The sequence below is a fragment of the Culicoides brevitarsis genome, chromosome 1 (assembly GCF_036172545.1).
Source record: "Culicoides brevitarsis isolate CSIRO-B50_1 chromosome 1, AGI_CSIRO_Cbre_v1, whole genome shotgun sequence".
NCBI lineage: Eukaryota > Metazoa > Arthropoda > Insecta > Diptera > Ceratopogonidae > Culicoides > Culicoides brevitarsis.
This window is the reverse complement of record NC_087085.1, coordinates 25,439,368-25,511,456: the sequence shown is the minus strand read 5'-3', so window position 1 is coordinate 25,511,456 and position 72,089 is coordinate 25,439,368. Positions and strand designations below refer to the sequence as shown.

The 72,089-nt window shown below is 31.3% G+C and overlaps 4 protein-coding genes across 4 annotated transcripts; 3 read left to right on the top strand and 1 right to left on the bottom strand.

Annotated features, from left to right (window-relative positions):
- Positions 1-7,407: 7,407 nt before the first annotated feature.
- On the top strand, positions 7,408-11,538 carry LOC134837509 (GATA-binding factor A). Its single transcript, XM_063852891.1, has 5 exons — positions 7,408-7,413; positions 9,272-9,611; positions 9,680-9,852; positions 9,936-10,176; positions 10,988-11,538. The coding sequence occupies exons 1-5, from the start codon at positions 7,408-7,410 to the stop codon at positions 11,536-11,538; spliced, it is 1,311 nt and encodes a 436-aa protein (XP_063708961.1).
- Positions 11,539-21,040: 9,502 nt separating this feature from the next.
- LOC134838122 (uncharacterized) lies at positions 21,041-23,689 on the top strand. The gene has a single exon (XM_063853587.1). The coding sequence runs from the start codon at positions 21,178-21,180 to the stop codon at positions 23,290-23,292; it is 2,115 nt and encodes a 704-aa protein (XP_063709657.1). The 5' UTR covers positions 21,041-21,177; the 3' UTR covers positions 23,293-23,689.
- A 2,018-nt stretch (positions 23,690-25,707) lies between these two features.
- Positions 25,708-53,453, bottom strand: LOC134837507 (uncharacterized). Its single transcript, XM_063852887.1, has 16 exons — positions 52,956-53,453; positions 51,454-51,767; positions 49,173-49,272; positions 45,499-45,612; positions 38,977-39,967; positions 35,835-35,925; positions 32,998-33,198; positions 32,796-32,919; positions 29,412-29,997; positions 28,688-28,864; positions 28,435-28,627; positions 28,058-28,229; positions 27,898-27,990; positions 26,751-26,928; positions 26,647-26,658; positions 25,708-26,566 (listed from the first exon to the last, which is right to left on the bottom strand). The coding sequence occupies exons 1-16, from the start codon at positions 53,269-53,271 to the stop codon at positions 25,708-25,710; spliced, it is 4,521 nt and encodes a 1,506-aa protein (XP_063708957.1). The 5' UTR covers positions 53,272-53,453.
- A 14,896-nt stretch (positions 53,454-68,349) lies between these two features.
- LOC134838029 (sodium-coupled monocarboxylate transporter 1) lies at positions 68,350-71,801 on the top strand. Its single transcript, XM_063853472.1, has 7 exons — positions 68,350-68,724; positions 68,794-68,953; positions 69,271-69,336; positions 69,459-70,367; positions 70,923-71,107; positions 71,179-71,359; positions 71,464-71,801. Exons 1-7 carry the CDS (start codon positions 68,516-68,518, stop codon positions 71,533-71,535), a joined length of 1,782 nt encoding a protein of 593 aa, XP_063709542.1. The 5' UTR covers positions 68,350-68,515; the 3' UTR covers positions 71,536-71,801.
- Positions 71,802-72,089: the final 288 nt, after the last annotated feature.

The window sequence follows — 72,089 nt, the reverse complement described above, 5'->3', positions numbered from 1 at the left end:
TTAGGCGACGAAACGTTTCCGGTGGTGGTTTCGAATGGTGGTGATGATGTCAATAAAATGCACTTTAAATGTTTTCTATCAATTTTCGAACAATGGAAGACGAAAAAAAATAATAAAAACAAAGCAATCAGTCATTTCGTAACTCAATTAAAAACAAAAATGTATCAATTAAAACATGATTTTTATGAACTCCATTAATTAAAGCTTTTAACGTTCCGTTTTGGGTCATCTCATCATCATCTCGCTTGTGCCGTTTTCGTGTCATTTATTGCCATTCCGAATTTTATGCTTCGTTTTGCGGCACAAAAATCAAAAGAACAAAACTTAATTGAAATTTTAAGTCAGCTTTTTTCTTGAGCGAGAGAGACGACAACGAAGAGAAGAGATGATCATCAATTAACAACAAATTGATGTCGCAACTAATTTACATATTTTTTTCTTTGATTTCTATGCGCGCTCTTCTCCTCCGAATTGTATACTAATCGAACTAAAGTGTTAAGAAACCAACCAGGGTAATATATTAAAATAATAAAATAATTCAACAAAACGAGAATCTGTTTGGTGCTCGTTTTCTTTGGTCCCTTGGTTTTATTTTGAGTTTTACACTGCTAATGGATTTCTGGTTTAGATTTCTGTTTTTTGGTGTCTTTTCTTGTTGCGCTATGATACCATATGGAATGGAATGTTAAAAAACGACGTCGGTGATCCTTACAAGACATTACAAGAACATGTCATAAAACATTCGACAAATGTAATCAACTTGTAATGATTTGAATGTTTGTTTTGAAAAAGAGTTTAGAAAGTAAAAGAAAGAATGATTTTTTTTATTTAAAAATCATGTTTCATGGTTTTATGGAAATTTGAGGCAACTTATGTTACTTTGATGGTCCGTCATGGCGCTTTAGACCGATTTTAAGGAATTTAAAAAATATTTAAAAAATCATGTTCTTAACGAAGTATAGTTCAATTTCTTCAATATTTTTTTTCGATAAAAATTTAAAGAAATGTTTTAAAAAAATTAAAAATTTAATTTTCTTATAGGAAATATTTTTTTGATAAATGTTCTAAAAATATATAAAAAAAAAATTATTTTAAAAAAATAAATATTTAAAAAAAAATTCTTTAAAAACCTTGGGGGCTTTGATTGTCAAAAAATGCAATATTGTCCCACTAAAAAAAATTGATCCTTTAAAAATCCCTTTCTTAAAAAAAAAAAACACAAAACAAAGATCTAATTTCATCCACAATCACATTAATCATCATCGTTCATCATCAAAACCTTCAAAAATGTGTTTTCCTTAAAATATAAGACACAATTAAATAAATACTACAACAGAAGTGTCGAAAAGAGGAGGATCAAATTACACTTCATCCAGAACTCTAAAAAATAAAAGAAATGAAACAAAAAAAAGAAACAAACTAATTTTCATCTCACTTATAATTTGTTGATTTGATCACAGCATGATGCCAGGCAGCTACTGCAACGTATGTCATTCAGTCCAAAAAAGGCACATCTTATTTATTTATTATATCGCTTGTTCAGATCTTTATCTCTCGATTTTTTTTATATATCTTTTTATACGTTAACACACGTATTTTGTGATATACGCATCATTATTTTTTTTTTATCTCGTTGCGACATTTGAATATTGGAGCGATATTTTCTCTTTAATGAGTTATGAGGTGTTCAAGGGTCATTTAATGTCTTTAATTTAAATTTAAATAATTTTCATTGAAAAAATAAACGTCATCTGGAATGATTTGTTAGATGAGTGAAAGAAAAAAAAGCTTCCTGTAATATTAGAAATGTGTTTGAATGAGAGAAAATTTGTAAAAAAAAATTAGAAACAATGAGCCAGTATTTTAGTCGAAATATGTCGTGCGTGAAAACAATGGAACATTTTGCTAAAAGGTTTGCTTCCTTTATGACTTCTGTTTTTTTTTTCTTTTCTTTTTTATGTGTGTAAGACCTTTTTTATTGATTGTTGGTAGAAATGCTATCTGTTTGATGTATAATTTTTTTTCTTTGCAAAATTTGATGAAATACAGTTTGAAATTCATTCAGACACGCGCAACAAATGGAGGCCACTTATCAGTGGAGCCCATTAATCATTCAAATTGAAAACGTCTCAAAACTTTATTTTAATTAGGTGTGTTATGAAACGAGTTTCAATAAAAATTAAAAATGCAGATTTTGTCTTTAACACTTTTGAAGTGAATTGAACTCAAATTACTTTCAAAATAATTTTTTTTGTAAGTCACTTTAATCCACTTCAATTCCAAGAACATTACCTTAACGAGAAACAAACGCCATAAATCATAAGTCACTTTGTCCAAGTACGATAAAGACAACGAACGCTTCATAAATCATCATTTTACAACGTGAACCACACTCTTTTGGTTACAGTTCCCATGCAAGTTGCTCCTTTCTTTTCTTTCGTTGTCTCATTTTTTTGTGCAGAGAGGAGTAACTTTTAACACATCTCGAGAGCAAAAGAAGTAAACAAGATCCGAGCAGACAAAAAGCGCGTAAAAAAGAGGTGTAATGGCCGACCGACAATATTTCTGGTTTATTTATATTTTTTTTTTCTTGTCTGCTTATTCAGTTCTTTTCTGTAGAAAGAAGCATGGTTGAAAATATAATGTGATGTTATTAATATTAAATTATTATTAATAAATTCATTTTTTTATAGTCAACGTCTTTCTACACGTCTTTCGTATAAGAGACCACTTGATACAAGCTCAAGGCAAAATGGTTACTTTTGGTTGAGGTCCCCCTGCTGTGTTTGTTTCATTAATAAGAAAAATTATTATTATAAATAATAAAGTGTAGAGAAATGAAAATGGCAGAAATTTATGTAAGAAGAGAAATCCCTTTTCCTCACTTTTTTATTATATTATTTTAATGTATTTTGCTTGTTCTTTTCTTATTATTTGTCGTCCTGCTGAATAAATTACTTTTTTTTTGTTCTTCGTATTTTAATATAAATTATTATTTACAAGAAACAAAAAAAAATATTTGCGCGAAATAAAACGACAAAAGGAAAAGCTTTTAAGAGGCACTAAAAACAAATCAAATGCCAAAACACAAACGCGGTTAAAAGGTTTAAATCGCTCTCATATATAAAATAAATAAATATAAAATTATTTTTCTTTTATTCTTGCGTTGCGCGTTCCTGACACACAACTTCCAAAACATAATTAATCAAAATTGATCTATAGGAGTAGATGTGTAGCGCCACATGACCACATGAGTAAACAGCAACAACAACAGTGCGCAGAGCGAAGGAAAGATTAATAACATTAATTACAGATCGTTTGAGATCCATTACCAAGACGGCCGTATCATGCGTAGCACTGAGAAACTGATAGAATTATATCGCTCGCGCAATATATAAAAAAAAATATTTAAAAACAATCTTTAATGCACTGCTACTTGTGTTACGACGAATGGAAGTTTTTTTCTGTTCTTTGCCGCATCGGACATTCCATTTGCGCATTAAAGCATAAGTAAACGGACTTTGATGTCTTTTGCGTTGTTATTCCATAATTGACGATCATCAATGGGTTTAGTTTGATCGTCAGTGATTTTGGTTGAAAATAAACATTTTATTGGATTTTAGGCGATTCAATTTAAATATTTCGATTTTTGTCGTTTTCCCTCAGATTTTGTCTAAAAAATTATTTTTGAATGTACCTAAAAAAATAAAATAAAAAATTGTAAAATGTTAAAATTTTTGACATTTTTTTGAAAGAAAAATCATGAAAATTACAATTTTTTACTAAAATCATATAAAAAAAATACTGTATTCAAATTTGAGGTCACGTGACCATTTTTTTATTAAGAAAATATTTTTTTAGAACAATTTTTTTTGATTAAAAAAAAATCAGAAAAAAAATTAAATAATTAATTTTAAGGTTCTCATGATTTTTTTCGACACATGTCCTATAATTTGCTTAAATTTTGGAGATTGTTGGAAAATAAAATTATTATTTAATTAAAATAATTTATTTTAATTATTTTACTTAATTAATCTATTTGAAGTTGATTTAAAAATGTTTTAAAATTTTCTTATTTAATATTTTCAAGCCAAGAGTCGAATTTCCATATTTGACCTTAAAAAAAATTTGGAAAAAATGAGAAAAAACGCAAAGAATGAAAATTACTATACAAGGTTATGTTTGAAACGCTACAACTAACATAACTCCCTACCTGATCGCATTATCTGGATCCATAATCGGATTAATGATTTGTTGCTGCTTTAAACATTTTCGTCAACTCACTTTTGAAATCTGATCCATGCTTCAAACTAGAAGCCGATCTTTTATCTTTCATTCTTTATACACTTTTATACACTCTTTGTTTGTTCATTATATTGACCTGTTAGCACGATGTAAATATTTTTCCTCAAAAAACGCAAAAAAAAAATCGAAACATTTTGATTGACAAGTGCTGATAAAGTGATCTTGTTTATTTTTGTTTTGAAATGTGATATCTCTCGTTGCACTACGGGAGCTAATCATGATGAATCATAAGCTAAGAGCTACCTGTCTCTTTATTTTGACGACTGCTCGACAACGAAAAAAAACTAAAATATAGATAAAAGAAAATGAAGAGTGCGTGTTTTTTGTTCATTTTGCATTTTTTTACGAATATCTAGCGGTGGTAATTAGAGAAGTGTGGCTATTAATGCTGTTTTTATTTACTCCGCTAGTGGTGCTGACAGCATGGAGGGACACATAATGAAAAATCTAGGCAATTTACGAGTGTATTAAGTAGAAAGAAGAGGAAAAACATTTTTACAACAGTCACGCAACAAAGTTGTTGAAGTAGTTGAACAGTGTTGGCCAGTTTGATACCACTAATGGAGGCAAAATTAGTTGAAAATCGTAAAAATTCCTCTAAAAAACTTTTTGCAAGCCATTTTTTTCGGAATTCGCATAAAAAAATATGAAAGCCTTCCACCATTTTCGACCATAATCCAAACAAAACAATGAAATTCTTTTAATTTTTATACATTCTCCATCTAAATATTTCCCCCAATTCAAACACAAAGCAAAAAAAAAATACAAAAGAATGAAGGGAAGAGCGAATAAAAATGTCTGTTTTCCCTTTTGGAATATTTTTTATACGTTCGTTACATATGGCATTGTTTAGATTTCTTTATTGACTGCACTCACGAAACGACGCACGACTACTACATACGCCGCCACACTACCGAAATTACACAAAATGGAGGCTAATGAAGAATTTCGTCGATTGTCTTCCTGAATTTAGTTTTACGTCATTTTATTGTACCACCAACTGGGCTCCATTTGTGCCTCAATAACAATAAAAGCAATAAAAGAAGCGAAGAAGAAGTGTTCATGCGTTAACGGCTTAAAGTAAGAAAGAAAACACAGAGAAAAGCGACAAAAAAAATATAAAATATGTACACCAGAAATATTTTTTCTGTACCTACAACAGAAAAAAAATAAAGAAGAGAAGAGTGCATTAAAGAATGAACAAGAAAGCGCCCTTATAAAACTGGCGCCGTCTCTTTTGTTATCCGAATATTTTTACATATACCTTAACGTAACGTGCATGACGATGATGGAGCTTGGATACTTCTTCGTGCATCATCGCTTCGAGTACATGAAATTTATGAATATATAAAGCTTTTTAATGTACAATGAATTAGTCTGGAATTTTATTTATATTTTTTTTTCATTTCTGATATGCCGACCAGTGATTCGTATAGTTCCAGAGTTAAATAAAGAATGAAATTGATTAAAAGCTTTCGTTAAAAAATTAATCAATAAATTTAAAAAAAAGCGCGAGCAATAATAGAACGGAATTTATTATTTTTTGGTGACTAAAAAATCGCGCGCTGTCTATTTTTAACATTTTTATCGATTTTTTATAAACATTTTTTTTTCAACAGACAAAACACGAGACTGAACTCTCCTAATATAATAAAAGAAAAAAAAAATAATTTATAACAGATTTCGATTCGTGTCTGTTGTCTCTCATTTTTTCGTAAAATATTTAATGGATTTTTATTATTATTACAGATTATTTCGAGTCTCAAACTTTTGCTTTTCATCATTCAACGAAAAAAAAAAATGAAAAAATGTGTTTGCAATTAATCGTCGTTCATTCATTCATTTTTTTATTTATTTATTAAAAAGGAGTGAATATTCATGAGTTTTAATATTTTTCGGTTGTTGGTTGGGGGAGGGAAATAAATGCGGCTTTTAAATGGATTATTATTAATAAAAATAATCATAATCAATGTTTTTATTGTTTTTGTCAATTATATCGTTCAAGTCAAGTGCGAATGAAATGCGTGAGAAATATTTTTTCAACTCTTTGAATGCTGCAAGGGATCTCTTTTAACTCTCATCAACTCATAAAATTGCGTTAAACACGTGCTAGATAAAACAAAATCGAATCAAAATGATCTTTTATCAGGTTTTATAATAAAATTCATCGTTTTTATTCAGAGAGAAACAAATAAAAAACAATAAAAAGTCAATTTGTATTCCAAAACATTAATCACCAACGAAAAAAAAAATCGTGTATCAATCGACCATCATCATCATCATTTTTTATCTTTAGAATTTTGCAACCAATATCTAATCTAAGTTACGCTTTTTAACAGTTATGCCGCTAATTTAAATAAAAGTAATTTCGCGGAGAATGTCAAATGTCTAACTCAATAATAAATTTTAGCTACGAATAAAAAAAATATTTGGGCACATCAGCAACAACAACAACAACATGAATAATAATAAAATATAATAAAGTTTACAAACAAGAAAAAAAAGAAGAAGAATAAAAAATATTCGACAAGATTTTGCCATCTGAGCAATTTTAAAAGCATGCGTTTTGTTGTTGTTGTCGTATGCCGTCGGATGGTCATCATCAACTTCGCGATCGGATGTTGATCAAAGAAGCACAAGAAAAAAGTGTCGAATGATGTTTATTATAATAAGGAGAAAAGGTGACCACATGAATATGCGAATAAGTAAGAATTCCTTGAGGAGGTACGCAAATTTTTAATTTTTGCGCATAAAATTACATTTTTTTTTTCATGAACATTCGTCGGCCACACAGCCGCATTGATAATAATAAAATAATAATAATCAACAGCACGTATGAAAAATTAAATTTTAAACTATTAACTGCAACATTAAAGTCATAAAGTTTGCTGATAATAAAGTCATAAATGAATGAATTACATGGAAAAAAGTGTAACGCTTGCTTGTTTGTGCGAGTATGAGTGTTGAAGTAGAAAAGTCGTGTCGGTGTAAAAAAATAATAATAAAAACAATAATAGAAAAAAATGTTTAAAATTGGATTTTAACAATATATTTAACGTTTTGATAAGGAAAATGTTCCTAACGTAAAATAAAATTTGAATAATGGAGGTATTTGAACATTGGAATGACGATTATTGTCAGCTCAATGATGGTATGAACCTGTTTACTTTTAAAAAAATTTAACTAAGAGTAATGAAATAAATTTCGTTTAGTTTTAGATGACAGAATTTTATTATTTAAATTTTTGTCATTAAAAATTTTTTAAAAATATTTTTATTGAAATTTTTTACGTTTTTGAAATTAAATTGATGATTTTTTTCATTAAATAAATTTTAATTACTTTATTTTCACGAATTTTCATCAGTTTTTTAGTTAAAATTCAAAAAGTGGTTTATTTTTTTCAATTTTAGTCTGTCATTTCAATAAATAAAATGAGTAGTTTTTACAAAAGTTCGAGTTTTTTAAATTTCGTTTAACGTTTAAGCTTCAAATTAAAATTTATCACTGTTTTTTAAATTTTTTATTATTTTTTCATTAGTTTTTAATTGCAGTTTTTTAGTTCAAAATTTTCATAAAAGTTTTCCCGAAGGTTTCAAGATTAATTTCCATGAAATTTTAGTCTTTCATTTCAATAAATAAAATGAGTAGTTTTTGCGAAAAAACTTTCTATGTTACTCGCGAGACTCCCCTGAACATTTTAAAATTTTGAAATTTTTCAAGATTTTCCGATTTTCCATGAATTTTCCCGAAAATTCCCGAACATTTTAAAATTTTGAAATTTTTCAAGATTTTCCGATTTTCCATGAATTTTCTGAGTTTTCCCGAAAATTTTCATCATTTTTCACTTTCCATGTTTCGCGAAACTCCCCTGAACAAATTTTTCAAGATTTTTAATTTTCCCGAAGGAAGAATTTAAATTTCCAACGGATAAAAAATGCTGTCAAAGTCAATTGAAAAAATAATTTTGTTTAGCACAATACCGCATTTTTTTCAAAAAAATTGAAATGCGGTAAAAATAAGAACAAAAATAATTTTGTTTGCAAAAGTCCATTTAAATACTAAAAACTGACTAAAAGCCCCAAAAATTAAAAATTATTTTTACTAAATATTTTTGATGACAAAAAATGAAATAATTAACTTTAATAAAATGGCTTAATCAATAAAATATTAGTTTTGAACAAAATTTAAGAAACTTACATAACGGCTATTAACTTGCTAGAAATGGCTAACAACATCAAAATTAATAACTTTTTCAGCCATATTGCGAAAAAAAGTTCCTATCTCACAAAAGTCGCTCACATACTTAACATTTATGTTTATTCTCTTCTTCTACGCGTATGTCAACAGCACACAGAGAGCTCTATAATGTCCATAAAAAATTATTAAATCTCATTTGCATAATCTATAATTTATGATAGTGAGTAAGACTGGTCAGAAACGTACAACAACTCGCAGTCTGGACAGCCATGCATTTAAGAAAATTTTTTCAACGTTTGTTATTATGAAATATTCTTCTCTTTCTCACACGTTGGTTGGTTGGTCGATTAAAGCAAACTCGTTCATTGCCTGCTTTTTTTTAATAAATAAATAAATATGAAAAATATATAAATTTTTTTTAAAAGGAATGGTAATTTTTTAAGGTATTTTATTCGTTTCGGTTCTTGGATTCACTTTTTGAGTCATATTATGAAATATTTATCGTTTTCTTCTTCTTGGCATTCCTTTTGAGTTGCTGTGTCGTTTTTTTGTGTGCAGACATGCGAAAGGCGTCAAAAGTTAGACCCTAATTACCTTCTTAATGAGGTCATTGAGTTCAGTTCCTGCCATCGTCATCCTTGATGTCATCGATGACATCGGATGTGAAAAACATGTCACACTTCATTACCTTTGGTGTTTCTCAAAAAAATCCGTAGACGCGTGACATTTTGATTGATTTGACGTTAATTTCTCCCTTTTCTCTTTGCAGTTCAAATTGATCATGTTTCCGACTCCATCGCCATATTCCACGTCAGAGATGACTGCGGTAAATTCGTCCGGAGCATCGTACCATCACCAAACGCCGTCGGTAACTGGAGCCACGGGCAGCAATTCAAGCAGCACCACGACACCCGTTTACGTGCCATCGAGTCGCGTGTTGCCACATTCCGTGCAATACAACAATTTCCATGCCAGCCAAAATGGCTGGGGCGACTTTACGACATCCCATTCACAAATTAGTCCGCAATTTGCGTACGCGCAAAACATGATGATGGGCAGCTGGAGATCCGCATACGATCCAACGGGATTCCAGAGAACCAGTCCGTATGGTGAGTAAAGAGCAAAAATTTTTATCGCAACTTTTGTGTTTGACTGAGGGTTTCTGTCTCTTCAGCAGACACATCGCTCGACTTCCAGTTCGGGGAGGGACGTGAATGCGTGAATTGCGGAGCCATTTCGACGCCATTGTGGAGACGCGACGGCACCGGACACTATTTGTGTAATGCCTGTGGCCTCTATCACAAGATGAATGGTATGAATAGACCGTTAATAAAACCAAGTAAAAGACTGGTAAGAATAAACATAAATTTTCTCTCTTCTCTGTCATTCTAGCAGGAACACCTAACAAAATCAGAAAATCTGCTTTATCACAGACAGCGACCCGTCGTCTGGGATTGTGCTGCACGAATTGCGGGACACGTACAACCACGTTGTGGCGCCGCAACAACGAGGGCGAGCCCGTTTGCAATGCCTGCGGACTGTACTTTAAGCTGCATGGCGTGAATCGACCGCTGGCCATGCGCAAAGATGGCATCCAGACGCGAAAACGAAAGCCCAAGAAGAGTGGAACAAGTGCCGCAGACATTCTCGGATTAACGAAAAAGGATGATTTAGGTGAGTTTGCATTTTAAAGAAAATATAAATTAAATTTTCGAGTTTCAGATGTTAATTCAGAGCTCATGAACCATGAAAAACTTATCAATCATGTCTTATCAATATATTTTCTTGCGAGTCAAGTCCAGAATTTTGCGAGATCTGGCGCTAGATTAGTATACATGATAAGAGATATCGTAAAAATTTTGAAAAATGATCAATTGATTAGAACAAAAACTGTATTTAGTAGTAAAAAAAATTATTTTACGAAACTAAAAGTTATAGGATTCGCTCAAAATTATATATTTTTTTGTTTTTTTGAATTGGGGAGTTTAAATTTTTTTAATAGATTCTTTGACTGCTCTATCATAAAAGTTTTATATTATTGAAAAATGACGTAAATTAATTAAAATATTTAATCTTCCGAAATTTCTTTGATTTGCGAAACATGGTGCAAAATCGCTGAATTTGTATGATATTTTATTAAAATTTGCTTACACTGCTTATATTTTGGGCCAAAAAATTAAAATTTGGGAGTATAATGAAAATATTGGGTTCAAAACTGAAAATTTCGGGAGAAAAATGTTAAAATTTCGGGTACAGACGGTAACGGAAAATCCATATCCTGAACAGCGCTCCCTCCGGAAATGCTACACGTTATCACTTTCATTCGTCTCACCATGTAGTTCATAACCGGAAATCAGGAGGCGCAGTTCCGGATATAAATTTTCCTAAATAGCTCCATCTGTTTTCACTTTTGGCGTCGCAAGATGGCGCTGTTGCCATTAAATAGAAATTTTAAAATAACGGTTTCTTTTTCTTTCCATTTCAGACATCAAACCTTCCTTGTCCATGGACCGAAATGGCAATACAAAGCATTTGTCGTCCCCTTTGAGCGCCAAATCGATGCTTAGCTCCCCGAATGGCCGTTCACATTCCCACTTGACATCACATTTGCATCACGGCTACAACCTGCCTACCTCACTGTCGCAACATTCCACCGCCTCGCAGCACTCCACACCCAACAAATACGACTTGTCGTCATCCTCTGTCACGCCATCCACACCGCACAGCATCCATACACCCACATCGACAATCTCCTCGTCGTCTGGCACATCGTCGTCAGCCGGCCACCACAACACCAGCAACAACTCCTCGTATTTGCATAACAACAACTCGTTTGGCACTGTCAAGTCCGAGTCGCCTGTGATGCCTGCACCCAACTACGACTACATGAATAACTGCTTGCAAAGTGGCTATTTCGGCAGCACATTCGGACATGCATTGGGCGCGACGCCACATCATCATCCCGCTGCCGAGTTGGCCGGTTATCATCATCAGCATAATGTGATACAGGCAGCAAAGTTAATGGCATCTTCTTAAAATACATAAAAAAAAGATATTCTTTTTTTTCTCTCTCGTACAAACTAAACGAATTAGTTCCTTTTTTGCATAAATATTTTTTTTCTCTTCAACACCTTTTTACTTGCCATTATCGCATCGCAAAAAAAATTGTATACAAAAAATATATATAAATAGACTTAATTTCATCATAAAATTTAGCTTAGTCTCATAATAAATTTAAGGTAAAGAAAATAATCTAAAAATAAGTTAAAAGTTAGGAAATGTAGCAAAACCCACCCTCGTTCAAATTAGACAATCTGTCGGGAGCGGAGTCTCCGATGAACGACAAGAAATTCTTATTAAACATAACTTTATGTAAGTTTCTAATAACGATAAAAAAAACTAGGTCAATGCACCTTCATATATTTAATTACTTTATTTATATAATACCGCATAAGACACACCACATAAACACACATCTCCATATAGTATAACTTCTACTAAGAGTACTATTAGTCTAGATAATAAATACGATATAAGGAAACACGTGTATAGAAAAAAAAACTTATTTTATGATGAGAAGATAAAAGTATCTTTAAAATAAATTTAACCTTAACCTTAAAAATGTGTTCCTTTATATCCTGCCTATAACACATGTTGAGCAGCAAAAGTTTGTCCCGAGCATTATCATGATGAATATTGAAATTGTTAACTGCGTCGAAGGAGAACGAAGAGATAACGAATATAAAAGTTAGGATGTGATAAAATTGGAATTCTCGCAAAGGTAAGAGACAATTTCGTTTGGATTATGACAGGGATTATCGAAGGTCAGATTCTTTTTTTTTATCAAGGAGCTTAAGAGAAGGCTTTTAAATGGATTGCTGACCTGTTTTCGTTTATTATGTCTAGAAAATTATTTTTGTTAGAAGGGTTTTGCTCAATTATTTTCACTCCAAATCATCTTTTAACCATTTTTTTATTAATTTGCTTTCATTTTTTTCAGATTATTTTTTATTATGTTCTTATTTTAATAATTTTTTTATTGAATATTTATTTTTTTTTTTATCAAAATGAATCCAACAAAACGAGTGAATTAAAATGAGAAAATGTTAAAATTTTAAGCAAAATAATAATTTTTGTGATATTTTCAACACTTTTTAATAAATTTCTAAAGATAAACTAGAGGCCTTAAACTTTTTATTTAAGATAAAATTTTAAATTTTAATTAAAAAGCTGATTAAATGCGATTTTTTCTTTAATTCTTAGGGTAAAAAAATCCAACAAAATTAAAAAAAAAAATTTTTTTTTTTATTTTTTGTGTTTGTTTTATTTTTTTATATTTCGATAAATTTAAATGAAAAAAGGAAAATATTTTTTAAGAATAAAAAAACCTTATTAAATTTTAAAATTTTTTTACCAAAATTACTCTATTTAATTTTTTTTATTTTGCCCCATTTTATCTCTAAAAATTTTATAAAAACTGTTGAGGTTGATTGGCCTTTTATAATATTTTTGTCAAAAGCTCACGATTTTTTTCAACAAAATATGTCTTTAAAAAAATCAAAAACCTTTTTAATCACAAAATCAACAAATTTAACAAATTTTGTGACTAATTTCACAACTGCACCCTTCTGTTATGAGCCAGATTTCTTTAAAATGACAACAAAAGTGTCTCTTTCATATTCAAATGACTGAATTTAAGTGTGCATGAGAGAAAAGGAGGGAAGGAGAAAGAGAACATCTTAATTGAATCAAAGAGACACTTTTGCAGACAACAATCACACCACCATCTGGATTTACAGATGCGACACGAGCAAACTTTTAAACATACAAGACACGTACTTTAAACGAGGCTTTTTTGACTTTTATCTGCTGTCATGTCATACACCACACTCTACCGCACTCCCCAGAAAAAAAGCATCTGTCTGGTACAAAAATTTTAAAGCTATGAAGATAATAATCGGGTTATGCAATAATAATCGGGATTTCAACTTCCTCTCAATTTTGCTTGCAGCACGTCGTTCAATTCGTCTCAAACAAAATTCAATTAGAGCTTCTGTCGTGGCACAAAACTTTTCTATGCGAAATTTATTTACGCGCAGTCAACTTTTTGAAGGAACAATTTTTGGAGTAATGAATAAATATATGTAGATTTAGGCATCATGTCAGTTATTTTTTTTTTCGCTGCTGTTGTTATGTAAACTCATATCTGCGGGGTAGATTACTTCATGCATGAAATGGAAAATCGAGCTGTTTCTGAGATATATTGTCGCTGTACGAGTGAAAAAAAAGTATAAAACAAATATTTAGAGAAGGGCTTTGTGTTATAAATTTCAATTCAACAATAAAAAATTGCCGAGCCATAAGCAGGTGTTCATCGGCGGTGCACGGTGCAAAGGAAAGACATTCAGAGAAAGCACAAAACTAACGTTATGAGAGTCGGAGCGGAGAAATGATCCTGTCGTTAGTCACCATTATTTGCCGCATGTCTCACAAATAAATATTAACTTAACCCTGTCTCAGCATTTTTCTTAGCATTTCTTAACATTTTTATTATTATTATATCATTGTCGTCGTCGACGTCGTCCTCGTCTTCGCTGGCTGCCAGATATTGGGTGTGAACAAGAAAAATTAAGTGATAATCGTCGTCCAACATTTATTTTGTGTCTGTTTATGCCTGTTGTACACATCCAGATGACAGAAAGACAATGGTAACCGCGCTCTTTGTCATATACACGCCAGGCGTTCGCGATGAATAATGACGAAAAACTGTAATTAGAGACTGTAGGAAGAAGACGAATAAGAAACGACATTTCTAAATTAACATTAATTGGGTTCATATTTTTCGTTTCATTAGCAAAGTAACGTCAATTACCGAAAATGAAATGATTAAAGACCTTTGTTGACCTTTTCACTTCGTGGAAATTGAACATGGTGAAAAACATTTTTTGCAAATAAAAAAAAACTATTTAAAACTCAGAAAATTAATAAGAATAGAGTTTTTAATAATTTTTGTCATCAATTTTTTTTTTAGAGTAAAAACTGTCCTTTTTGACTAATTTCATAAAAATGAGGAATTTTTTAAATTTATTGAAATTATCAAGAAAAAAAGTTTCAAAACAGCAAAAAAAATTTTTTTAAGAACCTTGTTTGGATTGTTTATAATTAATATAAAAAAAAATAATTTATTTTGATAAAATTTGAACTACGTCATTCAAATTTTGTTTTTATCAAATACTACAATTTTTTTTCTAAATGTTCGTTGAAAGTTAATTTGATTATATTCTCAAAAAATAAAAATTTTAGTTTTCAAATTATTTTTTCAACTCATTCAAAAAATTTTATTTTATCTTCATTTTATGAGATAAAAAGTCTAAAAATTTAATTTATCGTCGATTTATTGAGCTTTAAAAAAAATGAATTTGAGAAATTTTTATTTAAAAACTTACCTTTTGAGTATAATTATGTTTTTTAGTTATTTAGGCGAATAAATTTAATATATCCATTGTTTGTCTCCCCCCCCCCCTCGGATTTTGTCGAAAAAATTCAGGGGGAAAAATAAAAATTAAATATAAAATACAAATATTTTTGACATATTTTGGAATTTTTATATTAAAAAATCATGAAAAATTACTGTAAGAAATTTAAAAAATAAAATAACTAAAGAAATTTGCTTAATTACGACATTTTCTATTGAAATGTTGGAAAACATTTTTTTTAAAATTAACGTGACCAAAATTATTTTTTTTCAAAAATTTTTATTTTGGGCGATTTTGTTGATTTTTCTTTACTTTTAAGTTCAAATTTAAAAATAATATAAACTAAAATTAATTAACGCCAAGAATTATCGTTTCAAGTCTAAAAACGTTTAAAAATTAAAAACAAAAAATTCAAAAATATTTATTTTTTTTATTTGCCCCCCCCCTCGTAAAAATCCTCATGGGACAAAAAATGAAAATATTAAATTTATTCGCCTTATCATCAAAATTGTCAATAAAGTTTAAAATATTTGTTATGCGAAATTTCTAACATTTCATGTATCGCTGATATTTCGGCTTGCCAAACAAGACACGAGACACAGATTTTCTATAGTGAACCATAACTTCAAATCAATTTTCCTTTCACTTTTCCTTCCAATGCAATTACCAAGAAAACCCCTTGTTGCATTCACACATGAAGCACATGTACGTCGCCTTTGGGAAAATCCTGCATCGAATCTAAATGTGTTGTTTGGTAATAGACTCAATTTGGCAAAAATTGTCCTCTCTTACTCTAAAATTGCTTGATACGTGATCTTTCTCTCTCTTTTCGAAGTGGAAAGATGGAAAACTCGAGACTTTAATTCAAAACCATCGATTTAAACGTAATTTTAAAAAGTGAAGCATTTAAAAGGGGGACGTGACTGAAATTCACAATGAATTGTAAAACAAAGGCGGGGGGCGAAGCTCAATTAACAGAACGTCCTTTAGAAAAAAGGAAACAATATGCAGGGAGATTTATTTTAAAGTTGCCATTTAAACTAAGAGGAGCAAAAATTTTCCAACATTTTCACTACAAGTTGCTGCAAAAATAATGAGAAGAAAGTAATAAAAAAGATTTTTTGTCTTTTGTCCTGCGGGCAATGTGAACATTTTTCTGCGGAAAAACTAATGAAATGAAAAACACATTTTAATGTAATTCTTGTTAAGTGCCGGTCGTTAGTATATAGTAGTGGTGGTGGTGTGATATTTCCCGGTAGTCATGACTAAAATATGTGAATAGCTTGCACGAACACCAAAAAAAAAAAAAAAGATGAAAGAAAATGTAATATAATTAAACCTCTGTAATATTCATGGTGGTAATTGTTGTAGCTACTTGCTTCGAGTGTGGCAATGTCCTGCGTGGGTTGTGTGTGAACTTTTGCGAGCAAGTTGAACAAAAGCAACAGAGATTGAATGCCTCTTTATCTTCATTTGTCAGTTGTTATCCACAAATTCGATTGCGAGCAAATCTGTTGCAAAACTCGTTCAAGCGACAAAACACATTGCATAAGGACACACACAAGAATATGCTTCTTTGTGCAAAAGTTGGTTACTGCAAAATAGATGAACATTTTGTGAAAATAGTTTTCAGACTCACTGCACTTATCTAATCACTAGAATGTATGTGGTTGCACGCTCTTACAAAATATATATGACAGAAATTAAGATCCAAATAAAAATAAAGTCGAGTATTATCATCTATCGTCTCAGTGGTAGTTTTGTGGGATTTTATATTGAATTTTAGAGTTTAAAATTGATATTAGAAAAATTTTGAAAAATATTTTTAGAGAATCTTATGAAATATGAAGGTATTCAATTTTTTTTTTGTCGTTTTATAATAAAGAAATAAAAATGTTAAAAAAACAAATAAACGAAATAGCATCACTTTTTTTGTGTTCTATACAATTCATTCACCATAAAAATTTAAAACAAATCTTTAAAAGTAAAGGTTTACAAAATTTTCAGAAATTTTTATAAAGTTTAAAAATTCCGAAAATTCAATATTTTTAATCGCAAATTTTCTCCGTTAAGCGCAATTATTCAAATTCCTTGTAAACAGCTAACTAAACCATTTTTTAATTTTTCTAAAAGAAATTCAAATTTTGTAAAATAAAAATCGATAGAACTAATTTTGATCAAATTTTTAGCTTTTCTTTTGACTCGTCAATCGATTTTTAACTTTGCACAAAAACTTTTAAATCAACCATCCTCAAATTGTTTTTTAAGACTTTAATTGAGCTCAGCCAGTGGCTCGAAAATATCTCGTTAGACGTGTATTGTCCTAACTTATATTGAAAATAACTTTTTTTTTACAAATTTCTTTAACGACATTTTATTTTATTATTCTTAAGATTTTTTTATTGTATAAAAATTCATTCCTATAAAAGTTTGTATACTCACTCTGTTTTTTTCTAACAGGATCACCAGCTTTTGTGCATGCCTTCAAGTACCAGATATAATAAAATATGATGATGATGGGTATTGTTTATGGAAAAACAATCAAAAAAGATTTCAATCCCGGGACAACTTTTCAACAACAACATCATGGTTGATGATGGTGCAGATTTTGTTTTGTTAGCAAGAGGATTTTATTTTGATGTTTGATGTTATCCTCTTGTAAGTCATTGTCGTAAATATTTTTTTTTGCTTGTATAGCTTACTACGGACAGAGTTGGTCTTTTTTTATCGTTCCTTAAAGACAGAATAAGCGTAAAATCAATTTTACTTACATTTCACGATACAATTTCAACGCTAAATTAAAATGGATTTGCAAATATTGACACAGTATATTCAGTTCGCATTATATGCAGTAAATAATTTGCACAGTACATTTATCGCTAGGTAGCAGCAATATCGGTGGCACACCAATTAAAGCTCGTTTCCGTAACACTCGCCAGCATTTATCATCATTCAATAGGGTAGAGCAACAATAAATAATAATCCTCTTTTACCTAAAATAATAACAATAAAATCCGTAGAGTTAAAATGAAAACAATTAATATTTGTTCAACAATTGTTGGTGTTGCCGTAGCAGTTTCACAGTTTTTGTTTATTTTTGGCTGCTGGCACAACGTTATTGTGGATGCGAGGCAAACTGCTGCCACGACCTCAATGCCAACGATGGAGTCATTATTTGCCGATGCGGATTTAGGAGTCAATGTGAAAATAAATGACAAAGGATTAATCTATTGTAGTGGCTTGACATGCTCGAACAAAACTGTCGGATGCAAAATAATGCAAATGCCTGCCAAACGACAGATACTAAAGCAATGTCTCGGTAAAAATAGTAAGAGAAAAAAAAACGATTGAATTATTATTGTAAAAACGAAAAAAAAACTGAACGTATCACAATAAATTCCAGATCAAATCCTTAAAGAACTAAAAGAAATATTTGAGAAAAAGATTGCACGAGACACCAATACCACAATTCTCGTCTTCACGAATGGCACAAATTTCGTTTACAATGGAGCAAAACCGAATCCGGATGTTGTGCTAAAAACTGTCGATACCATTCGCAATAGCGTGAAAGATATGTTCAGCCTTGTATTCAATAACAAGATTTTTTGAGCAAAGTTGCAAAAATAAATAACAAAAATTAATATAAAAAAAAGTTTTAAATCTAATAATAATAATAAAAATGCTTTTATGGATTTCATATTTCTTTTTTTTTATTGTGTTTACCTTTTTTCAGTTTTCCATTTTTGTTTTCTATTTTTTATTTTTCTTCTGTAATAAATATATATAATTTGTTGTATCGCAAATAAAATACAACAACTAAGGTTTCAACTTCTTTAAAATGATTTTTCTTTTAAAAATATAATACATGTTTTGATATATGGAAAATATGATTATTTTTTTTAACAATATCGAAGCCATTGAATTTAATTTTTACAACATAATTTACAACATAATTATTTCAAATATTTTTTTTTTCATTTTTGAAATGGTTTAAGAATTTTATTTAAAAAAATATGTGTTTTTTAACTTTAGCTTTAACAAAAATAAATATTTTATAAATTCAGTAACAAATAGATGTACAAATTTTAAAATTTTTCAAAAGTAATAAATAATTAAAATTTATAACATTTAATATTTGCTTTAAAAACATAATAAAGTTCATTTATTTTTCTGTCATTTAATGAACATTATCCTGACCTACGTAAATATCCATATTTTTATTTATTTATTTATTTTATTTGTAATTTCATATTCATTCATAAAAGTTTATTTATCATCATCATCTCATCATCATGAATTTGATATAACAATTAACATCAAAAAACATTGATTTATAAAACATTTATCACTACGTTAACAGAGGATCATTTATCATTAAACATCCACAGTTTTTTTTATCATTTTTTCTATAATAATAAATATCTATATATAACTTTTTTTTACATATCACACACACATTTTATAAAATATGGGTTTTTTTTTCGTGAAAGTTAAGAATTTTTATGTGTGACCGGGTACTGGGAAATTTACATCGCACGAATATAAAAAAGGGAGATTTTTTTACGACGTGACTCCATGATCCATGTGTCAGATTCAGTTTTATATGGAACCAATTGGGTCTTTATTTATTTATTTTCTGCTTTTTTTTATCATAAGAGACTAAAGAAAAGGTCTTATTCCTACTATGTGTATGATATGCAAGAATGCTTGTCAAAAACAAGACATAATAATTTGAAACTTTTTTTTATTTATAAATATATTTATTATTTTAAATCTACTAAAGCTTTTAGTGTGGGACTCTTGTGCTATTTTCTCCTCTGTTTGGAATTCATTAAAGAACATTAAATGTGGAGAAACTTTTTCATTCAAGCACAAGATGTATTATTTACTTTTTTGTTCCTACAATTAAAATGGAAAGTAACAGAATAAACATCATTATATTTTTCAGTATCTTTTTTGCGTTATTTCATCAACTCAGACTTAGACATAATTATAGTTTAAAATTTTTTAAAAAATAAATTATTATTTACATTTTTTTTTCTTTTTCAACAGACCGGACGATGTTAATAAAAATTTCATGTGATGATTAGGACCACAGGGAACAGTAGTCGTCATCATCTAAAGCTATTAAAAATTTTATGCGGTACGGAAAAGTTTTTTTTTTTGACTCGTCGGGCGCAAATAATTTATAACGTTGCTCGGGATAAAAACAATTTTCAACAACAAAAGAGCGACGTTCGAGTGAGCGAGAGGAAAGCGTGTCTAGTATCATCCATCCGCTTATAGCTGACGACACTAGGTGTTGTTTCGTTTAAAAGTCATTTGAGTGCTATTAACACTTTTGTTTATTTTTATTTTGCTTTCTCTCTCCCTCTTTATCTCTCGCGCTGTCTATATCTTGACTTTTGTGTTATTATTGTATATAATCGGTGCTGCGAAAAGTGATTCAAAAGTTGATGGTTGGAGTGGTGGTGATTTTGATACTGGGATAAAAATAATTAAAGCCATATTAAATAAATACTTCAGGCTAATATAGCACTTAATAATGCGATTTTCGTGACAAAAACGGGTTTTTGCAATTTTTCACCGCAAGAAGCTAAAAAAAATAAAAAAAAGTAATAAATTAAGTTTATGACATTTAAAAAATCACCAAAGTTTTTCACATTCTGAAAAAAAAATACACGCGCTGGTAAACGTGTTGGTGAATTCCCTTTGCTCTGCGGTCGAAAAGCAGATTAATACACAATCAGTTAAATTAACCCCTTTTAGAATGAAATTGACATTGATCTTATTGAATACCCAGATGAACAATAATACATATTTTAAGACCTCATGTAGGAAAAAATTTTAATTTTTTAAATTAAATTTCTTTTTCTCAAAAAAGTAATTTTGAAAAAAAATTTTTGATGAAAACTTGAAGGGCCTAAGAATAGATCACATCGTCTAATTGGGTCCTGATGGATCGATCTGAAGAAAGAATCTGATTTGTTAAGAGATAAATTTTATACATTTTTCGTCCGCAGGGTGCTCCGTCATCAATATTTACAAATAAAATGCCGGCAAATACTCATCAGTACAATGATCTTGAACTTTTGCTACCTTTTGTATATCTACAAAACCTGTTTTGCGTCTTTCATTCACTTATTAACCATTTGTTCTTTTGCAAATATCGTCTCAGTCTATCTAGGAAACTCATAAGATGAAGACATTATTTCTTCTTTTAGTAACTTTTGTCTTTACAAACGCAAAAAACTACAACAGATGTGATTTTTTCAAAGAACTCACCGAAAAATTCAATATCGCGGAAGAAACTGCAGCGAAAATTTCATGCATCGCTGAGAAATCTGTCTTTGAGACAAATCGAGTTGTCTATCATCCACCACAAGAGGAACACAGTTTCTTAAGCTCCCATCCAAACTATGGAATTTTTCAAATAAACTCGAAATATTGGTGTTCAGAAGTTGGAAACGGAGGAATTTGTAAGATTAATTGTCAAAAGTTGATTGATGATGATTTGGAAGATGATATCGAATGTTTGAAAAAAATTGTTGGAGATTTCCAAAACGATAATTGGGGAGAACCATGGAACATTTTCCCGCAAATTGACTGCAACTCTGCAGAAATTTTGAAAAGCTGTAAAGAACCTGAAAGTACAGTTTGGAGTTCATTAGAAGATTGTCTCACGAACTTCCCAAACTTTGAATACGTCTTTTCTGCTGCTGGTTTCGGAGGTGTCCTCGCAAAAAAACATGAGTTCCCACATGCAGCTGCGATTGGTTGGACAGATCCTGATACAAATTTGATCAAATGGGGATGCGGTGGATCCCTAATCACGGAAGATGTGATTTTGACAGCTTCTCATTGTACGATGAACCGTGAAAAGCAAGCACCGGATGTCGTTCGTCTTGGAGATTTGAACATTGAATCAGATCATGAAGACACTGATGCTCAACAGTTTAAAGTTCACTCGATCATTCGACATCCGGATTACAAACACCGATATAACGATATTGCCCTCATCAAACTTGAACGGAAAGTTAACATCACTAATTTTGTGATGCCAGCTTGTTTATGGGATAAGTTGGAACTTCCGCGAGATGTTGAGCTCGAAGCTTGTGGATACGGTCAAACGGAGTTCTTGGGACCAATTTCGCCGTTACTGATCAAAGTTGTTGTCACGGAAGTTGGTAGAGACGAATGTCAGATCCACTATAATGATGATCGGAAGTTGAGAAATGGTTTAGATGACAGGATTCATCTTTGTGCGAACGATAAAACAGGTCACAGAATGGATACGTGTGAAGGTGATTCAGGAGGTCCGTTGGAAATGAAGTTGCTAAATTACAACTTGAAGGTTCCTTTCCTCGTTGGAGTTACAGCTTTCGGGAAAGGATGTGGATTTGACTCACCTGGAGTTTATACAAGAGTCTCTTCGTACATCGATTGGATCAAAAATTTTGTTCCTGAAGTTGAAAGTGATCCGTTGAAATGCTCTAAGCAATATATGGATTATCGACAGATCGTACGTCGAGTTTACAAAAGAAATTTTGACCCTCAAAAATCTGTTCTAAGTTCATCTAATGACCAAATTGCTACAGCTACGATAATCTCAGATCAATATTTGATAACAACAGCATCAAGTCTTCAAAAGCTTTCAACAAAACCAAATCGAATTCAACTTGAAGCAAACCGTAGCCAGATAATGATCGAAAAAATCATCAACCATCCAAATTATTCTGAAGACAACTCAGAAAATGATGTAGCTCTCATTAAACTCCAAAATCGCATCAGATGGTTTAGAGAGGATCATCCTTCTTGCATTAGCAAAAACCCTTTTGAAATTAATGCAACAACTTATCAACAAGAAATTTTTAACAATCGATCAAGCTTTGATTCACACTATCGAAACATCAAAAATGATACTTGTCTAGTTGCAGAATCTAATCAGCTTTGCTACAAAAGCGATTTTTATCACATTCCTGGTTTATGTAACGTTCCAAATGGATCTCCAGTTATCAAGAAATATTTCTCTAATATTCAGATGCAAACACTTGTTGAAGGCTTGGCAGTCAAAAGTGATGATTGTACTTTCACGAGAGCTGTAGATGTCTCGAAACACTTTGATTGGATCAATTCTGTAGTTTTTGAGAAGCAAGATTATTCACCTGTAATTTATCGAGACTCGGATTTGAATAAAGGAGACATTTGTAGAAGTATTGAGGGGATGACAGGAAGGTGTAGACAGAAGGAAGAGTGTATGAATGTTGATGACGGGCATATTTTGCTCTGTAATGGAGGAACAATTTGTTGTTAAAATCGTGATAAAATAAATTTTCGAAAAATTTCAACACACTCATAAGTCAATCAAAATTTTAATTGAAAAATTCTGAGGAAGAAAATAAAATTTATGACTGTTGATTTTTCTTAAGATTTTCCCAATTAAAATTTTTAAATGAAATTGACGTAAAAGTGTGATTTGTGCTAATTTTACAATATATTTTTGTAACAATTGTTAAAATTTTAACTTAAAAAGATAAAATCAGTATTCAGTGAAATAAAATTAATTAAAAAAAAAAATACATAAGAATAAGGGTTTCTCATTTTTCATTCCGCAGGGTATTTATCAACATTTGTTCATATATTTTTTGTGTCAAGTTTCCATGTTCATTTACACATTTTCAGACAACCAGGTCAAATCTTGCAAAACTAAATTTTACTAAAAGACTTCAACCAGAAACGTATTGAAATATGCCAGAAAGGTGTTTTGCTTCTTGTTTTGTTGTCTAATTTATTTACACCTGTCTAACATGTTGTTGCGAAACAAGAATCAATATATTGTTGTTATCAAAATTTCCTCTTTTCTTTGTGTGTATCTTCTTCGAATTCTCCGAATATCACAAAAAAATATTTCTGCATTTGTCGATTGTCAATGCAAACATTTTTTTTCTATGAGAAGACATAAAAACAAAATAAAACAATTTTTGAAGGAATACCTTCAATTCTTCAACGGCTTCTGTTTTTTTTCTGCTCGCTGCATCATGCAAGCTATACTTTTAACGTAATTTAAAATGCAGGCAAAGTTAGGGCAAAATGTTTTCAAAGTTAGAGCAAATGGTGAAAACAAACATTTATTTATACAGAATTTTTTTGCACCGTAAAGTTTTGTCTTGTATGACGTACAGAATTGCAATATACTACCATCTAACGACAGCGAGTAAAGGATTGAGATTTAAAGAAAATATTTAGATAAAATTTCCACCGTTTCCATCCTGCTTTTATTTTTTTCTCGTTTCAGTTGTATGTATTTTTACTTATTTTGTCTTTTCTTCTTTTGTCTTTGGCATATTCGTCACATAATGAAATTTAATCTAAACTAAAAGTTTTTTCCAAAGTTTATTTGTTTTAAATTTAAATACGGATTCATTTTAAATGATATTTTTCCTTTTTTACCGTTTGGGCAAGGTAAATATTTTAAAACAATTCAGTTTTGTTACTGGAATTTTTCTCGTTGAAAGAGAAACAAAAATTTAATGTTAAAATATTTATTTTTGAAGAATCTTCCTTCAATTTTCCGCAATATTGAGATTTTGTTATCCATAAAATAATTGATAGCCTCAGGTAGGAAATGATTGATGTACCGAATTTCCAAAATATTTGATTGGCTTTAAGTGTAACCCATTAGGTACTTATTCATTGTCTTACTTTCTTTTATTAAGACCTAATGTAAAATTGATGGAAAATATTTAAAAGGTGAAGGCGACTGGTTTTTCATTAAAAAGATTTTGTTATTTGAGCCGCTCCAAATTTTGTTAATTTTTGTCTTTTTGCCTCATTTTTAAAGCGGAAAAAAAATCAGGCTAAAAATGTTAAAAATTTCATAAAAATTAATTTTTTTAAAAAAATTTTCTTTTTTGCAAAATTTAAAACTGCAATTTTCCGAAAAAGGTCAAAATAAAAATTCGCAAAAAATAATTTTCAAAAGATTTAATTATTTTAAATTGTTTGTGAAACGAGAGCCCTAGTTGTTTCCCAAACATAAAAAAATAATAAAATCTCTTTAAAATTGATTTGATGCGCATTTCCTTTCCTTCCTCTGCTACATATTTAATTCCAGTTTCCTCGAATGCTAATTTAATTTTTCAAAACCATCTTTTACATTTTCATTATTTTTGCACTTCATTCCTTTTGCTCATTTATTTCCTCCGCATTAAATCAGAGATATTTTAATTACCATGACTGTTCTCATATACAAATTAGTTACACTCACTCGCTGCATGAACGTTATTTTTTTCCCATGTAATACATTACATTTTATTTGAGTTTTATGAAGTTTGTGGATGGGAGTGCGCTGTACAAATGTAACAGACATAAATTACAAAAATATATAAATGTGATGCAAAATTCAGTTGCCAACAAAAGTAATTTATATTTGCGTGTTTTATTTATTGCCTCGGAGCACGTTTATGATGGATTCCTGTTTCAGCGATAATACGGCTTGGAAATTTTACTCACTTTTAATTTTATTTCCGGCGAACGGCTAAAACGGCGCAATGACGATGATCGGCAGTAGCATTACCGGAATGAATAATAAATGAGGTGACGAAAAAGGTGTTTTTCCGCTAATGACGGAGAATTAAATTTTCGGTGTGGATGAGAGAGGAAGACAAATGGACACCTGATAGCTAAAAAACTTTTGGGGTGACTCATCTAACTACGCTTACAAAGTATCCTATCTACAAATTAAACGTTCAACATTTAAATTAAGATCATTTTTATCCGGCACCGAGTCATTTGCACTTAGCGACATCGATTTTGCGTCAGCCATTTTCAAGTCGTTACCGTTGCTGTGACTGCAATTCTGCGGCGAAATTGGATTTTCCTCAATTTTCTCCAAATCTTGCGCCGTACTGATGCTGTGCTGTTTGTGCATTCGTGCGGCATTGGCGGCTGCCTTATTGGCTTCTTGGCGTGCCCGATGACTTTGTTGCAAGGCTGCCGCGTCGTCTTTGTCCAAACTGAATTGGCGTCGCAACAGTCGACCAGAGCCCGGTTTTATCGAGTCACTGCGATGATGCGTAAATGCGCTGGTACGTGCATCAATGAACTGACTGAGATTCGTTTCGCTCGGACTGAGACACTTGTAGTGGTTGTATGGCGACGACAAATCAATCATTTCCTCGATACGTTTGAAGAAACGTGTCGACGCTGTCGAGCCTGTCGGCGATGGATTTAATCGATTTAAATTACCGACAGCTGATAGCAAACCACTGTATTCGCCGATTTCCGAATATTTTCGCTGTTGCGGGCTTGGAGTGTTGTTTTTGTATTCACTCACGGTGACACTCAGCGTGGACGTGGATTCGTTCGAGAAAGATTTTGGAATGTGGGACGTTGGTACATCGACACTCGCTTCAGACGTAACTACTGGTGGCGGTGGCGTGATTTCTACTTTGACATCAATGGACTCGCCCGTAACTGATGGGGAATGACTTGACGACGGATTACTACTGCTCGTGTTAACGCTCAGTCGATTATTCGACTCCGATGATTTCATTAACATCGAATTTCGTATCAGCGACTCGTCCAACCTTTAAAAGAGCAGAAAATGGAGAAAAAAAGAAAATAATCAAATATTTTATATTCAATTAAGATCCTATTAAAAATTTACCCATGCGACTCTCTGTTGGCAGCAGAGAAAAAAAAAGTAAAATTTTATTATTATAGCGAGAAAGATAGAGAGACAAGCAAATTAAATTAGTTCAAATTTCGTACCCGATTGGCGGTGGTGTGGGCAGCGTTTTATTGAATCCCTCTTTCCCCAGCAACCAATAAGTGTTCATTGTTCCTTTTCCCTTGATCTCTATCGGTCCACGTGGCTCGATGATGTAACCTCCTGCTTCCTCCAACAAGTCACACACTTCTTGCGACATGTGAATCCGCCATGACGATCCTGCAGTAAGTAATAATTGAATTAATTCGACATTTAACATTGTTCGATCCGACATAAATAAATTATTCGCATATCGCACAAAAGAGAATTCCCATTGATTCACCGCTAAAGGCAACACATATCGTTTCTCACAGGCTTTTTGTGAACGGCAGAAAAAGTGCAAAATTGCATAAAACTAGATTTTACCGCATTTCGCAAAAAAATGCGATATTACCGTGAGATTGTCGGTAGTGATGTGTCAAGTCACGTGGTTTAAAATTTTAATATAGTCACATTTAATATATAGGTTTATAAAATTCTTTTGGTCACGTGGTTTAAAAAATTTTCAGGTCTCGTTATTTGATTCTTTTTAAGTTACGCTGTATAAATTATTTTCAAGTTACGTGGCTCGAAGATGTTTAAGGTCACGTGGTTTAAAATATTTCAAGATCACGTGGTTAAAAAATGGTCCAGGTTTAAAAATTTCCCATGTCACGTGGTTTGGAAGTTTAAAATATTTTAAAGTCACGTGGAGATCACAATAGGTTTTCGGCATCCTCAAACCTAACCTAACCTAAGTCACGTGGTTTAAATTTTTTCAAGGTCACGTGGTTTAAAACTAGAAATTTACAAAGCCGCATTATGAACCACGTGATCCATGTTAAAAAAAAATTAAGGTCACGTGGTTTAAAATTTGTCAAGTCACACATTCATCCAAGTCAAAATGCGACACCGTCTATGAACGTCCTCCAAACGACAACTTTATATATTTTTTTTGTCTGTGTGTGTCTCGATTTTGTAACATAACAATGGAGTGATTTATTCCATGTTGAACTATGTGCATGTAAAAAGTTTTTATTACTGCACGTGTGTTGCCGGAAATTTAGTAGACGATAAAATTGAAGCAAAGTTCTTGGTTATGTAAAACAGGAAGAAACTGACGAAGGAAATTTCTTATCAAACAATTTCTTATCAAAAAAATCTGCTTACCTGTTGATTCCATTCTACTGGCAGTATTAACTGTATCACCAAATAAACAATAGCGTGGCATTGTTAAGCCCACAACACCCGCACAACAAGGGCCTGTAAAAACACAAAAGAAAAGTTAAAAAAAAAAGTTTGTTAATTAATTTATTTCCATAAAAATTACCAGTATGCAGTCCAATGCGCAACTGAAGAGGAACGCCTGGTAAGTGACGCACTTTAAAATTTCCACTTTGATGGAGTAAATCAAGTGCCATCGTCGCAATTTGCTCGCTGTGGTCGGGAATTGGCAGTGGCAGTCCACTCACTACCATATACGCGTCGCCTATTGTCTCAACCTACGACAAAAGAATGGCAGAAAAGTAATTTTCTATTGTTTCACTTGTAGCGTGTTGCATAAAAAGTCATTTGCAGAACTATAAATGGAATGTCAAGTAGTTCTTTTGTTTGCTCTTGTTCTCATTATTGCATACATATTTGGTGAAAGCAAAGGAACAGAGGCGATAAACAGAAAAATAATTGTTCTCAGTAGCAGTTACTTACTTTATAAACGTTATAAGCATTAATTGTTGCGTCAAAGCAAGTGTACAGATCGTTTAATAAATCAACAACTTGTACCGCAGTACAATGCGCAGCAATTGTGGTAAAGCCAACGATATCACTAAAGTAGATTGTCACGTTTGAGAATTCCTCGGGATCGACTGCCAAACCCATTTTGAGTTTTTCTGCAACAGAACTGAAAAAAAAATTGGTTGAAAAAAAAACGAAATGAGAAGAAATTAATTGAATTACTCACTTGGGCAACATTCGATTGAGGAGTTGTTCGGTTTTCTTTCGTTCTATCTCTAATTGTTCAGTCCTTTCTCTAATAAGCTCTTCCAGATTGTTCGAGTATTTTTCCAACATTTGGAACATTGTGTCGACAAAGTTTACTTTTCGGCCCTGATTTAGTTGCTTAAAGCGTTCACAGACACTAAAAATGTTAAATATGAGAAAATAAATAAAAATAAAAGTAAAGTTCAATTAAAAAAAAATGTTTCAAGTACATATTTTATAACTTTTTTAGAAAATCTATTTGAACATGAAAATTCAAAAAGTTAAATCAAATTAAAAAATTCTAAAATTTTTGTAATATTTTGTTAAAATTAAAAACTTATTTTTTTCCTCGAAACTTTTCAAATTTTTGTAAATTTATTGAAAAATTTTTATTTTGAAAAAGTTAAAAAATTAATTCAAAATATCTCGAAACCTTTAAAAATTGTCACAAAATTCCAAAAATTAATTGATTTTAGGTGTAAAATCATAAAACTTTTTCATTTTCACTTGAAAAACTTCCAAAAATCATTGAAAATTGGTGAAAATTAAAATTTTTATAACAAAATAAATTTAGTTTTATTACATTTTTTTATGAATATTTTAAAAAGGCCTATAAAAAACTGAAAAAGAAAATTCTCCTAACATTTTAAGAACCAAAATAATGTAAAATATTTTTTTTAAATTGTACACAAATTATGCCTTACGTGACAAAATCAGGTCGCATTTCCGGATTTTCCGCCCAACATTGTCGCATGATGTTGATTGCTTCCGGTGGTGCGGCTCCCTTTGACACGGATGGCCTTATCAGTGGCGGTGGTTTTTTGATTTTTGCAATTATCTCATCTGGCGACAGTGACAACATGCAATATGGCTCTCCTCGCACCACAACTTCTTGCATAATGATGCCGAAAGAGTAGACATCGCCGGGTTGTGTTCCGCATTTGGGATAATTTTTCGTGCCACGAAGTGCCTCAGGTGCCGTCCACAAAAGTTCTTTTGCCGTCTTTGTGGGCATCGGTAAGCCTTGCGCTTCATAGAATGCCGGCACACCATAATCCGTAATTTTAAGCACCCACCGAGCATCAACGACACAATTGCGGGACGATAAAGCTCCGTGCACGCGAATCGGCGACGAATGCAAATAACGCATTCCACGAACGAGATCGGTGAGAAGAGATAAACGGAAGGACCAATCGAGCTTTATTTCGTCCATGATGAGGACGTCTTGCAACGAGCCACGTGAGCAGTATTCAAACACCATGGCAGTGCGTTGGGGATCGCTGATCCAACCTACGAAGAGGGAAAATAAATCACAGCATTAATTATTGACAGTTACAGTTAGGAGGAAAAATACAATATTGAATAATTTAGATGGTTTTGTTTGCTCGGCGAAAACGACGTCGACATCGAGAAAAGCACACAATTTCACTTAATCTTCTTATTTGCTTTGCCTTATTTGCACGTGTTGTGTCATGCGACGACGACGACGAACAAGCTTTGAACAGAAGAATTTTGTGCCGACATATGAATCTCAATCGTATTTGCACGTCATTTGAGGCATCATTTACACTTTTTTCGAACGAAAGATGTGTGTGATGTGGAACATTTTGAGGCAAACATCGCGGTGGCGGTGTGTCGACTGGTTTCGATGATTGATAGATAGAATTCAAAGTGTGGGTTTGACGAGTTGAACGTGTGTTTATACGAAAAATATCGATAGTTACCTACATGTAACCTTTGATTTTGGTTTATACGAAATTTATCTACAGCAATTCAATAGAAAGGATCAAAAAATTCAATCGCACACATGCATTTTTTGACAAACTGAGAAAATGCGAGTTTTTTTTTATTCTTTACTATTTTGTTGTTGTAAAATTATTTTTTTTTTTAATTTTTTCCTTTATTTTTAAGTTTTTAAAATCAAATTTATGCAGAAAATTTTCTATTTCAAATCGAAGAGCTCATTTAGGTCTTCTGATGCCTCCTAAAATAATAAGAGAATATTTTTTTGTGATTTGTTGTCGACAAAAAAGATGATCAATTTCAAAATTTCTAAGCTTAATCGATTTAATGGAAATTATACGAAACCTTTGAATCCAAAATTCAGAAAATTTTTCAAAAATATCATTGAATCACGAGAAAAAAAATTATTATTAACACAGAGGCGAAAAAAAATGTAAAAATTTTTAAATAATTCTTACCGAAAAATGTTCTAAATAGTGTATAAAAAATTTTTTGTAAATCAAAGGTCAGACCTTTCGTGCGTAAAAAATAAATGATTTTTTTAAGAAATTTAGATTTTAGGTCATTAGCATGTTCGATTGATTCTTTTGATCCTTCATAACGAGTAACTGAAATTTCCCTCGTGTTAATTCAGATACCACAAAATGATAAACCTACGCGTTGATATGAGCAACATGAACATTGAATACATGCACGAAAAATGTTATTGCATCAGCAGATCGTTGATAACACACTTTTCCATGATGACGATAATTTTTTTTACAGCAAAGTGTGAATTTTCTCGCAAATCAACTCAATGTGGGTCACAAACACAATTGCAGGTTAAGCTTTCATCGTTCGCAATTCATGAAGTGAAATATAATTGGCTTTGTTTACGTAGGCGGTTTCATATTTTTCTTATCCCGTATACATTTTTCATCACAATTCATTTCATACATGATCAATTTACAATAAACATCAAAGTTGTTATTGATTGATACGCCTCGGAGCATTTTCAATCGGATATTATTGCTTTTCAAATGAATTTCCTTCCAATATACCGTTAAATTTGATCCAGCTTGGTGCACATACACAAAAGAGGGAGCAACGGCGCTACGAAGATTATTTCTGTGAATGAGACTAGATGAATATGAATGAATCCGAATGACTCCATTGAGGATATTAAAAAGTTAATGAAACTTTGGATTACTTGCGACACAGTAGATGGAATGATTTTTGAATGCCATAATATATGCATGAGCGGAAATGAGAATCAAATGTTTGGAAATGGAATTGTAGTATTCATTCGTTTTCAAATGGTTTGGCGATGGGGACGTCTGGTCTATCAGAGACAGCAAAATATTTTGGTGTCACAACACCACGTCAATGACACCATTAGCTTTTAATCTAATTAAACGGGCGACTAATTTTATGATTTTCAGCTTATTTATAATCCAGTGTGATTAGTCTTTTTATTTTCTTTCCTCTTCATTCATTCATTTTTGCTAATCCACTCAATGAATTGAGAGTATTTTCACACGCGCTTAGCTATCTTAGCAAATAATTCTTAACAAACAAATACAAATCAACAAACAAACAATTTTCTAAAATATCCGGAAGGCAAAATCAACAAAAAAATACAAACAAAAGTAAAATAATGATGTTAGTGGCAACATATTCCTCTCAATTGTGTCTTGAGGCGAATGGAATGTAATGTAGGTCAAAGTTTTCACAGCAAAAATAATAAACAAGAAATTTTGAGTCATAAAGCTAAACTGTGTGGTAACAAAAGTCCATTCCATTCTCTAATTTTTTTAAATTAATCAATAAATTCTTTAGAATTTTAAAGTTTATGTAGTTCTATTAAGGCGATTAAATTTAATTTTTTAAATTTTTGTCTCAAAAGTATTTTTTAATTAATTTAATTAAAAATTCTTTACGTTTTTGAACAATAAATTTTAGTGAACACATTTTTCATCAAAATTGATCAAAAATCGAGAAAATTGCTATAATAAATTTTTCTAAATTTGGATTTTAGTCATGGGACTAAATTCTATATTACGTCCTAATTTCATTAGTGGTTTAGGCGAATTATTTACATTTTTCTCATTAAAAAAATTTCATAAAAATTCTAAAATATTTCAAAGAAATTTCTTTTTACTTTTTGTGACTAATTCAGCTTTTAAAAATTAGTAAAAAAAAATTTCAATTTTTCTCTCTTATTATTTTGGACGAAATTTTAAAATAATTTAAGATAAGTTACACAAGTAAAAGAGGACTCATGATTCACAGACAGACATTTTCAAGAGTAACATTTTGCTTCACTTTAGTTTTTCAAGTAAATCCCACAAAAAGTAATTACTTACCAATAAGTGGATTGATATTTTCATGACGTAATGCATGAGCTACCAATAAATGATCCATTGCCTTCGTCTTCAACTCCACAGTGTTGCTAGCTCCATTTATTTCCTTTAATTGCACTATATCACCCTGCAAGCAAGGAAATAATTTTATTTTTTGATTTGTCTGTTTACGACACCAATTAATTTCATTTAATTTTCAACCTACGTTATATCTTGCCCGGACATCAGCCAGTGTGTTGTGCCGCGTAAGACTTGGATTACTGGAGTTTTTAGCAGTGGGTAAGCCCAAATTCTTCAGAGATCCGATGGAACCCTTGAGCAAATCGGGCTTATCAACTTCGGGACCACCAAACTCCTGGAGTTGTTGTAACCAGCAACACAGCATAGCCTCGATGCCCTCATCTACCTGCAAATAAAAAAAACACGAAAAATGAAATGAAATCCAAAACGATTTTAAAAGGGGTTTATCTTAATGAGCGTCGTCCCAAAAAAAAAAACAAAATCCGTAATTGCGGATCTCAACCCCATGACCCATAATTTATGAAAATCGTAAAATTAAGTTAATTAAGTGGTCTATTCATCATAAAATTTAAATAAATTTAGGGGCACCCATCATAAAAAATTCTTGCGATGAATGATAAAATCTTCTTTTCCAGGAAAAAAGGCAACAAAAAAATTCTATAATCAAAAAAGTTTGTGATATTTTATGTAAAAAATTTGTTTGTTCATAAAAATAATGACAATGCTTTGTAATGTATACATAAGTAAACTGACTTGACATTATAACAACAACAACAACAACATGCAGTAATGACTCCCAGGAATGTTGAACGACAAGAATTTTAATAATATGATATGTGTTTGGTTTGGGACGTGTATATTTATTCTCCGTCGTTTTTTTTCCTTTTGAGTGTTTTGATGTTGTTTAACAAGTTGTTTGTTTTCTTACAAGGAATTCAATTGAATACCGTGAGGATAGGGTCGGGTATTTTTTTGGAGTATGTACCTTTAGAAGAGTGCCTAAGTATATTTATTCGGAGCGATGTGAGGGAAAAGGCAACAAAAGTTCAAATTTCAATGTAAATTTTCTTTTCTTTTACGTGGAGAATGTAACCAAATATGAATACATGTCAATCAAAATATTTCCTTTTTTCGATTTTTTTTTGTTGCCATTGTAGGTTGATGATGATGTTCCGTAGACAATGCAAACATTTTTATTTAAATTACGTTTTGTCGCTCCTAGAAAAATTGAGATTTAAAAGCATTCGTTGAAACGAATATAGTTTAAAAGCATTTCAATGTTTCCTGTAATTTTTTTTTCGGTTTTTCGAATGTTCCCGTAGTTTTTCAAAAGTTGTTAAGATAACAAAAAAAAAAAATTAAAAATTATATATTTTAAAGTTTTTCCAATTTTTGACGAAAATTCCGAGTCTCTCAGAAGTTTCCCAGGCACCTTTTTTTATGTTTTTTTCCTAAAATTTTATCTTTTTGACGATCTTGAAAATTTAATTTTTTACCTTTTTCATAAATTTTTAAATTTATTCATTATTAGGTATTTTCATTAAATTTTTGCGAAAGACACGTGTATGAAAAATAAATATTAAAATGCGGTAAAAGAAAATAAATTATTTCAAATGATCAAAATTTATTCCAATCGTTTTCGCATCTTGTTTGTTTCCTGCCGTGTTATCATTAATTAATTACAAAAACAAATTTACGCTTTTCCGGTGCCTCTCATGTGCCTGCGGCCATAACAGCCCAACTGATGATGAGTGCGGACGCGATAACGACTGAGCGTGATAAAAATAGAGTGACGGATAAATATTAACATTTTAAATATGAAAACATAATTTAATGCCTTTTTTTACCTCTCTGTGTGCTGTCGTTGTCACATTGTATTCGCACGAAATATAATTTCAATTTCTAATTTCGCTCTATATATTTTTCGTTATTATTATTGTCGGAATATCCTGCGACGACACAACGCACGACAGATTATTATTATAATGTATATAAGACCGGATAATGTATGCTAATGTTTGGGAGCGTTTCACGGAAGTTTTTTTTCTACACGAGTAGCAAATTGGTGTTGTTGTACAAAAAAGAGATGTAGACGCGACTTAAGCAGCTACGGAGAGATGAAATAAATTATTTTACATGAAATATAAATGGAAAAACGACACGAATAATAAATTGCTCGCTTTGCCGTTAAGCAATTTTAAACGCGTGCATGATTATGAATCATTTTTAATTAATAAAGTTATTGCCTCATATTAACATTTCTTTTCCTTCCCTTTCATTAATAATAAAAAATAAATAAAAAAGGAAACTCGTAAAAAGTTGCTGATTCCAAAAAGATAATAAAATAAAATATTTTATCACTTTTATTGCGATGTGATTCAATATTCATATAAAATAATCTTGAGTCAATATTTTTCGACATGTCTCGTACATTCGATGTCACAATGAGATACTTTAGACAATAGACGTATACAATAAAAGGTAATGACATCTCGTTTCTGTTTACTTTTTTTTCATTCTCTCCTGCTACCGCATATCCATATTCACATGTGCAAAAAGATAAACTTTATGAAAACTTACGTAGTGAATATACTAACAAAATTTTCTTCAATAAATTTCAATGAAGTCAAGAAAAGAAAAGAGAAAAAATAAGAGAAAAGGAGAAGAGGTTGTAAATACAAAAATCATATTTTATAGCAGCTTCTCGACGAAAAGTATCGGCGTGCATGTGGTGAGACACAGCAGAAAAAAACCATAAGTAAAATGAAATGTGGCAGAATTTTTATTGTCGGATGATGGAAACATGGAGAAGAAAAGAAAGACAAAATATTGAAAAATTGTTCGAAATAAATTTTATATGGTGAAATCAATTTAGTTAAGAGAGCGGACCGTTACTGTAAATATTTCATCATTTCCGTTTTTTTGCTTTTATGTCTTTTATTGACTCTTCTTTATGAAATATCTGATCATCTGAGATAAGAAAAATGAAAATTGCTCACAATGAAGGTACGGAATACTTACTCGTCTTGCATCAACAGGAAACACAAAATCGGATGTTGATAGAACAATTTTGTTTGGTCCCTTTGAAAGGCGTTTCTTTAACAAATAATTTCTGAAAAAGAGAAAAGAAAACAAGTTAATAAAGTTTTAAAATATTATTTTCATTGGATTTTCATCAGATATAGAGCAACAAGTGGAGACGTCTGGTATTTTTCTTTTTGTTTCAAATTTATGAGTTCAATGATACTTCTGAGATTTTTACGATCCAACAAATATTTTGCATATCGGAAAACACTAAAAAAATCTGTCGAATTTTCTCTTTTATACTATTAACGATTCGCAGAAGAAAAAAAGGTAAACGTTCAACAGGACAACATTCGCCAATCAACTGCGTGTCTCTTCGTTAAATAATGAATTTATTTGCACAACGTGCCCAAATGGTATTAACTAGCATGAAAGGTTTGGAAAAATACTTAACCGATCACGAACGTGCTTTATTTGTCTTTGTTTTTCAATTGTCGTCGTCGTTGCTGTCATTGTCGAGCAAGTATTCTGTCGCCTCTCGTTTGCGATAAACAACTGTCAAATTTGCCTTTATTGTTGTCGAGAGTATAGCCGAGATATGGAACAAAAATATGTTTTTTGAATTGCTTGCTCTGCCATCGACAGAATAGTTTTTTTTTGCTAGAGAACTATAACTTTTATGTGTATGTTTTTGTTTGTTGCTAGTTCAAGGACAAAGATGACATTGAAATTTTACACAATGATGGCTTTTGTACGTGTTGAATGTTTTTTTAAAGAGTGATCTTAACAGGTAAAAAAATTTCTATTCACATTTCATTCAATAAATAATTTTTTGCGATTAAAATTTAGGGCGCTCCATAGTTTTTATTCAAAAAATAGTCAAATATATTTAGATTTGCAATATTAATTCGAATTTTTTTTTTTAATATCAGTCAAAAATTTTTGAAAAAATAACAATTAATGCATTTATTGAATTTTTTTTTGAAATTCTAAAATTTTTCAAAAATTAGAGTTTTTAAATCAAATAATATAAAAATCAAAAAAACTGTAATTTTTTATATATTTTTTTATTTTGCCCCATTGAATTTCCGAATTTGGAAATGAAACATGACACAGAAACTTCGAAAAAATTAAATCGAATTTATGAAATGACTTAGGTCAACCGTAAAATTCCGTTATTTTTCTTATTTTATTTTTTAAAAACCAAATACCAATGCAATCAATAAAATTTTTCAATATTTTGCTATATTTAGATATTTTTTAAATTTTTCATAATTTTTCTAAGTATACTCTTCCCTCTTTTGCTCTCATAGCTATGCTTCCTACATAACAAGAAAAGTTTAAAAAGATTCGCTAAGCAAAATTTGAGTGATGCTGTGACAAAATTTATATGGATTTTGAGTTTACTTCTTCGATTGTATGGGTGCGATAAGTGAAAAATCGACAAAATTCTTTGAAATATCTCAACAACTTTGAAATATCTCGATTTTTTTTTTGTCGTTTTTGAGATGAAAAATTACTTTGAAATACATGTACGAGGAGAAAAGGTTCACCTTTGCAAACATGATACAAAAAGAAAAGCAGGAAGCTATGTGCATTTACCGTTTGATGTTCACATGTTAAAAAGTGTTTGAGTTATTCCGTCATATTTTTTATTTTTATCTTTTTTGTCTGTGTGTCGCTGAGAAAAAATAAAATAAAACGGATTTTTCCTTCTTCATATATCATCGAGAGACAGAGTGCCATGTGAATGATGGACTAAAAGATGCAAGAAATAAAAAATAAAAGCTAGAAAGACGATAAGTACCATAGTTGTTACGTTACACACTTGATGAGAGCGACTTGAAGAAGATGAAGTGAGTGTAATAAGAACCGTTCTTTGTGACGATACAGAAAGGAGTGAGTCTATTTTTTTTTTGTGTATCTGTTCCATATAAATTGGGACGGAAATATGATCTTTTTGCACGCCGGTAAACGTTATACAACTCCATGAAAAATTAGGATGAATTCTTTTGTTGAGCAAAAATTTCCTTGCGACAGTGTTACACGTGGGAGTTTGAGTCATTTTTCAGGTCAAATATACATAACTAAATGCCATACAGATACATTTCTGAGAAAAAATTGTGGTAGAAGAGAAAGAAGAAGAAGAAGAAGTAGATGGCAATTTATATGAGAGACATAATCTGGACAGCATACGACAACATCAATGACAAGTTCACTGAACTGTATAAGTGACACAGATGCAAACGAATGTCAAGAACGGACGAAAATGGTACAATTTTGCGGAAAAATTGCTCGATTTAAGAGGAAATTGACCAAAAATGACATTAATAGCCAGCAATTGACTCATTTATACAAAATTTGATCTGCCACGTCAGAAACAAAAACAAAAAGATATCACAACGGGTTTCTCTTAAAACTTATTTGGCTTCATGCTAAGCTTATTTCTCGAAATTTATATCAATTACACAGGAAGGAAAATATTCGTTGTCGCACTACTGAGACGTGGAAAGTTTAAATTTCGCTTTTTTGAAGCAATTTTAAATTTTTGGGCAAATGTTTCATGATGAAAAATGATCTGCTCGACCCGAAAAGTATTTTTAAAAAGTTGCTCAAAAATCAAGCTTTCAGTGAAATTATGATTTCTGAACAAATTTGCAATTTTTTAGCTATTTCGTGATTTTTGAGGGAAATTTTTTCCAATTTTTTTATACTTATAGATCATTTTTCGCCATGAAACATACTCGTAAATTTGTTATTGCTTCAAGAAAGCCAAAAAATTAAGTTTTTCACGTCTCGCATCAAATTTCGTGTCGCGAAACATAAATTTTTTACAGTGCAAATTTGCTATAGAAAAGGCATGAAATGAAAATGCCAGAAAATGGAAAATATGCGAATAACAAGATAAATTTTTGAGCAAATATGTAGAAAATTCGTTGCGAAAATTAACAAAAGTGAGTGCGTACTCAAACAAACTTTTGAAGAACTCCTCCTTTCATCTCTCTTGCATATAAGTACGGTAACGAAATCTGAAACGCTTTATAAAATTTTAATGATTCTCATCTGCTCTCAGTGCCTAAAAAGCTTATCTGATGATGTTTTCTTTTTCAAATGAAACTAAAAAAAAAATTGTACTCACCTGACAGCAATGCCAATCAGGATACTGATGAAAATAATGAAAATGAGTAAGACGAAAACGATAGCGATGACAATCCAGCACCAAATGCCGCACGTAACGAGACCGCCGGGCGATGTGATAATTTGGTCAAAGTAATTGCTGATAATTGTGTGCATCGTAAACTGATCTTGTGCCATTTGATTTTGCTGCAGAATGAGGAACGGACGCCATATGATCGTTGACCCGTTGTCCACGCGCTTAAAATCGAGAATAACAAAGTCGAATTGAATGGATTTCTCGTCGACGCCACTCGACGACGTGCTGCTGCTATTCTTGTCTGTCACCATATAGACGACATAATTAAAAAGATTAAAATATTCGCTGAAAATTATGTGATTTGTCGAGGGATTTATGTCGTTGTTGTTGCTAAAACTAGTAAAGCTTTTTGTTGTATTATTTGTATTTGTCACTGTCTCCGACGTGTTACTTATTATATGACACAACTGTTTAATCTTCATCTTCAACGCGATCGGCGAAATGTCAATTAGTGGCAGACGGCAAAAACGTTTTAATTTTGTCTCGCACAGCGATTGGTTTTTATACAAATCACTTAGTGTTTCGTTCGCAAGGAAGCTCGATAAGTTACACAGATTCGCATTGATTGAAAACAGTTGCGTTTCGTTGAACCACAAACCGCGGACACCATCGCTGCCGCCTTCGTCATTACCAACAGTCGTTTCGTTATCCAGCAACGTGTCCAACTCCTGATCCAAACGATAATAATGACTAAAATCCGATGTAAATGTCGTATTGAGGAGATTTTTAAACTTTTCACTAAGAATTGTCAGTACAAAAATATTGTGATGTTTGTTGTATGTATAAATTTCGTTTTCCGTGTTAAAAACTGAACCAATGATGTCGATCAGGAGAATATTGGCATGTTGTAAATCCTTGTAGCGACGAAGGATGCGACTGGTGGTGACCGAGTTCAACGGCGAGCACACGATGATGACTGGAAAAAAAGAAGAAAAAAGTTGTAAAAATCTTTCTTGCACGGGATACGGGAAAAATATATTGTTTACGCACGTGTGACAATTACGCGTCTAATTAATTTCGTTATAAAGTTTATGTTCTCGCAGTTTTTCGTAAAAGACAACGCAAGCAAAACACACGCATAAAAGAAAACAAATTTTAATACTCGTTGATTTACAGCCCATTCCTTCCGGATAAAATTTCTCTCACTTTTTTGTAGTGTAATAAAAAAGTCACAAAAATAAATCGGAAAATAGACAGGTGGAAATTTCATATAAGCGTATTTTTGAAAACGTAAAAGTTTAAATTAAAATTTTTAAACCTACGAATTTAAAATGAAAAATTAACTTATCTCTCCTTCATAAAATTTAGTTCAATACAATCATAAATTGACATAAAACAAATTTCTACTCAAACAAAATTTTTCAGCGAGCCAAAATGCGACATTACTCTGCGGGATTAGTGGTCACGTGGTTTCAAAAAATTTTCCGGTTTGGTGATTGCTCTGATCAAACTGAATAGTTATCACAGTTTAAAAATGCTTAAGCCACGTGGTTTTATTTTTAAGATCACGAATTTGAAAATAATTCAGGTCTCCTGGTTTGAAAAATTTTCAGGTCACGTGGTTCGAAAAATTTTCAGGTCATTTGGTTTAAAAAGTTTGAGCTCTTTTAGCTTGAAATTTTTTAAATCACATTGTTTGATTTTGTAGGTCACGTGGTTTGATATTTCCAGGTCTACTGGTTTTAAAATTTTTCAGGTCACGTGGTTTGAAATTTTTTTAAAGTCACGTGGTTTGAATTTTTTAAGGTCGCGTGGTTTCAATTTTTTGTAGTTCACTTAGTTCAAAAGCTTTTCAAGTCACGTGGTTAAATAAATGACAAAGTTATCAAAATTAAGGTCGTAAAGTTACAAGTTCTTGTTTTCCGAACGACATCTTTATTTTTTATATCTTTTCGTTAATTCTGCGACGACCGTAGTTTAATTGTATCGTTGGTTTTGTTATCGTAAATCGTCAACATCATTTGCCCGTATTGTCAAGCGAACGACCAACTCTTTTTCCACAATAATAACGTTGATGTTGATGAAAAAAGAATATTAGATACGTGAATGCGAAAATGAATAATAGTCGGATATAATTAAACTTATGTGAAGTAATTATTTTTGTTTTATTGCTTTACGCTTTATTATTATTTTGCTATTAGTGAGGAAGCGAGTTAAATGGCGTTACAACGAGGAAAGAGTTGATTGGTTCGATCGAACTTTTTTTTATTATGCATTTTATTTCACTCTTTAATAATCAGGTCACCTCTCTATTTCTCCATATTTCCCCGAGGAGACGGAAATAATAATTATTTTCTTTATGCAATTAACATCAGTTGCGTTTTTCATCATTTTCGTCGTCTCGGTCTCGATAATGAAATATTTGACGTGTGAATTGTTATAAAGCCTGGTTAGTTTTAAAAACTCAATGATTTGTGTTTTATTCCGTCATTTAGCATGATCATCATTACGCTAACAAATGGAAATTCCAAAAGCCATAATTTATGTCGTTAATGCGTTTTATTTTACTGTTTATGTCCACATAACAACACGACTATCGACACATTTTTACACATCGTTGGTCGGTAAACCTCTGATAATAATAAATAAAACGCAATTTTTCTCGGAAATCATATTTTTCTCTAATAGAAGGATACAATAGATACGACACAATCATCTCGCCTTGGTTCAAGACGCAATTATTTGTTTATTTTTTATGTACTCAAGGACTGTTTACAATAACAAAACCAATAGACCTTTTCTCGTGTCGGCTCTTTTTTTTTTATTGCGAAAACAACAACGAGAGCCAATCATGAGCTAATAAACTGTAAAATATGATTTTAAATGAAATATTTTGGAGCATCTTGTCATAATGCCGTAACTCAACTAGAAACTGATTAAAAAATGGGGAGCAAACCGCTCGATACAAGCTTTCCTATTTTTAGTCACTTTATTTCACTTGAATGATTTTTCAATATTAAACATTGAAGAAAATATTTAAAGTGTGCCTCGAATTATTAAGATTTTCCGTAGTCAAATATTCATGAGCATCAATTTTCTACAGATTTCGTTCCTTCGTTCAAAAAAGAAGGAGATTTCAATCAATCAATTGAGAGCTTATGTAATAGTAGCGAATTTAAGGCAGTCAGATCCCATCGATTTAACCGAGTGAATCAAAAAAGTTTTTGCTGCTGGTGTCTTTATCGATAAAATATTTATTTGTAGGCTTCTTCATATGCACGAAGAGACAAGAAAACATATCACCAAACAGAAAAGTCTTCAAGTCAATCGTGTGGAATGACGTTATCTCTCTCTTTTCATTGTGCGTCGATGATTCTGCCTCATGTACCAGGCGTCTCCCCTATTTTTAATGGTAAATCAATATCGTGGGCAAATTCGTGGCAACACATTTAATTACACCGCCTAGCAAATTACATATTTCGATTTTTTTCCAACAATTTTGATTTTTTAATGACAGAGGACTCGAAAATATTTGACACGTATTTTAACTCTTGTCAATTTTTTTTTAATATTTGAAAATATCGAAAAAGAGCTTTTTTGTTCCTCGTATTTTTTTTTACAAATTTTTGATTAAATTATACAAATTAGTACCTTTTTTGTTAAATTTTTTGTGATTTTTGTGATTTTTAGTGCTTTTTAAGCTTCAAAGGGGGATGCAATTGCCCCCTCTCTAGATCCGCCCTTGATAGAAATAAACATATTGAACCAGAATTATATAAAAAAATGAGAAAATTTAAGATAATATGATAAGTATTGTTACTTATAACCATTTTTTCACATTTTTAACAATTCAAAGAACACGAAATTATTTTCTACAACTAAATGAAAAAAATTGTGTCGAATTTTTTTTTGGTCCTTAAACCAAGTTGAAAAAATTTATTGGGCGTTGTTTAATTGAAAATGAAATTTCATTAAATTTAAATTGAAAATAAATTTTAACGGAAAATTTATCGAAATCAATCGATTAAAAAAAATCCTTCTTAAAACTTGTAAATTTCAAAAGGAACAAACAAGTGAGAAAACATGAAAATTTCCACAAAACTTTTCCGTCTATGAATAATTTGTGTGCTATGAGTAAACAAATTTCGTATAGTTTGACCGCAAATTTGATAAAAACAAACATTTTAACTGTATTCAAACTTTGTGTACACGGTTTGTTTAAATTAAAATGTATTTCTTGGTGTTCACGGAGGAAGCTAGTTTTCAACTCGAGAGTAATTTTCGTACAAAATTAATGAAATTATTAGTGTTGGAATGATTACTACTCAAATGAACATTTTCAGTTGGACGATTCCATCATTTTATGTTTCCTCAATTTTAGAATTTTCAACATAAAATGACAACATGTACAATTTCCATGTACAATATATACTTATGTTCACTGCCAGAAGCGCAAATATTCTAAATATGATGACACTTTTTCATTTTTGCATAGCGTCATGCGTCGTCATCGATGTGCATTTTGTGCAAACTTGTGTCTCGAACCAAAAACACCGTGGAAGCGGAAAATTGTTGACACGTAATTCTAAAATTGTCTCTTACTGTATCAACAAGTAACTTCAAATTTTGCTAAAAATAAATGAAAATTACGACATTTTCGGTGAATATTTATTGATGCGTTCTGATGATTCGTAATTTTTTCTAATCAAGAACTACACGACACATTTTGAGCATAAAAATAAATATTTGTTCGATCACGATCGATGCTTTTATGTAAAGAGGAGAAACATTAAGTTTAGCAAAAATCGTTTGCATGAGTGAATTTTTAACGATACGTGAATGAATGAAGCTGATAAAATTGTGCATATGTGTGCAAGATTTTCCATGTCAATATTTATATCGACGTAAAAAAAGTTGTTTCATTTTAAATTTGCATTCAATGTTGAGTGAGATGAGAAACACGGACCACCGAGACAGATGCTTAGACATGTGTGTCACAGAAAGCTCACATACACAAGTTTATGAGGTGAACATCATATATTTTTACTCGTTTTGCATATTGATTGAGTTTTCTATCTTTGTCGTTAATCCATGTTACGGTACAAAAAACGCAAAAAAAAAATTAATAAATAAATCAACCTTAATGAATTTTAGAACAACTGTTACACACGTCTGTCAAAAATCCCGCGCACTGGTTTAACGAGAAGACGAGACAAACTTTTTATTTGTTTAACAAGCGTCGTTGTTCATTATTATAATTTACTTGGAAACATTTTTAATGGAGCTTTGCTTGTCGCTTTTCATGTCAGCGTCATTTGAACAGACAAGACGCGACAAAGAAAAACTTTGCAAGACATCTTGCAGTCAAAAACACTTTTTGAATTATCATAAGAAAAAGGTAATGAGCAATTATATGCATAAACAACGTTCTGGCATACATGTAAGTCTTGGCTTTTTTCTCTTTTTTTGGCATTTGGCAAGACATTAAAATAACCAGATCAAGCTGTATCCGTACAGCGTACGTTCAACGGTACCGCATTTCAGGTGTATAAGTTTAATGTTGTTATTTAATTGGGATATTTTAAATTTAATTATTTACCCGGAATGTCTCGGAATGCACCCATTTTGAGTGCATTTTGAGTACATTCCGGCTGCATTCCGACTGCATTCCGGGTATATTCCGACATTCCGATGACATTTCGGCTGCATTCCGACTGCATTCCGACATTTCAGCTGTATTTCAGCTTCATTCTAGCTACATTCCGACATTTCAACTGTATTACATCCACATTCCGACTGCATTCCGTCTGCATTCCGACTGCATTCCGGCTACATTCCGGCTGCATTCCGACATTTCAGCTGTATTTCAGCTTCATTCCGTCTGCATTCCGACTGCATTCCGGCTGCATTCCGGCTGCATTCCGACTGCATTCCGGCTGCATTCCGACATTTCAGCTGTATTCCGACATTCCGGCTGCATTCCGACTGCATTCCGGCTGAATTCCGGCTGCATTCCGCATTCCAGCTACATTCCGCATTCCGGCTGCATTCCGCATTCCGGCTGCATTCCGCATTCCGGCTGCATTCCGCATTCCAGCTACATTCCGCATTCCGGCTGCATTCCGACATTTCAGCTGTATTCCGACATTCCGGCTGCATTCCGACTGCATTCCGGCTGCATTCCGGCTGCATTCCGCATTCCGGCTGCATTCCGCATTCCGGCTGCATTCCGGCTGCATTCCGACATTCCGGCTGCATTCCGGCTGCATTCCGGCTGCATTCCGGCTGCATTCCGGCTGCATTCCGGCTGCATTCCGGCTGCATTCCGGCTGCATTCCGACATTCCAGCTGCATTCCGACATTCCGATTGACATTCCGGTTGCATTCCGGTTGCATTCCGGGTGCATTCCGGGTGCATTCCAATTAGGCCACACATGACGTACGACATCTCCAGCATAATACCGCATTTTTTCTTCGAAATGCGGTAACAAAAAGGAAAAAACGTACCTTTTTTGTTGTGATCCTTGACGTGAATGGCATCCAAATTATCCACACCTAATTTAATTCGGTACGGAACGTGCAAGTTGGCAGCGATTGCTAACGGTAGTCCCCAGTTTGGCTCTGAAAGAATTGAAATAAAAAAATATCTGTTAGTTATCGGTCATATTTTTTCCAGGGTTGGAAAAGCATTTAAATCAAAAGTGTGTTTCAAATGAAACTCAATAGTTTTGTCCAGTGCCGCATTTTAAAATTCAAAAAGTAAGAGAAGCAAAAAAAAAAAATAAAGAAAGTTAAAAAAACTTTATTAAAAAATGACCGATTTTGGGTCTATTTTCATTATTTTTCTAGAAATTTTTAATTTTTGTATGGAAAATTGTATTTTGACATGGATTTTCTTTTCAAAAAATATTTTTCAAATTTTGACAATTATTTTGTATGATTTTAATTTTTTCAATTTTAACTAAAATGTTCTTAAATCAATGTAAAAAATTTAAAACAACAAAAATATTGATATTTATTGAGAAATATTGAGCAGCCTAACTGACTCATTTTTAAATTTTTTTGATTGTTCAAAACTTATTTTTAATTTCAAAATTAAATTAAAGATTATTTTTTTTTTCAGGACTGCAAAACTCATAGAAGCCAAAAACAAAAGTAGGTTCAACCCTGTTTTATTTTTAACAGGTAGATTGATCAAATAACCGATACTTGAATGCGGAAAATGATCATCCGCATTGTCAGTCATTTGACAAAAAGCCTTAAAATTGACATTATTCATCGTGACAATAACAATTAAGTTGGTTTTCCGTTCACTTTACTGTGGCTTCATTTGTCAAGTCCATCAATTGTCGGACAAACTGGCAAACATTCTCTTTCTATTATTGTTACACAAGCAGGAACAACGAAACATTATCAACGTAATAAACATGAATGTGCTTCCTTCTTGCATTTTCTATTGAATCGAGCACAATGTGATGATTTTGCATCGCAATTAAGTTGCGGTGCAAATGTAATTGTTTTAGCTTGGCTGCCAGTATCGAGACATGCCACTGCGAGTCATCATCGCAAAAAGTGAGTGCATACCAGCCAGTAAACAGATGCTTTTATAATAATTTGCCAATATATGCGCTCGTTCATTTTATTGCCAGAAGAATGGAAACATAAAAGAACCGTAAAAGGGACTCGTACACTTCTTTTTCTTTATTTCTTGTTCAGATGTTAACCAACCAGCATTTTCTCTTAAATTTCAATATATAATAGAGGAGAGAGTCTTATCAGATGTCTATAGTAACTGCTGTTTTAAAATAAAATTGTGCATTTACACATTTTTAATGCAAATACATGCAACTTGCAAATTTTTCGTTTCCTTTCTCATCTCATCAGTTTACAAACGGAGCAGCTATTAACATTTATTTGCATAGGGTGTCCAAGTTACAAGTGAAAACTATCCATTTTTGTATGAATTTTTAGTTTTCCGGTGAATTCTTTTGTAAAATTAAAATAAATTTATTTTTAGCACATTTTTCATCAAAAAAAACACTTTCAAACGTTTAACTGTACTTTTTTCTTATTTCTTTTTTAATTTTTTTTTCGAAAAATATAAAAAAATAAAATAGCAAAATCCGATATAATAAAAATTTTCTTAAGCCACTTGAGACACTTATTTTTCGTAATGATGTGAAAATTGTAAATAAATACCTTCGAATTGCTGTAGGAGAGGCAAAAGCTGTATCTAGAGTATGCATCCATAAATTTCAAATGAATTGTAAAAAGAATCCTCTTTATTTACGTCATTTCTCTCTCAGTCTTTTTCACACAGCTCTGCAAGAATGATTTTCCACAGCAGTACCTCGAATGGCAAAGTAAATTGTAATATTATTTGAATATTATCATCTTGTGCATTCATGTTACTTTTACATCAATTTATTGTAATTTGTAACAAATGTCTATAAATTCCATTTGCATTCGTTTCGTAGAACTAAAACTGATGTAATTGCATCAGTGCTCAGAGAGTTGCTTTCAATTTATATTTATTTATTAAAATCTTATTGGATTGCAAGTCGACATGAAGTTCTGCAATTATATTATTGATGAACGACATTTAACCAAAAATATTTAAAATTCAGTTGAAACAAATCCAATTAAATATTTATTCGACTTCATGATAGTTCAATATGTTCTTTCGACTTACACTTTAATGGGAAAAATAACCGACTAAAAATGCTTTATCACTACTCATCAGTCCCATTTTATTACGTTTCTCTTGTTTACTTTCTTTTTTGTATGTGACTCAAATGCGACTCGACTCTGATTTAATATAGTAAAAATAGAAAGGAAAAAAATCGAGACACATAAAACTTCCCACACATGTTTCGTTATTGCGTTTTTCGTTATCCTAGGCTCTGACGCTGGTATAATTAGAAACTAAAACTTTTATTTGAATAATAAAGTGACGAGATTTTACTATACTTAACAGTTTAGTTAACAAGAAGAACAAAAACGAGAATTAAAAAGAATCGTTAAAACGAAGAGCTTTACCGCATTTCAATTTTTATATTTTATGTGGTAACCATAGCATTGCGGTTCTCTGCGTATTTTCAAAGTTTTTGTAATTTTTGAAGAATTTTCCGAGTTTTACATTTTTTTTCTATTTTTTTTAGAAGATTTCCGCCAATGTTCGTTTTCATGATTAATTTCACGATTATTAATAGAAATTAAATTATTTTACCATTTTCAACTGTTTTTTCTAATTTTTACAATTTTTCACGAGTTTTCCGAAAATTTTCCGGAAGAATTGTTACTCAGAAGAACTCCTATGAAAAAGTCATCCTAAATTTTCTACTTGAACCGAAATATATTGATTTTATTTCTTCATGCTTTTAATATGAAAAAATTGAATTAGCCAATGGCAACTTTTAAGTTACGTTACGGACAGTAGGACAATTTTTTTGAGAACCCTTTTTTTAAAAAATATGAAAAGCGGTCTAAAATAAAAAAGATTTTAAAATTTGAAACACTTGCTGCCAGTCGTGGAAACAAGCAATCAATCAACATGAGCAAAAAATTTCCCGACATAAGATCAAAAATGAGCGAATTAACTGAACTGCAAAATTCAATTTGTTCGTTTGATTTTTTTTGCTGCTGCTTATAATCATTTCATCATCATTATTTTACAGCAGAATTTTGTAGAATAAAAATAAATATTTTTATCATTATTTTAGATGATTTTTTGCGGGTACTGCATGAAAATCCGCTCTTTTGTGTTATGTTGAATTTTTGGATAATATCTGATTTTGACAAGTCTATTCATGAATATTTTTTTTATTATTATTTTATCATTTTACTCAGTCAATTGTTAACACAATCAACGAACAGCAGAGCAGTAGCAGCACAACAATATGCTGGTTCTTATCTCTATTTGTGCGACAACGAAGGCTGCTTGGGTGATTGAATTATTGTTATATCAAATTGTTTGAGTTGAAAATTATTGTAAAAGAGAGAGAAAGCGCAAAAAAAATTGTGCACGTTGTAAAGACAAACAAAAAAAAATTGAATAATATTCACGCAGATTTTAGCATTGTGCTTTTCAATGTCATTTCAAGGACTTTGAGTGGCGAGTTAATCAAGTGAAACAAAATTATATAAAAGAAATGATTTGTAAGGATTTTTTAGGGACTCACCTGCAGCAAACAAAACAGCTTCCTTCCATCCAAACTGTTGCGACACACTTTTCACGGCGTACGAAACGGTTTCAAAAGACGGTAAATATTTTTGTGTTTTCTGAAAAAAAATTAAAACAAAACTTCAAGTTAGTTGTTTTGTTTTTTCCATTACAAAGTATAGTTAACTTTAACGCGGACTAGAAAAAGTTATGAAATAATAATTGTATTAAGTTTTAATTATACGAACTTAATTTCTTGCATGCCCTGACAACATGACAGGTAAGCAAACTTTTCCTTTCTACTCTTTTTATTCGTATTGCAGCGTGCTAGGCGCTGCTGTTTGCCTGAAGTAATAATTAACAATTTTAGCGAAGTTTCTTTTGCAACTGATTGCTTCTACTATTTTTAACTTTCTTTAAAAGTTTTTATTTTACAATGAAATTTGCATAAAAAATTCGATAACAAAACTTTTATTTTTAGTCCAACTGTATTTTAACACGTGTTCTTAATTTTTTCAATCACAGACTTTTAATTAAAAATTTTAGTCTAAATTTATTTGGATCGCGGTTGAATTAAACACAAAAGACGAGGAAAAAACATGAAAAAATCATCTTCATTATTTTACATTTTCCTTTGTCTCATCTCCGCCAAAGTAACCAAGAAAGCACGTTTTCGGTGATTTTATTTCGTAGTACATTAATTTAGGCAAAAGTAAGAGAAAAGTGCCTTAAATAAACTTTCCACAACCCAAGAATAATCTTATTCTCTAACTTTGTATTGTTTATTTGTTGGTTTTCTCACTCTTCGATTCTGATGACTACGATGATTGTAATGATACAAAAGGAAGGATTTTAAATTTTTACTGTCTCCGTTGCTTTTTTAATCATAAATATCGTCGAGTAATGGCAAAGAGAAAAATAAATAATAATAATAAATATTCAAGGAGAGAAGTTTCTCTTCATTCAATTCCATGATTTAAATTTAAATTTCAAACAAATACAAAAATACAAACAATCGTGATTGTTTCATCAACTTGGAAATTAAATTTTTCAAGTTATTTGCCAACAATTTAACATCCAAGAAATATTTTAAAATTTTCTATTTCTCTACGTTGAGCAGAAAATAATTAGTTTTGAAATAAAAATAAAAAAAGAAATTGAATATCAATTAATTGAACTTTAATATCACGAAAAACAAAAGAGAACAATTTCAATTGATTCCAACAAACGAAGATAATTCCGTACAGCAAGATATCAATTGCAGAGATAACGAATAAAAAATTATTTCTACAAACGTTCGTTACAAATATAAATTGAATGTGGGCTTTTATTTATGTTTTGCCATTTTTCTTCGATCCATTGCTGGCCCATTGTTACAATTGAGTGGCTTTTTCTGTAAATTTCTATTGTTCGATCTTATTGATCAATTCAATTAAACGAGATACAAAAAAAAAGTTCAATGAGTACCATTTAAAAGGTTGGAATCAACAGGATTTTTACTCCGTTGAAAGAAAAAAAAAATGTTTTAAAATCTTTCGCTTGGTTATTTTCTTTCATGATTTTTCGAAATTTTTCCAGAACGGGGTTTTTGTAAATTTTCATCATCTAAAAATTTGACGTGTTGATTTTTTTTTTTTTTTTTGTTAATTAATTTTTTTTTTAAAAAGATATTTTTATTCATTTTAAACAATTTTAATAATTCAAAAATAATTTCTTAAAATAGACAATAAACTAAAATAGTTTTCTAATTTATCAAATACAACAAATGATCAAACTAAGTAGAATTTTTTATAAACTAATTTTAAACGACTTTTAAATAATAATAATTGTTTTTTTTTTATAAATAAAATATTCTTATAAAATAATAATTATTTTAATTTTAGCAAAAAATAATTTTGAAGAAGAATCATTTAATAAAAAATATTTATAAAATAATATTATTACTGAAAAAATTGTTTTACGTACCTATCAACAAAAAAAATAATAATATGGTTCCATTGACTATTAAAATTCATTAAATTCCGATACAAATCAGTTTTCTATTTACATTATTCGAATTTCTCGATGTCTGTGTGCGTTGTATAATCAAATCGAATCGAATCAAATCCAAAACCATAAATTTGTGGATTGGAACTTAGATTAGGCACACACATGTTTAGTCTGCTATCAACAATAGGTAGGTACATCACACAAAATTGAAAAGTCACGACACCACAAATATTCCTTGATTATTATTATTATTACAGGCCTAGCTATATCTAATGACCCATTATTGAATTGTATAACCTAGAATGACTTACCTTCATCTTTGGACACGGCCAAAAGAGAACACTCTTATTATATAACTCGGTGTATTGTGTGGAAATGGTATCGCAAAATCCTGCATTTGATATTGTACTTGGCATTTTATTACCACCTTTATCGATTTCTTCGTCATCTTTTGCTTCTCCTTCTGCTGCCGCTTTGTTTTCCGTCTTCTCTTCCTCTGCCTGTTTCCTACGCAGATCCTCGACAAACGACGACACACGACGTCCCCCGCTGCCATAACCATCCGACACGTAAAGCACTGTCGTATATTTGGGATTTTCCAAATACTTTACAAGTGTCTTTAGGTCTGTTTTGTTGTTCGTGGTGATGCCGGGCACGAAGAAAGAATGGAAAAAAGAAGAGAAGAAAAAATTGGTTATTATTTTTTTTTCTTGGTGCTCGTTTTCAGTCTTCAAAGTCATTCAGTCAAACAAAAGGAGGGCATAAAAAAGCCGAATTTAATATTTGAAGCGCGTAGGCATTCGCTACAGCGTAGTTGTAAAATGTTGCCGGTGATTGCTAGATCTATAGTAATAGAGGAGAAAATTTATGGTTTTCATGGCTTCCTAATTTAATGGGTCTCTGAAGAATATGGCGGCAATAATATTTTTCGTGCCCCATTCAAAAAGCGGGAAACGTATTCAACCGCAAACGAATGTCTTAAAGGCACATATCGCACATCCTTAGCTAATTTGATCCTATCCAATTATCGCTCGAATTAACATACTAACCTTCGTAATCTCTAATAAGAATTAACTGACACAACAATCTCCCCAAGTATCCGAGGGAACGATGCAATTTTACATGTGAACATGCGTCGCAACGAGATAAAGGGCAAATGTGAAACAGATAATAATCATAATAACAGTAGAAAAAACGCTGTGCCCGACAATGTTATGTGTCATGTCGTTGCACGGGGTAGGAATCTAATAAATGTTAATACAATGAGGCCAATAATGATGATGAGGATAACTTTATTATTAGTAGGTCATGGATTTTTGCATATGTTGAATACGGGGAAACACGAAAGACTTTGAGAAAACTTTTTTTTACCGCATTTCAAATTTATTTTGAAAAAAAAGCGCTATTATGCCCATCGTAATGTCCGTCTGTCCGTAATGCAATGTAAAAATTATTTTGTTTAAATTGAGTTAGCAGGTTGGCAAATTTTTCTCACAAATGTCAAATTTGACAGCTCGTATAAATTAACAGAAGCGAGTTCAATATCTCAAAAATTTACGCTGAATATTTGTAAAGAATTATAAAAGTTAAAATTCATGGAAAACTCTCGAAATCGAAAATATTTGAAATATTTTAAAATGTTCAAGAGCAATAGGAAAAGTGAAAACTCGTAGAAATTTTGAAAAGTATCAAACTAAATACATTGAAACGCGGTCAAGATGTTCGTTTCAACAAAGGCTTTTCAATCTCATTTTATCGTAATTTGTAGTAACAAGTCACGTCACGTTGCCGCCGTTGTCCAAATTATTCTTACCTTTGCCATTCTCAAAGTGTACCGTCGTATTTTTGCCCATGTTAATTGAGAAGATTTGCTGAAATTTTTGAAAATTTTCGCGAATCGCTGTTTTATTGGCGCCCTCATCGAGCACAATTAGCACATGGTGACCTTGCTTGGCGAGCTTTTGTTGGCGCACAACGGGATTTTTCACGGGAGGCAGAAACGCTGATAGTTTCACGGACGGGGAAAGTCTCACAGTTACGGTAGAGCTGGAACAAATTATTGAAATGACCAACAAGAGTTGGAAAATACCTACAACAGAAATGACGGGCTTAACACTCAAATGCGTCATGTGGAAAAATTTTTTTGTTTTGTAAAATTTCGTCTTTTTCCTGGTTTTTTCTGCTTGAAGCTTCTAACACAAAGCTTCAAGTCACGAGGTCATTCCTCTCTCTTTACACTTTTTTCACTTGCACGCTAATAACTATGGTGAGATAAATTTTTTTCTTGCGTTTTACATTATTTTCACTTGAATATTTTACAATTTTTCCCAACATTTTCTGGATAATTACTTTTATTTAGTATTTTTTTTTGTATTAATTTGTAAATGAAATTTATTTTCACAGCTTCTTCACATTTTTCCTTTTTGTAGGTTTGTTTGTTCTCGAGGGACCTGTAAAGATACAAGAGGAAAAAAACATTAATTACTTTATGAGCAGCAACAATATTAATAATTGGTTTACTATACTAGGAAGGCCAAATTGGCAAATTAAGAGGAAATTTCCTAATTAACAATTTAACAGAAAGGAAACCGCAAAAAATATATTAAAAAAGTTTGGTGCGGATATTTTTGTCATTGCTGACCGCAAAAAAGCGGCTTTTAGAACCAACGAATGTCCCAACGACATCGTTAAGTGTGCGAAACAACAACCGCAGAGAACAATGATGGAAAAAGTCATTGATCAAAACTATGCAAAAACTTTTGTAATGAAACCACAAAAAGGGGATTTATTTATTTTTGTCTTCGTTTCTCTTTCTGCCTATCTCTGACATTGCCTTCACACCGAATTAATTGTGTGAAATGAATAAAATATAGTTTTGTGTGCGGCAGAAACCTTTTTAGTGCCTCCAGGGCAAAATTCATCATTCATCAGCAAATACAACGGGAAAACCAACGAATGATGACGCTCGCTCTTCTAATTGAATGAAATGATAAATAATTAAGATTTTTGTGCCATTATCATAAATTTACCATTAGCGAAGGCAAAAGTGGAACAAACGATATTCTTCCGCCCAGTCCAACGTGCGCCGCTACTCAAACAGTCATTAACACTAAAATAAAATATTTACACAATGACTCGTCATTCTGCCATTAGTTGTTTGACGTTCATTAGTTTTATTCCACATACATGAGTGGTGTATCGGAAAAGTAACGATTTATGGCGAGGTTCAAACGAGATAAATTGATATTCTTATTTAGATTCAGGCGTATTGTGTTTCATTCATGCGCTAGATCGAGAGAGGTGTTAGTGGATACATGTTTAATGCACGCCTCCATTAAAAATAGAGTTGAAACATTACTCTTAATTTATTTTATCTAAAACACAATGACTGGCATACAAAAGCGCAAACATGACAGGATATCATTGACACACATGTTGAAATAGTGATTCGATTTTTTTTTTCGTGTCATGATTTCAGTGAATTGCATTTTTAGTTTAGTTCAACAAACTACAATTTGAATAAAATTGAGCTTTCAGGAAAATTGCAGTTTGCACTACAAAAACCAATGTCTCATAAGCCAAAATATTGGCGAGACACGCGCGAGGTATGAAAAAATTTAAATTTTTACCTTTTTTTCATTTCTTAATTTTTTAAATAATTATTACCTAATTTTCTAAATATTTTTTAAAATTTTAGAAGAATTCCGAAAAAAGACAAAATTTGTCTAAAATGATCATTATTGTCAATATTGTCTAAAAAATTTTTTTAAAAATGCAAAATTTTTAGCTTTGTGATTCATGGTACTTAATATTTTTATTTATTATTTTACTTTTGATCAGCATTCAAAACAAAATATTAATAAAAATTGTTATTTTTAGAAAAAATCTTTTATTTTTTGAGAATTACTTTATTTTTCTATCAAGCCTTTTTTTAATTAAAAAAAAATCCCGACAGAATTAAAAAAAACTTTTTATTTACTAATTTTTAGTAAAACTTTTAACTTTGTATTTGTATCGTTGATGAGAATATTTAAATTCATACATTGTCGACAAAAAATAAAATATTTTGACAATTTTAACAAACTCCCAACCCTCGATACATAACCTTCTTACACGAAGGAAAAAAAATAAATATAAAAGTCGAGTCAGTCAAAACAAACACATATTTTTATGCCGTCTTTGCATCCTTTTATTTTATTCTCTTGATGATATTGTCTGATAACAACAACAAAAAAATATATATAAATATTAAATTAAAAGCAAGTTTCGAGAGGAAATTTATGAGAACAGTGCACTCTCGACTTTTTCGCTCCAAACAAACCACTTCTTGTTTTATTATTTTTATGTTCACGTTTAACGATTGTGTTGTTTTTACACAATTCAGATAAGTTATGGAAAAGTCGAAGAAGGATTTTATGGCATTTTATGATAAATTATTTTATTGTTTATTATTGCTTGTTCGACGACGATGAAGAGAAGACCGACACAAACCCGTACCTCTGTCTGTGTCGGACCAGACGTCTCCACTTGCATTCAATGTTGGAAATTTTGCATGCGACGACGATGCATCTACACACGTGTGCGAAATTCATTTATTATTTAAATTGATTTGAAATTCTATATGGAAAGGATGAGGCAGACACATGCGTCAGATGATGTGAAATAAATAAAAGGAAAACATGTTTCTCTACCTAATAATATATACAAGAACAACAGCATCAACAACGACATCGATGAGGAAAAATATAGTCTCTCATGAATACGTAAATTAATGAATTGTTGTTGTTATTTTTCAATGTTAAACGTAGGAAATTGTCATCTAAGGAGCAAATTAAATAGAGTTTATTCGATTTCTATTATTTTCCTTACGTTTTATCGACACTATCAATCAAAGAATGTTAATTATTATGATTTGTGTTTCCGTAAACGAAAATTTTCTCTCGTCAATATGAATTCCAATATGAATAACTTTTGAACAAATTGAGATATTTTAAAGATGATCTCCTTTTTAATTACAAGCCGAAGAAGATGAAGTTTAATGTGTGGTTTTATAACTTTGATTTTAATTACAGATTGATTGCATATAATTTTGCGTTGCCAAGTCAGCAGAGAATGGGAGATAAGGTGTTAATGAGGCATCATTAAAATGTAATTTTAAACCACTTTATGATAAGTCGAAATGAATTTCTCTTGTTTCAAGTCTTGGAATCATAAAAAAATAAAGAAATGCGACTAAATTAAATTATTTTATTTTTTGTAACATTTCTTTCTCTCGATTTCTATGAAAAATTTAATGGAAAAAATTAAAATATATTTTGTTTAAATTTTTTGTGATTTTTTCTAATTTAGATGAAAGTAATTTTAAGTTGTTATAAATTTAAAAAAAATCATATTTTGTAGGTATACAACAATTAATTTACAGTCAAAAACCTTAAAAATATTTTCCCATTTACTTCTGATGCAAAAAAAAACAAATAATCAAATTTAGTTCACCTACAAGAAATATACAAAAATCTTCTCGGTACTTGTACCATTTTGTAAAAATCTACTCTTTTGTTTTTTTCATCAATCAGGCAAAATTCAATGTCACATGCATTTTCATGCAATTGACCCAATTTTCATCCAGAATTCAGTAAAAAAAATTATTCTCTGAAACCAATAAAATCGCATAACAATAATAACTCTCAAGTGCTCTAGTTCGAGTGCAATCTAACATATGCAGTAAAAATTTACGACACCCTCTCAAGTTTTATATGCAAAAATTTTCAACGTAGATACATGAAAAAAATACATGAACATCTATTAGAGTATTATTATTATTTATTCTAGGAATATTGCAGACACTAAAATTGTATACAACAGTCCTTAATTTAGCGAACTCATGCATGTGATTTATCATAAATGCAAATTTATGGATGAATAAATTATAATTTTATATAGGTGCTGCAATATTTTTGGTCACGTGTGAAAAGGAAAATATTTTCCAAAAGTTTCTATCGAAAATTGTAAATCTTTAATTGGCACATAATTTTTTTTTTGACTCATTAAAAGTTTGTAACCTTTTTGCTATGAAATTTGACACTTTTTGTAGCAGTAAAATTATAATGATGAAGATTAAAGCTCGCGTTAATTAAATTAAACTTTCGACATAATTTTAATTGAAAAAAGGAAGAAAAGTTTTTTTCAGTGAAGAAAATGTCAAAGTTGTGGGATAGGGATTGCCTCTAACCATTTTTTGTTCTTCATCTTCGTAGGGAAAAAAAAAGATTTTTATTATTCATCATTTTACATGAATTTTTTCATTCATACACCTGAGTTTTATAATTTTTTTTTCAGTGGACATTGTTGTGAGATGCAAACAAACAAAAGAAAAAAATAAAGTGAAAAGATCTTAATACATAGCAACATGTTTAAATATTGGTACGAACAAAAGGAATGTTAAAATGTCTTTCATTCAGATGTTTGTGTGAGTATAATATGTTCTTTATAATAATTTAAGAGCCTAAGCTCAAGGTATTTTTTCATCATCATCATCATCTGATGTAAACACAAAATGGAAGGAACTCTATTCATCGTGTTTTGTGTCTTTCTTGTTCGTTGAAAGACTCTTTTCTTCCCACAGTACTTAACCCTGCAATTTTTATCGTTTTTTTATTCAGGCCGCTTCAAATTTATTTTCAACTTTTTTTTACCTCACTTTTTTCAGAATGAAGGCTAAAATAAAATACTAAAAAATGAAATACTTTTCCATATAAAATAACTTAATTTGAATTATTTTTGACGTTTTTTTTCAGTTTTATCGTTTTTCGTATTTTGCAGGAAGTTTAAATGCTGAAATTTGCTAATCTAAAATTGATTTTAGAATATTCCAAGGTAAAAAAAAATAATTTCGATAATTTATTTTTTAATTTGTAAAAAAAAAATTTAAAAGAAAAAATTTATTTGAATTCGAATGATCGATTTTTTTAATTTAAAAAGTTTAAAAAGTTTTTTTTTAAATTTTAGTTAATAGAACAAATTTTTTAAATTATTAAATTTAATTAACTAAATTATGTATTATAATTATAATTATATTTATTTATTATAATTATCATATTAAATATTTTATTAAAACAAAAAAAAACTTGAACGCCACTGATACGAAATATCATTGACATAAACGTATTCGACAAGTTAACTTCTTACTTAATTCTTGTCTTGTCACGCAAAACCACAAAGTAAATAGCGGGCGGCGGCACATTTACTGCAACATTGTGCACCACAAATTCGATTATAGCCAAATTGAAATCCACAGGAAATGCCAGCATCATTGAATTATTAATGTAATAAATTATTCCGCAAAGTTGTAACAGCGCGTTAAAATGACAGGCAGTCGGACAGTAGGGGACAATTGTAAAATGGGAGTAAAATTAACCAAACTGAATAATATTTGTGCATGTGAGTGGAGGAGATGACGGCGTGACAGAAACATGACATTAATAAAGCATATTTGGATGCAAAACGGAAAATATTTTCACTTTCTGACCTAGAAAATCCTGATAGATTTATTTTCCATCACGCAAACAGATGAGACAGGCCATATATTCCGCACGGAAAACTTAGTCGATAAATATGTGACACACCATACAACCATATGTTACAAAGAAATTTATTGCATGCTTTTTTTTTTGGCTGTAGGCTTCCCTCAAGCTCTGTTTATTTAGGATAATGATAAAAAATGGAGACGTCTGGGTGTTAATAAAATCGTTTTATATCCCCTATTTTGATAATATTTTTACACAACGCACACAATGTGTTTAACTTTGTGGGTGTGGTGGTGACAGGAGGTACGCCGGTATTCTATAAATAAATTTCCGGTGGAGCGTTGAAGGTGGATGTCAATCCAACAAAAAGGGATAACTTTGGACGACATCAAAGTTATCAGATGGGTTTGCGGTTTCGAGAAAAAATGTAAAATAAATGGTGCGACAGACATTGTTTGAGTCATTAATTAAGAATAATAGGATTTGATTTGGTTTTGATATCAACTAAGCAGAGATGAGAGACAGGTAACGACAAAATGGGATTAGGAACAACAAATTTTCGACTACGCCTTTACAAGAAATCATCCTGTTTATGTTTTTTTTTTAATGAAAAATCAACAAAGAAACTTTGGCAGCACAACATGAAATACTGCCAAAGTTCATCTACGAGGCACTTTAATTCAATTTTTGGATAGAGACAAGATGTACTTTTGTAACAAAACCGATTTAACTTTCTCTCTGTATGAAGAACGACCTCAACAAAATTCGAAGAGGCGACCGATGCAGATTAAATTGATTACTGCAAGTAAAAGAGACATTGTTCTAAAAAAAGTTTTCATTCATTTTGCAACTTTAAATAGACTATTTATTAATACAATACACAAACAGACAAGATCCACTCTCTAAATTATGGTCCATAAATGTCAGCAAAGTATTTTAAACGCATGTTGTTATTTTGTTTTGTTGGATTCATCTTCATCATTCGGTGCAGAATGACAAAAGCCACATATAGTTGAGCAACTAAACTATCAAAAATGTGAAAAAAGCATAATATGATTATTACGTGTAGTTTTTCACCATTTCATAACTTATTTTGCGAAAATGTTTATATCGTCTGTCCGATTGTCTGTACTAATGTGCCTTTTTGCCTTCTGCTAATTCATATTGAATTATAATGCGGCAAATTCAGTATATTTCGCTTTAAATAATTTAAAGGTAATTTGAAATTACTATTTTCCTCGCAAAACTAAATTTGGTTGATGAAAATTCGTGGAAAACTTAAAACCTTTGAATTTCCCGGAAAAATTAAAAAATTTCCGAAATCCCAAAATATTCTTGAGAATCTCGTAAATAACGAGAAAAGTTGAAATTAAAGAAAACTTAAAAAAAAACTTGGAAAATTCGTAAAATGGATAAACACGGAAAAAATATAAAATAGAATACATTGAAATGCGACTAAGCTTTCGTTTCAATTTTTAATTCCCGTTTCATTCTTTCTAGTGAAAAGTATCATGAACTAAAAAATGTTTTTTATAAGAGAAAAAAATCGGATGAGATACAGCTTAGACTGGATGCAGCAAAAATGCATCAATCATTTCGTGTATGTGTCGCATAGAAGTTGTTTCGTTTGCAGTAGAAAAAAAGAAAATAAATGCATTTGCTGACAGAGATTATCTTTTATTCCGCTTAATTTACTTGATTAAAAGCTTTTATTTTTTTTTGAGCCATTAGATTCTTAAGCACTTCCGTTTTTAATCAATAAAGAGATTGTTGTAAGACTACGTTGTTTAATCCATTTTACGCAGAAAAATCGGTCTTCAACTTCAAAGCAAATAAATAAATTCATTAACTTTGACAGTTTTAAGCTCAAAATAATGTTCTTACCATTATAAGGGTTTTACTTGTTAAAACTTTTTAACTTTTCATTTTTAAGCTAATTTAAAGGATATAAAATTGTTTTCATTCAAAAAAAAATGTAATAAAATAAAAATCATAAAAAATCTCAACCCTTTTTATTTTTATCATTTTATAATTTCATACCGCCTCCTTCTCGTATTTTACTCTCATTACACGATATAAAACGGGACATTAGCGACAACAACGCGATTGAAAGCATAAAAATAAACAATAAAAATGGTTGGTGAGGAAAATTCTACATGTAAAATTGTGAGAGCAAAGTGAATGAAATGTAAGTGCATGTGGTGGATATAAATAAAAAGCTTTTGTCAGGCAATGTAGGTGTTGTTGTCGGTGCTCTTGTCTCTCGCTCCATCGTTAAATATGTATAATATAACATAATATAAATAAAATGTCTTTATTATTGCTTTTATTTTATTTTTTTTATTATTACATTTGAAAAAACGTGAACGGAGAAAAAACAACAAAAAGGTTTACTGTCTTTCATCGACAGCAGCAAAGGAGAAATGTATCGGAAATTGCATTAAATGAAGGTCTTTTGTTTTTTTTTTCTATCATTTTCTTCTTCTTCACTTCCTACCAAGCACTTCTCGCTGTTTCGTATTATTGCTCAAAATCGATGTTCGTTGTCATGTTAAATTTTTATTATTCCCACCGAGAGTTTTATTGGGATTTTATTGAGTTTCTTCCATCAAATTAGACTAAGACAGAAATGTTTGTGAAAAAGTTCAGCGTGTCATTGAACGTTTTGCACAAACAAAAATGAATGAATGAAGAAAATAATCAATTATTAAGGTCATCCTTTTTGTTATACTATTTATTTTCCGTTTTTCTAGTTCTCTTTAGATATTTACTCCGCATACTGTTTACATAAATCGTTTTATTCACGATTCCGTTCATGCGTGCATTAATCCCATTTTTTGCTCTGCCTCTCTCTCTCGCTACGGTCTATGAAAGTCGTTGTCGTCGTTGTTGTTGTTGTCTTTTTCCATATTTTTATTTTTATCTAAGAAATCAGGATATAAGCTGACTACATGCTTTGTGCGTTAACAAAACTTTTGTCATGTAGAAAAACACTCACAAAAAAGGGTGAAACTCGTTTTTTTTTAAATAAGCACAAAAAATGGAATATTCTATTATTTATGATAAAAAAAAAGCGGCGGAAAAACTGAGACGTTTCAGTTAATTTTATGATCCGAAAACTAAATCTATGAAAAATGATAATTCCGTAACACGAAGAAATTATTTATCTCGCTTACCTTTTATTATTAAATTTTATGTTGTGCTTTTAATTCATTCACTTAACACCGTTTTCGAAAATTTTATCCTCACATTTTATTTTTTTTTTTACTTTTCGTCGAAAGTTTTTATATTTATTACCCTTTTACACATATTTCCAATGATGATAATAATAACGTAAATATTTTCATATAAAATATTCAAAGGGCGTTATTCACTTTAACTTCGCACATATTTATACAGCGAACGACGATATGAATATTGTTGTTGTTGTTGTTATGTATTCCAAGAAAGTTGTGAGTGCAAAATAGCAGCGGCTAGCCGTATATGGCTTTTAGAAATATTTTTAATCATTTGACATTCTTGCATTGCCAGCCGCAGCTGTTGATTACGGTTAAAACACTACATTTAATATGATTTCACATGAACTTTTAACAAAACTGATAACGATCGACATAACGAACGAACGACCGATTGACGCATTTTTTCAACGAAAAATATTTTTTTTAGTACAAAAAAAAATTGTTTCTTTTGTTCAGGAAATTTTTAATTATTTTTTCTCATACTTTTTTCTCGATGAACCGATAGCTACAAAGATTTTCTCACGACTGATAGTGTGTACCGGAATGAAATCAGCATCCCAGTTGTAATCACTCCGAAAGTGCCCGAAGTTCAAGGGACACGTTTGCGCAGGAACAAAATTGTGCGGCACTCACTTGTTCGGGAAAATCATATGATTTCCAGAGGTAAACATAAATAACGTTGATAATAACAACAAAGAGGTAAGCGTCGTTGTTTGGGTGAGCATGAAAGGGATCCTTTTGTGTAATGGAGATTGATGGCAAGTTTTGGGACATCCTGCTGTTCACTCAATGGCGTATCAGGTGATAGTCAGGATAAGATGAGTTCTTGTGAGAAGTAAACAGACTGCGTGTAACCTACATACTTGACCTAAGTACAAAATTTAGTAGGGTTTTATCATATTTACGTGAGTGTCTAACAAAATAATGATAAAATGCGTAAAAGTACGGAAAATGGAGACGACCTGTGTTTTGTGTCATGCGTTGTGAGTGCTTCAAAATTTCATTCATATTTTTGGGTATGACATTTTAGTAATGATAAGTAAAATTTTATATTTTCACAATATGAAAAGAAATGTTGGCATTTTTTTATTCTGTTAAATTATTAAAAATAATTTTTGTTAAAATTATTTTTGGATATTTTTGACGTTAAACAATGATTGTTTACATTGGACTAATATTTTTAATTTTTTTTAACTTGAACTCAAAATAGAAGCAAAATAAAACTTCTAAAAACTTAAAAAAAAAGGTAAAATATTTTGCACATACCAAAAAAAATACCAAATACAAAAAAAAATTTATTTTTTTTTTTAAATTAAAAAAATAAAATTTGTTACATTTTATTGATCAACTTTTCCAAAAAAATCTAAATATGAAAACACTTTTTTAAATCGAGGCACCGTCTAAAAACTTTGGTTCAAACTCGACTTTTTAAAACAAAAATTAAAATGTTTTCATCAAAAAATACACTTTGAACCCTAAATACGATAACATCAAATAAAACATTACTTTTATTTTTGAAAGTCAAACCAAAAAATTTAAAAAATCTTTGTAAATAACAGTCAAATTATTGTTAAATTTTTTCGGCTTAATGGTTTCGTCTAAAGTATTTTTGTTTATCATAAAAAAATTAAAAAAATAACAATTAAATTTGAGATATTAGCATCTTTTTTTTATTGAAATTTTTTCAAAATAAACGAGTTGGTATTTGCACAATAATTATAAAAGAACTTGTAGAATCAAAATATTGAAAAATCGGAAGTATATTTTAAATTTTTCAAAAAGCAAATTCTATAATGTTAGCTTTCTTCTTATATTTTAATAAAAAATTTAAAATCACGGTAGACGGAAATATTTAAATCAACTTTTCACCAAAAAAATCTAAATATGAAAACACTTTTTTAAAACTGAACTTGTGTTATACAAAAAATAATAAGTTATTTATGTAAGTATGTATTTATGTAAGTGAATCGAATAAAAGACGAAACAGATATCTCAACGTATTTTCGTTTACCAATTTTCACTTTTCTGCGATTTTCCATCAACCAAACAGATGTCGCCCGAGTTTTCTAAAAGAAAAAAATTTGAATTTTCAACGATTTCTTTCTCTCTTCTCGAAATAAAAAAAAATTATTTACGTTGAGAAAATTGTAATTGACTTATTTTACGTGAAAATTTGAAAAAAAAATAATTTTACTAATGTTACAAATTATGTAACGTCAAAATATTTAAAAGTACACGATCGGCACACATCTAATTAATTAGTTTTACAAATTATAAATTCAATCTTTTCTTGATGGCATGCCATCTCGACCTTTTTCTTGTAAACCAACTATTCGTTAAACAACTAATTTAAAATAAATTAAATACCAATAAATTATTTTTTTTTAAATATTTCACTAAATTTTCTTAAAAGAAATTCACATTGAACATCAGTACAGCAAGTCTCTCCAAAGAAGAACAAAGAGAGAATTTTTATGTCTCTCTTACACTCTTTCGATACAACTAGAATTATTTCAGTCGTTTTGGTTTGAATAGCTTACTCATCTGCAACTACTTTAACTACACACACTCCGTTAATGTTTTCATGTTGTGCTAGACAATGCTCGATTTTTTTTTGTGTACGCTATCTACATTATTGTGATTGTTTACAAAACATTTAATTTATCATAGACAACAATGTGCTACTAAACTTTTGTTATTCACGAGCGAACAAAAGTAATGAGAAGCATGTGTGAAGGGAACGTATTAATTTGCTGTGTTGCTCCTTTTATTTGCTGTTTTGCTACAATGAACTTTTTTGGCCACTTCACTTCGACTATTGAGATGACAACAGAGTGAAAGAAGTCGTGATTTACCTCAATTCCACGCGCACACACACACGATAAAGCACGGCAATCATTAATCTTTCGTTCTTGGGGTCGTCACTGTCATCTTCTTACTTTTGCGTCTGCCTCGTGACAATGCGACGGTAATCCATTATAACAACAACAAACAGCAGTCAATTGTGGGAAAAGGGAAAGGCAAATACCAGGTCCTTTGTTTACTTTTCACATGTTGTTGTTCTGGTGTTAAAATGTCCCACAAATGTTGTTGGCCTAAGTAAATAATGACAAATTCGTTGCCACCGTAATGGCAAAAGTAGATGAATTGGCTGAAAATCCTCCTCTATAGACAAATGGTCTCCAAGGAACGAATATTGATGAACGTGAGAGATGATGCTGCTCACAGCATCAAAATTTACTTAATGTCTCTATCTCTATTGTAGTTTAATGAGGAGTCCTTATCATATCAATACCATATAGCCAGTTAGTTCAATGACGCACTTTTCACCATTTGCAAATGCGAAACGATACTCAGGCATAACAAAAACAGGCAAGGTTCATCCATATCATCACTACTTACATGTTTATTATTGCCACAACACTTAGTGCTTAATTTGACGTGGAAGTGTGCCTTAAATGCACGCGGTTATTATACAAAGGTGTGCAAATTGTGCATTTTGTGTTGTTTAACTACAGAAACTAAAATAAACATACAAGTAATTAAGGATGGGAAAATCGCAGAGGAATGAAAACAGATGGAATTACCAAAAGTGAAGACAGATGCGTTATAAAAGAACATTGGATGCAAATTGCACTCAAATAAACATCATTAATGTCGAATGTTTTCTTGGTGTTTTGCAAAATTTTCATTGCGATTCACAAATAAATCATTGAAATTGAACTTCTGTTCCAGGTTCTTAATGATTTTACAAAAACAATATAGTACGTCAAGATTTTCCGATTTTCCATGAATTTTCCGAGTTTTCCCGACAATTTTCATTTTACATGGTACTCACGAGACTCCCCTGAACATTTTAAGATTTTGAAATTTTTCAAGATTTTCAGATTTTCCATGAATTTTCCGAGTTTTCCCGAAGTTTTCCACTAATTTTCATCGACAACATTTTCCAATGGATGAATACTAATTTAAAATTCCAACGGATATTTTTTTTAAATATGCTGTCAAATCTGTCATTTGAAAAGAATTCGCCAAACCTGCTAATTCAAACAAAACTAAAGTGGCACACCACACAGACGGACGGACGGAAAATTGATATTTTAGCCAAAAAAGTTGCTTTCAAATTAAATTTTGATTTTTTTTTTTAAATAACAATACTTAAAATTTTACTAATTTTTCAATTTTTTTTTCACTTTGCTCATTAGATTGTTCTTTAACCAAACTGAGTAAATTTCTGTGTACCTCGTATTTATTTTGATCAACAACATCAAAGTTGTGTGCACAAAGGAAATCTTTGATGTGGCTCGAATTAAAATGAGTCAAGTTATTGACATCAAGCCAATAAATGTGTGTAAGGAGATAAGTCAAAAGTATGGTAATCGTTTGAAACGTTTAGCATCGACAAAATTTCCCAATATTTACTCAAAATCAAATCAATGACAATCATAATGAAAGTAATTCGGAAATCTAAATTTCCAATATCTCAACTAAATCAAATATTTTCACAGAAAACTTTGTCAATTTCAATCAAGAAAAAAGTATGCCAATGAATTGGTTTATCATTCATTTTATCCCCGAAAAATACATAAAAAAGAGGGAAAGGGAGACTTAAATTGTAAACATATTGCCGAAATATTTTTATTAACTTTCCTTTTTTTCTCATTTTTGGTTTGTTTGTGTTTTGTCGTTAGGTACACAAGTTTTTCTCTGTCGTATTGACTCAAGTAAGACGAAAGTGCATTAGTTTTAGAAATAAATAAATTTTCTAATTTCGCAAAACAAAAAGCTTGTTTTTTCAATTATTTTAATGTACTTATTTTTGTTTAGTCAAGCGCAGACAAAAGGAAAACAATATCGCAAAAAGCTTTTTTGTCCTTTTCTGTGTGCTCCAATCAGCATTTTTGGACCAAAAATTTACATTTAACTAATTACAAACTTAGGCCGTTCAGCGAATGAATGGAAAAACTTTTCTTGTTTGCTTTTCGGAAATAACGAGAACCAATAATGACAACAGCGGTCGTAAGTGGCAAAGACCAAAGAGGGAAAAAAACTTTTTTTTTTCGAGTAATTATATCTTTAGCTCTTAATGGTTCTTTTTCTGTTTGAACTATTTTTCTCTCGCCGACTAGTCATTAACGCACTTAACCTTTCATCGTTGTGTGTTTACCGCGAACCTTGACTCGCACACAATATGTAATGAGACTCGATGGCGTGTGGTGGCAATGAATGAGTTGCAAGCAAGGAAATCTTTAAAAATTTTCTGCTGCGATAAACAATTTTCTATTTTTGTGTGTGCATCCGAGAAAAAGTTGTGTCATAAAAAACAAAGATTAAAGGCAAGTTAAAAGAATGGGAAAAAATTTATTCAAGATGAAATTTATATGCATTGCATAAGTCAAGTTGTTTGGCGGGATATAAGTAAAAAAAAATGGGAGGAAAATTTGTGATTCAGATCATGAAAGTGTTTTGTTCGATATTTCCTATGTGTGCATGGCACAAAAAATAATACAATCTTTTTTAATGTACCTAGTAGTCTATAAAAATACTTTTAGAAGATGATGGTGCGACACTTTATTCCTTGTTTTTAAAATTCATGATCGATAATTCTTATTTAATGTTACGGATGGATAGATGAAGAGACTTTTGGTTATGTTAAATTTTTTTTGTTGTTTTTCATGAAAACAGGGATTCCACGGTTTGAAAACCACGGAAAAAATGGGGTTTCAAACACAAAAATTAATTTTTTGACAAAAAAAAAAAAAATAAAAAATAAGAGCTGACTAGACATGATCATGATCATGAAAAAAAAGATTGTACAATATATTGCAAAAATTAGCAATAAATAAGAAAATTATTTGCAATAATTGTTGTAAAAATTTTTTGACGAGAACTTTCTTCTGCTAGTTGCATATAATTCAGTTGGGTCCTAAGTAAACTTACTGCCATAGTAATTTCTCCAACACTGTTTGGTGCAAAAGAATCACATTCAAATCAGAAAACTAAATTTTTTTCAATTTTTACTTGTTCGTGTGGAAAAACTCGTTACGACACACATATGGCATTTGAAAAAAATGGAAATTGTGAAAAAATTGAATTAAAACATTTCTTAGATAAATACAGCTTCATGGTTTTTACAGAATTTAATTTTTTTACAGAACTCGTTACAGAATTTTAAGATGAATTAAATATTTCTTTTTTTTCAATCAAAAATGATTCCTAACGAGTTTTATTTCATTTTTTAATTGCAGAAATTTAATCCACTTTATCCCTCCTTCAAGCCCGAAAAAGTGCATTTTAGCATAAATTTCATGTAATAAGTACTCAACATCATCAATCAAGCCAAACACGAATCAAAACTAAACTGAGAGTAACTCTCTGGCATAACGTCGCATCATTTAATAATCTTTGATAACGACTAGTTTGGATAAAACCGCATATCAGATCAGTTGATTCTATCGCAAGCTCCGCATTATCAATTTAAATCAGTTTAATCCAATTATTGTTTGAGTGCGTTTGTTTATTTGTTCAACGCCAGCTGCACGTACCAAGGCGAGACGATAAATTTTTGTTCAGCTGTTTGATTCAAAAATAGAAAATATTTTGCAAAGAAGATGTCATCAAATGCCGATTTGAACGATATTATTTTGCACATGCAACATTTTACATGGGCCGATTATCTCTTATTTATCTTTATGCTGATTCTCTGCATATTGATTGGAATTTATTTCGGATTCATGCACAAGTCGAACACGGAAGCGGAATATCTGATGGGTGGCAGAAACATGCTGGTATTCCCTGTGGCTTTGTCACTGATTGCAAGGTGAGAATTTCCCGTTACTGCTTGTACCTTGTACGAATGTTTTCTCATTAAAATTGGAATTCGCAACAGTTTTATTTCTGGCATCACACTCGTGAGTCTACCGACAGAGGTCTATAGCTATGGCATCCAATATCTGTACGTGATTTTCGGTGTCGTTGTGATGGGATTCATCATGGGCTTTATATATTTGCCGGTCTTTCATAACTTAAATATTACATCAACGTATGAGGTTCGTATTTTTCATTTTATGAATAAAATTGACTTTTGACTTACCCTCGCGTCATATCTTCATGAATCACTCAAATTATCCAATTTAACGAATAAAAGTAGTGGATGATGAAATACTTGCTAGCACGAGTCAACTTTCACCGCGCGTTGAAAATTTCCAAAAAATTTCTAATCTATGAAGTCACCGCATCGCATAACGCATGGAAATAATTAAAAATAAATAAATCTTCCATCAATGTTAATCGTTGAAAGTCATGTCTCTGCCCCAATTAGTCACTTCCGATGATTTACAAGAATTTTTATTTTTCATTATTCCAGTATCTTGAAAGCCGATTCAATCGCAACCTACGCATGTTCGGCTCAATTATGTTTGTCATCATGAACGTAAGTAACTTTTTTAATTTCTTTTGATTTTTTTTTAGTACGAGTGTCAAGCGATTTCCCGCCGAATACGATCACGTCATTTCGGTGCACGCTCAAGTCTTTGTTCTCTTTCACCTTTGTAGCTTGGTTACTTGCCAATTGTGATTTACGTACCTGCGCTTGCCTTCAATCAAGTAACTGGCATCAATATTCACGTGATAACGCCGATCGTCTGTCTAATTTGCGTTTTTTACACGTGTGTTGGTGGCATTAAGGCCGTTGTCGCCACCGATGTTGTCCAGACGTTTTCCATGTTCGGTGCTCTGATTCTGGTTGCTGTCAAGGGAACGATGGATCTCGGCAAAGATGTGTCCGTTTTCGAAAAAGCATGGACCAGCGAACGAATTGAGGCGCCAATTTTCGACATCAATCCCACGATTCGTCATAGTTTGTGGTCACAATTGATCGGTGGCGCTGTCTATTGGTTACAAACGAATGCCGTCAGTCAGAATATGATTCAGCGTTACTTGGCACTGCCGACACTCAAAGCCGGCAGACGTGCTTTGTGGATTTTTGTCGTTGGTGTGTCAATTTTGATGTGCATTTGTGCCTACAATGGGTTACTAATCTACGCGACGTACGAGCATTGCGATCCCTTAACGACAAAACTGGCACGACGCAAGGACCAACTTTTTCCACTTTTTGTGATGCATACGTTGCATGAGCTTCCCGGATTGACGGGACTCTTTGTTGCGGGTGTCTTCAGTGCGGCACTTAGTTCGCTCTCCACATGTCTCAATTCCATGTCTGCCGTGGTGTTGGAGGATTTTGTCAAGCCATTTGTTAAGCAACCGCTTACGGAGCAAACAATCAACTGGATAATGCGGCTCGTGGTGGTAGGCGTCGGTGTCTTTTGTCTTTGTTTGGTGTTTTTAGTGGAGAAAATGGGCAGCACTGTGCTTCAACTCACAATGAGCTTGGAAGCAATAACAAACGGACCGTTATTAGGCATTTTCACAATTGGGATTTTACTGCCATGGATTGGATCGAAAGTAAGTGGATGCTGTCAGTTCATTCTATTCGTTTATTTATTTTACCGCATTTCAAAATTTGTTTTGAAAAAATGAGGGATTGTGCTGATGGTTTTGTCCGTCTGTCTGTACCGATGTATCTTTTTGCCATTTGCTAATTCAAACTTTTTTATTGAAGTATGAATTAACAGAAGGCAAATTCAGAATTTTTCGGTTCAAATTGATAAATTTAAATAGATTGAGGAAATTTTACAAGAATTTCATGAAAATTTCGCAAAAAAGACATGAAAATCCGGAAAACTCAAAAACCAGCTAAAATCTTCTAGAAAACTAAAAAAACTTGAGAAATTTTCAAAATCTTCCAAAAATCAAGGGAATCTCAGGTAAAAAATCTAGAGAGTGAAAAATCGTAAAAAATTATTTAAAAAATCTAAAACTTCATGGAAAATTTTAAAGCTTTGAGAAATGATGAACTGAAAACATTGAAATGCGGTTAAGCTATTCCTTTCAATAAATGCTTTTAAATCCCGGTTTTTTCATTAAACAAACAAAAATCCACTTGTCCCACATTCTTAGTGTGCCTTGTTCGGAGGTATTGTCGGTGTTGTTGTCATGTCCTGGATAAGTTTGAATGCGCAGGCAGCTATTGCATCAGGTGCACTCAGTTTCGATCACAAGCCAATGAAAGTGGATGACTGTCACTACAACATCGGAAATATTACGAGTTCAACAATAAATTCCGCTGCCACAATGTCATCGGAGTGAGTAAAAATTTTTAAACTTTTTGTATTTTTCTAGCGAACGTTTCAATGTCCATTGATGTTGTTTCTAGCGACATTTTCCCGCTTTATAAAATTTCGTACATGTGGTATACGGCTCTGGGCGCTGTCGTTGCAATTCTCGTTGCCATTGCATCGACTGCCGTTTTCGGAAAAAATAATCCAAGAGACGTGCCAAAAGAACTAATGGCACCTTTTGTACGAAAAATTGTCTTCAAGGATGACACTGACGTGGTAAGTACACTTTAAATGAGATGCCAACAAAATAAAAAAAAATATTCAATTTCCTCGTGTTAAATTGGATTTTATCTTTGTTCTGGCATTATTTGCTCTTACAGGTGAAGAGTAGTGCAACAAGCAATACGCAATCCGGAAAGGCATCCACAAGCAATGCAGAATCACGATTGTAACGAAATGGTGTTTGATGATAAGTTAACTTATTTCCCATTATTACCTCGTTTTTATTAAATTTCACTTTTGCACTACGAACAACGACGAACAATAAACAACAACAAAAGTTAAATCATATAAAAGTAAAAAGCAAATACTTGTCTTCCTACTACATAAAGTGTGAGGGCAAACATTGTTTGACGTGCACGAATCCTTTTTTCTTTTTGTTTTGTTATTGTAAGATAAAAGAAAGGAAAGCAATAAAACGAAGGAGTTCATTAAAATTCTTTTATGGTGTTGCTCTTTACTTTATCTTCATTTTTTCCCGGACCTAGCACGAAAACGTTTTATTTGACCAATCAGAAAGTAAAAACGAATGATTTAATGGACTTTTATACTTCCAGGTAAAATCACAAAACTATCAGAGGAAAAAGTAAAAAAATAAACCATATGCTTGAAAATTTAATACAACGCAAATTTCACAACTTTAAAAAAATTGCGACTTCTTATCAATTTCAACCGACTCAAAATCAAAATCTATTTGAATTGATATTTTTGTAGAATTATATAAAAA

Excerpts from the sequence above, each read along its gene's own strand:
- LOC134837509 (XM_063852891.1), top strand. Across the intron at positions 9,612-9,679 it reads CCAGAGAACCAGTCCGTATG|ACACATCGCTCGACTTCCAG; the intron begins GTGAGTAAAGAG and ends TCTCTTCAGCAG. Across the intron at positions 9,853-9,935 it reads TAAAACCAAGTAAAAGACTG|ACAGCGACCCGTCGTCTGGG; the intron begins GTAAGAATAAAC and ends GCTTTATCACAG.
- LOC134838122 (XM_063853587.1), top strand. The coding sequence starts at position 21,178 with ATGAAGACATTATTTCTTCTTTTAGTAACTTTTGTCTTTACAAACGCA.
- LOC134837507 (XM_063852887.1), bottom strand. The coding sequence starts at position 53,271 with ATGACGCATTTGAGTGTTAAGCCCGTCATTTCTGTTGTAGGTATTTTC. Across the intron at positions 49,273-51,453 it reads GGCCGTGTCCAAAGATGAAG|AAAACACAAAAATATTTACC; the intron begins GTAAGTCATTCT and ends ATTTTTTTTCAG. Across the intron at positions 33,199-35,834 it reads TTCCTGTTGATGCAAGACGA|GTAGATGAGGGCATCGAGGC; the intron begins GTAAGTATTCCG and ends TTTTATTTGCAG.
- LOC134838029 (XM_063853472.1), top strand. The coding sequence starts at position 68,516 with ATGTCATCAAATGCCGATTTGAACGATATTATTTTGCACATGCAACAT. Across the intron at positions 68,725-68,793 it reads GCTTTGTCACTGATTGCAAG|TTTTATTTCTGGCATCACAC; the intron begins GTGAGAATTTCC and ends AATTCGCAACAG. Across the intron at positions 69,337-69,458 it reads TTATGTTTGTCATCATGAAC|CTTGGTTACTTGCCAATTGT; the intron begins GTAAGTAACTTT and ends TCACCTTTGTAG.